This window comes from Alligator mississippiensis, chromosome 1 (genome assembly GCF_030867095.1).
Source record: "Alligator mississippiensis isolate rAllMis1 chromosome 1, rAllMis1, whole genome shotgun sequence".
Classification (NCBI taxonomy): domain Eukaryota; kingdom Metazoa; phylum Chordata; order Crocodylia; family Alligatoridae; genus Alligator; species Alligator mississippiensis.
The window spans coordinates 484926376-484996728 of NC_081824.1; the positions used below are offsets into that span (position 1 = coordinate 484926376).

General features: G+C 53.1%; 2 protein-coding genes across 2 annotated transcripts; one reads left to right on the forward strand and one right to left on the reverse strand.

Annotated features, from left to right (window-relative positions):
- Positions 1–2631: 2631 nt before the first annotated feature.
- Positions 2632–14577, reverse strand: LOC106740288 (zinc finger protein ZFP2-like). Its single transcript, XM_059723986.1, has 6 exons — positions 14429–14577; positions 12763–12935; positions 12214–12340; positions 9135–9254; positions 5772–5864; positions 2632–5240 (listed from the first exon to the last, which is right to left on the reverse strand). The coding sequence occupies exons 2-6, from the start codon at positions 12766–12768 to the stop codon at positions 3517–3519; spliced, it is 2070 nt and encodes a 689-aa protein (XP_059579969.1). The 5' UTR covers positions 12769–12935; positions 14429–14577; the 3' UTR covers positions 2632–3516.
- A 332-nt stretch (positions 14578–14909) lies between these two features.
- Positions 14910–23256, forward strand: LOC132249637 (zinc finger protein 446-like). Its single transcript, XM_059725210.1, has 2 exons — positions 14910–15161; positions 22622–23256. Exon 2 carries the CDS (start codon positions 22657–22659, stop codon positions 23254–23256), a length of 600 nt encoding a protein of 199 aa, XP_059581193.1. The 5' UTR covers positions 14910–15161; positions 22622–22656.
- The last annotated feature ends 47097 nt before the right edge of the window (positions 23257–70353 follow it).

The following is a 70353-nucleotide window of genomic DNA, read 5'->3' on the forward strand; positions in this document are numbered from 1 at the left end:
GGACCAGCCCAAACTACATCATCCCAGCCCAGGTTTCGTCTACCCGGGTCTTCAAAAACTGCAAGGATGGAGACTCCACCACCTCTCTGGGGTGCCTGTTCCAGTGCCTCGCCACCCTCCTCCTGAGACAAATTTTCCTAATACTAACCCGAACTTCCCTTGATGCAACTTGAGAGCATTTCTCCTTGCTCTGTCACTTGCCACCACTCAGAACAGTCCATGCTCTTTGGAAGCACCCTTCAGGGAGCTGAAAGCTGTTATTAAATCCCCTCCCAAACTGGAACTTTCCAAATGAACTAAACCCAATTCCGTCAGCCTCTTCTCATGAGTCAAGTTCCCCAACTTCCTCACTATTGCCGTTGCCCTCCGTTGCACTCTCTCTAATCTGTTCACATCCTTTCTCTTTTGGGTGGTCTGACACTGAATGCAGTACTCCAGCTGTGGCCTCCCCAGTGCTGAATAGAGGGGAAGAATCACTACCCAACCAAAGAGCAACACACCTAGCAATGCAGACTGGGATGCCATTACCCTTTTGTGCAACAAGGGCTCACTGCTGGCTCCTGTTCAGCTTCTTGTCCCCTGTCCCCCCAGATCCTTTTCTGCAGAGCTGCTGCCCAGCCCGCCACCCCCAGCCTGTCCTGGTGTGTGGGATTGCTCTGTCCTAGGTGCAGGACCTTGCACTTCTCCATGTTGAAACTCATGAAATTGCTTTTTTCATAGATTCATAGATGTAGGGTCAGAAGGGACCTTGAAGATCTTCTAGTCCAAACCCCTGCCCTGTGCAGGAGAGAAAACCAGGTGCAAATGACCCCAGCTAGGTAATCATCAAACTCTCTCTTAAACACCCCAAGGTAGAAGCCAGCACCACTTCCCTTGGAAGTTGGTTCCAGATCCTAGCTGCCCTGACTGTGAAGTAATGCCTCCTGATGTCTCATCTGAACCTACTCTCTAACAGTTAGGGGCAGCCTCAGGCAACTATCTCAGTAGGAGCCCCAGCGTGCAGCCCACCTACCTGTGTGAACGCGCTCCCCTGCCTTCTGCACACTGGAACAGCTCAGGCACTGCCAGGGAGGTGTCGCCGCCGAGAGCCGTGGTGCGGGGTTCGGGGCCTTAGGAGCCCTAGTCGGCAGGCGGGTACTTGTGATGCTTGGAGTGGAATCAGGTACTGACGCGTTTGATTGAACAAAAAAGATTGTTTACTTACACTGCTCGTACAGTGCAGGCCAGAAGCTTGCTTCGATTACGGTTGTAAACAAAACTTGGGTCGGGCAGAAATTACAGAGTTCGTTTGGTCCGTCTGCAGAGGTATTCGGTTTGGGAGTTTGTGTTGTCGGTTTACGTCTCGGGTGGGGGTGCGCTAGGCCCCCTTGGGAAAGTGACGGGGAGCGATTAGAGGTTGATCAGGCCCCTAAGTTCTTCTCTAAGACACACGCGGAGTTTGCTAGGCTCCACAGCGTGCTCAGAGCTCTCCACGAGATGTATGTGGAGTTCTCCAACTTGGGCGGAAACTGCTCTTAACTTTTATATGGCTAGCAAGCCGATCGCTAGCTGCCACATAGGAATAATTTAAACTGGCCAATAATAATGTGAATTTGCATATGAGTGGCAGGAACTTTTTTCTAAACTGTAATTTTCCACGACAGTAGCATTTGGTTACTGGGTTCAGGCATACCAGACTTTTCGTCCAAGACCTAGAATATTTTTATACTTCCAGAGGGGAGGTAGACCTGCCACCAGCTGCACCGCCTTCACCCCTCCTACCGCACTGCACTCATGTAAGGGACTCTACTGCCTCCTGCCCAGGTTCATTCAACATGGCAGAGTCCTGGCTGCACAGCGGGACAGAGGAGTGAAGCCCTGAGTGGGACCGGGGAGTGAAGCCCTGAGTGGGACCAACTCCTGCTCCTCAGGGTTAGCAACAAGCTCTGCGTAACAGTGAATCCTCTGAAAGAGAAGGGTCTGGGAAGTCACAGAGAGATCTGCCTTGGAAAGGCCTGAGGGTTCCCGCGGCACAGCTCTGCAGGGGACACAGACACCAACCGTAAGGTACCACATTCAGTCCAGGAGCTTTGCTACCAGGGATGTCATGAGAGAATGCAAGGAAGGGAGGGAGGGAGGGAGGGAAGAGTGTCGGGGTGACAGTATTTGGATTTTGGGGAGCATTGGATTTGCAGCTGAATAAAAGGCAATAACCTGTGGTTTAGCAGAGTTGCTGACCAGAAGGCAGAATGGTATGTTAAAAGTAACAATGCAAGACACTTAGGCAAGCATTTTCCTCACGATAGAGTACTGTTGTATGATATATAGCTCACTGTGTACAAGAAACAAGATGTAGACCTCTAGCTATCATGAGGAGATAAAGCACAAGCAAGACCTTGGAGATGGTGAAGACATCAGCAAGAAACGTCAAGTGACAGAGAGAAGCAGAGGTCAGGGATTTAGGCATGCGCTCATAGCAAAAAGACATGTAAATGAGTGACATGCAAAGGCAACTGCATGCCACTGAAGTAAGCCGTAAACAAAGGCGGAGCTTAAGGTGGGAAGGACTAAGGGTGGAGCAAAGGAGAGACAAAGGTGGGGTAAATGTTAATGAGCATCAACGAAGGTACATAAATATGAAACGAAATCATATTCACTGCAGCTCCCCTGTTTATTGAAGCTGGCCCGAAGCTGTCTCCACTTGGAATAAAGCAGTTGACAAGCAACTTGTGCATCGATCCACTGCCTCCCTAATTTTGGGCATCTCACAGAGTCGGGGTCTAACAACCAGCTCAAGGGGTGGCAGTAGCAGCTCCTGGCAGACACATTGTGCATGTGCAGGTCTGGGAGAGGGGTGATGTGGGGGTGAGGAAAGGCAAGGTCAGGGAGGAGGGTAGGGAATGCTGCCCAGCCAGAAATGCACTCCTCCCTCCAACTCAGGGGCTCACATACCAGAAGCCCTGGACCAGGAGGAAGGAGAAAGCTGGGAGGCAGCCACGGAAAGTCCCTGGGTGTCATTTCACGCCAGCTGTCTTGGGGAGGGCACCCTACCGTTAAGGCACTTCTTCCCCTGGGAGTACTATTTGCTTTTAGAGAAGGATGGGGAATGCACAGGCTCCAAGGCTGATGCAAGATCATCTCTTCTCCTTGCCCTGCATGGGGGCTGATGTCTACCTAAGGTGTTTGTTCTTAGCCCCACCCCACAATCAATCCTTGTGGGCCAGCCTCTGGGCTCTGGACTCCCACTGTACCCTACAAGGGACACAGCCTGAGCAAAATCTTTCTGCACTCCACCGGCATGGGGGTGCTTGTCTGAATGCAGCACTGGTGGGTGCTGAGCAGGCAGACATCTCCAAGCCCTTCCTGCACTGCTGGCAGAATTAGGGATGCTTCTGGGTGTGCATGTGCTGATTCCAGGAGGGGTGGGAGAGATGGGTGAAGCTTTTCCAATACTCAGGGCACCCATGTAGCTTCTCCCCTGTGTAGATGCACTGGTGTTCGGCACAACCTGGAGGAGTAGGTGAAGCTCTCCCTACACTAAGAGCAATGACGCGGCTTCTCTTCTTTGTGGATGCGCTGGTGCCGGGCTAGGTGGGAGGATCGCACGAAGCTCTTTCCACACACAGAGCACTGATACGGCTTCTCCCCTGTGTGGATCAGCTGATGCTGGACTAGGGCAGAAGACCAGGTGAAAGTCTTTCCACACACAAAGCACTGATGTGGCTTCTCCCCCGTGTGGATGCGCTGGTGATGGGTCAGGGAGGAGGACTGGGTGAAGCTCTTCCCACACACAGAGCACTGATATGTCTTCTCCCCCGTGTGGATCAGCTGATGCTGGACCAGGGCATAAGACAAGGTGAAACTCTTCCCACACACAGAGCACTGATGTGGCTTCTCCCCTGTGTGGATGCGCTGGTGCACATTCAGGGAGGAGGATTGAGCGAAGCTCTTCCCACACTCAGAGCAGCGATGTGGCTTCTCCCCAGTGTGGATGCGCTGGTGCACATTCAGGGAGGAGGATTGGGCGAAGCTCTTCCCACAGACAGAGCAGTGATGTGGCTTCTCCCCAGTGTGGATGCGCTGGTGCATGGTCAGGTAGGAGGACCGGGTGAACCTCTTCCCACACACAAAGCAGCGATGTGGCTTCTCCCCAGTGTGGATGCGCTGGTGCACATTCAGGGAGGAGGATTGGGCGAAGCTCTTCCCACACACAGAGCAGTGATGTGGCTTCTCCCCAGTATGGACACGCTGGTGCAGGGTCAGGTAGGAGGACCGGGTGAACCTCTTCCCACACACAGAGCAGCGATGTGGGTTCTCCCCAGTGTGGATGCACTGGTGCATGGTCAGGGAGGAGGATTGCGTGAAGCTCTTCCCACACACACAGCACTGATGTGGCTTCTCCCGCTCGTGGGTCAGGTGATGCCGGACCAGGTCGGAGGGGTAGGTGAAGCTCTTCCCACACACAGAACAGTGATATGGCTTCTCCCCTGTGTGGATGCGCTGGTGCTTGCTCAGGTTGCAGGTTTGGGCAAAGCTCTTCCCAGATTCAGAGCACTTATGTGGCTTCTCCCCTGTGTGGATAACCTGGTGTCGAGCCAGTTTGGACAAGGAGATGAAGCTCTTCCCACACACACAACAAGGATGACGCTTCTCCCTTGTGTGCATGCACCTGTGCCTGGCTAGACTGGAGGGCTGCCCGAAGCTCTTCCCACACCTTGTGCAGCTGTGTGGCTGCTGCCTCCTCTGCACAGAGAGGCTGGTCAAGCTCTTCCCACACTTGGTGCTAACATGGGGCTTCTCCCCAGCATGCTTTATCTTGTGCAGAGCCAGGCGCGAGGGGCAGCTAAAACTCTTCCTGCACTCAGGGCAGGAGTGGGCTCTCGCCCTGCGCTTGGTAGTGGGCTCCTGCTTCCCTCTGAAGCCACCCACACTGCCCTGGTTTGCTTGCAGTGACTCTCTCCAGTCGACCTTTCCTTTCTGCCTCTTCCGGTGTCTCAGCATGACATATTCATCCCTGCACCTTGGGCTCTTTCGGGCTTGTTTCCCTTCTTCACTCCAATGACCAACTAGAGACGGGACCTCGTTCGCTGCTACTTTCTCCTGCTTTGGGGGCATCCCCTGATCCTTGTGCCACTGGTTCTTCGCTGGCCTCAGGGAATCCACCTCACCCATACTCCCCAGGGAAGCCCATGGTGGCTCCAGCTTTTCAGGCCCTTCCTCACGAGCCTGCTCCTCAGTTCTGATCAGCAACCAGGCATGTCCTGCATGGGAGGAAGAAACACCAGTTTAGTCCCTGCCCTGCTGCCAAGGGGCAAGCACTGCTATTCCCTATGCTGGGATGGGCCTCAGAGCAGGACTGGACCTTGGCACTTGTGTTTCCTCAAGAAAACTAGGTGTTTCTACCAAAATCCCAAGTGACAGGGGTGCGGAGTGCAAGGTCCCTGTGCAGAGCCAGGCGCGAGGGGCAGCTAAAACTCTTCCTGCACTCAGGGCAGGAGTGGGCTCTCGCCCTGGGCTTGGTAGTGGGCTCCTGCTTCCCTCTGAAGCCCCCCACACTGCCCTGGTTTGCATGCAGTGTCTCTCTCCAGTGGACCTTTCCTTTCTGCCTCTTCTGGTGTCTCAGCAGCACAAATTCTTCCCTGCACCTTGGGCTGTTTCGGGCTTGTTTCCCTTCTTCACTCCAATGCCCAACTAGAGATGGGACCTCGTTCACTGCTACATTCTCCTGCTTTGGGGCATCCCGTGACCCTTGTGCCACTGGTCCTTTGCTGGGCTCAGGGAATCCACCTGACCTACACTCCCCAGGGAAGCCCATGGTGGCTCCAGCTTTCCTGGCCCTTCCTTAGGATCCTGCTCCTCAGTTCTGCTCAGCAACCAGGCATGTCCTGCATGGGAGGAAGAAACACCAGATTAGTCCCTGCCCTGCTGCCAAGGGGCAAGCACTGCTATTCCCTGTGCTGGGATGGGCCTCAGAGCAGGACTGGACCTTGGCACTTGTGTTTCCTCAAGAAAACTAGGTGTTTCTGCCAAAATCCCAAGTGCTGGGGGTGAGGCAGTGCCAGGTCCCTGTGTCAGTCTCATCTTCCCTACTCGGTGGAGTTAGGAGTCAGATTCTCAGGGTTTCTGGCCCAGCTCTCAGCCCCATCACCCTAGGCCCTCCTGCAAGAAAAACGTGGGACATGTGCATTTTGACTGTACCCGAATGGCTTCATGTTTTAAGAGGCAGAGGATGAGACCAGAGGGATCTGCTGAAAGGAAAAATAGGGCTCTCAAAGGGCTGCTGTATCCCACAGCACTGGTGGGCCCCGGGGCGGATGGTGCTGAGCCCTCCACCTGACTGGGCTGACATGCTCCACATGCCCCAGTGCTTTGGTGAGACCCATCTGCAATGCTTGCCCTTGATCTCTGGCAGTCCTGAAAGCAGCATCTGGGTACAAGGCTGAACAGCCTCGGGGAGCATGTCCAGGACTTGTCACCAGTCAGGAGTGTGTGGTGAGCACTGCCTTACACTGCTAGGTAGCAAAACCCATCACGGTTCATGCATTATCCCTCCAAGAAATGTTCTGGGAGTGGAGGATTGAGAGCAGTCATCTGCTTCCTACCTGTTTCAGGGGCAATGTCTGGTGCAGGGAATGAGCCCGTGGAGCTTTCCTCTGCTAATGAATCCCAGGCAGCCTCCACATCACAGACAGCTGCACTGGGACAAAGGCCTTGGCACGAACCCGCACACGGACTCTGGGCTGAGCCTCAGGCTTCGTGACACTCAGGGCCCCAGAGAGGAAACATCACAAGGGGAGAATCTGGTACAAACAGTGGGGGGTTCACTTCCCCCCACAACATGAAATCTTCTGAATCCAACCCACTCCACCCACCCACTTCATGCAGCCTGAGCCCAGGATTACACACGTCCCGTGCTCAAGGTCAACCGGACCAGGGGACACCAGGGACAGCTTCAACCTCTCTCTTGTCCAACAAGAATGGCTTTGGGGGCAAAAATCCCAGAAGTGAGAGGCTGTGCCCATGAGGGGTGAAGATAACCAGGGCAGAAGAACCGAAAGATTAGTCCTGTTTAAGTCCTCATAACTACACTCTCCTAGGACTAGTTAGTGTGGTGGAGCTACTTGTGGCTGGGCAATCTCTACAAAATGCCACATTGCCACTCCTGAGAAAGGCGAGTGCAGAGCACCTGAAAACCTTGGGTCCCACTGCCTTGTGGGTTACTCTTGTGGACAGGTTGGACATAGAGACACATACAGAACCAAGGAGGTGATACTTCCCTCTATCGTGGGCTGGTCAGACCGCAGTTGGAGTACTGCATGCAATTTTGGGCGCCGCACTTCAAGAGGGATGTGGATAACCTGGAGAGGGTCCAGAAATGGGCCACTCATATGCTTAAGGGCTTGCAGGCCAAGCCCTATGAGAAGAGACTGGGGCACCTGGACCTCTTCAGCCTCCGCAAGATGAGAAGGATGAGAGGTGACTTTGTGGCTGCCTATAAGGTCATCACAGGGGCACAGAAGAGAATTGGTGAGGTTTTATTCACCAAGGCGCCCCTGGGGGTTACAAGAGATAATGGCCACAAGCTAGCAGAGAGCAGATTTAGACTGGACATTAGGAAGAACTTCTTCACAGTTCGAGTGGCCAAGGTCTGGAACGGGCTCCCAAGGGAGGTGGTGCTCTCCCCTACCCTGGGGGTCTTCAAGAGGAGGTTGGATATCCATCTAGCTGGGATCACCTAGACCCAGCTATCTTTCCTGCCCATGCAGGAGGTTGGACTCGATGATCTATTGAGGTCCCTTCCGACCCTAACATCTATGAATCTATGAATCTTGGCTGGGAAAAGGATAGGGGGAGCCTACCCCAACAGAAAACCCCTGGTGAAAGCCAAGGAGGGAAAGTGTGTGGCAGGGTACACCTTGCAGCAGTTGTCACTTGAAGTAGAAAAGACTGGTAAGAAAGCAGCCTCTCAAGCTGCAAAGAGGGGAATCTGTGAAGGAGCTCAAGCAGGGCCAGGGCCAGGGCCAGGGCCAAGCCAGCCACAGTGTCAAGTGATCCCATGACAGGAACTAACTTAAAGGGGGTTAAGCCATTCCCTTTTCTGCCTTTTTTGTTTTCCAGGTTGTGTACCAGCAGTGAATCATCAAGAAGTTCACTGGTACAAAGAAGATTCAAGCTTCACTGCGTTCTGCATAGTCATTGTCTTGCTTGCGCGGCTGTGTTTGTGTACCGTCGTTGCTGTAAGTGGCTGTGGTGTTAATTATGCTACACAAGGAAATGTAAGCACAAGTTCTGGATGGGTTCTGGAACATCTGCAAAGTGGCTACAGATAATGGTACACCCCTGAAGTATGGCCTCCTGGGCCTCAAACATATCAGTCACGCTGAAAATCGACAAGGGCAGATTGACCATTTGTTTTTATTGTCATCCTTTTCTTGGTTTCCTTTTGACCCTTATCTATGATGGCACAAGCAATACATTTGAAACGACAATGAAAGCTTTGCTGACTGCATAAAAGCGGCAGAATTCCTGAGAACATGTCTGCTCCAAAAAAGCTCTGATCATGGGATGTTTCTCTGCCATCTTAAATATCAAAGAAAACCATCATTTGAGTACTGGAAGAGTTTAGAAAACTAACCCATAATTATCACTGGTGAAAAACTGTTCAGCTGGTAAGGAACTTGAGGATTAGACAATTTGGCATGAAGAAGTTATTGAAGTAGTGGACAAAAGAAGATGGTGTTGTGTGCATGCTCTTACTCTGGGGAGTTGGGGGGCGGTCGTGCAATTTCTACGTGAACAGTGGACAAGCCAGAAACAAACATCTCCCACACCCAGCGGAGGACACGATGACAGCACCACCAAACACTGCTGCTGTAATGTCTAAAGGAGCCACGTGTCTGCTTGTATTGCAGGGAGGAACTTGTAATAATTTCTATTAAAGTTTACTTGTTAAAAAGAATACTGACAGTTTCTACAATTTGAATTTCAGGGAATGAAACAACACCCATCTGGCACACATGACAGCATAAGCTATTTGAGATCAACACCCTGAAATGGCAGCACAGGGCAGGTCTGCACTTTCCAGGCTCCCTTTCACCCTTGGCGTGGAGCATTTGTGAGAGGGGAGTCGGGTGGAGGGGACAGCCACAACTCACCTGGCAGCACGTCCTCCGACCTCGAGATTGCCCCACGGTCCTCATCACAGCAGACCCAGAGCTCCACCTGTCCTCCCTGGATGCGGCAGATCAAGTCAGGGGCGGGGCCTCGATACCCTGCTAATGCAGTGGTTAGAGAGAGTTTATTCACTGGTACTGGATGCAAAATAAGCAACTGAAATTTGGGGAACGGAGCCAATGAACTCAAGGATTATACTAAGGACTTGAAGGACAAGGGAAGACAGACATTTAGGATGAAAGGGAAGGCATAGCAGGGGGAAGAGGATGGTCCTTTTCATCCAGGTAGTGGACATATGGTCATAGGAAGCAAACACCAGTGCAATTCCAGGCAAATGAGTGGAAATGAGTTTGGACAGGACACACTAGGCAAAGGAGGGAGGAAATCAGAATAACTAACTAAGGAACAGCTGTTAGTGCATTTTTAGGCACAATGAATGGCAAATGATATGATCATGGTGAGAAGGCAAAGGGAAATCCTGTCATCAAGGGGGAAGACTCCAGGGAAGGCGGCTAGATCAAATGGAGGAGGAATATATACAAGTATGAGATGTGAGAGGCCTGATCATGGACAGAGCAGTGGGGAGCAAAGGGATTTAAGCCACTGGCCAAAAGTTTATAGTTTCATTCTTGGTAGGGTTGGAAGGGACCTGAGTAGCTCATCATGTCCGACCCCCTGCCATGGGCAGGAATGAATGCTGGGGGATCCCACTGCCCACATCCTTCCAGGTTGAAAAAGACCCGTCCACCACCACTCTCTGTGTGCAGCCATCCAGCCAATTTGCAAACCAACTGACTGTGTAGCCATCGACGCCACAGTCACCTAATTTCTTAATGAGAACGGGGTTGACCCAAGGAGAAGACACCACTTCAGAGCTCACATGGGTCCAGGGCAGAGCAAGAGCCAGAGCTTTACCCAGGGAACCAAGGGCTTGGTAGTTCCTCAGCATCTGCTCCCAGTAAAGCCCCTTGTCCTCCTCTTCCAGCAGCTCCCACTCCTACCGTGTGAAATACACTGCCACATCCTCAAACACCTCCCGGAGCTGCCGGTGCAAGCGTTACAGCATCAGTGTCTCCTGTCCCCACTGTCCCCAGCCCTGTCTGCACTCACTCTGCACTACAGCGCTTTGCAATCTTACCCAGGACAGCCAGGGGTATGTTACTAAGCTGACACATGACATACAGGGATCCTGGTTTTCTCTGTTGAAAAACTGCAAATTCTCTCACAAAAAAAACAAAACAATAAACAATTGCTCCCAACCCATAGCCCCCCCCACTCCTGCGGTGGCCCGTGAGCAGGGAGGCAGTGAGCAGGGACTGCCAACAGAAGCCGTTTCCAGGCAGTTTGCAGGCAGGAGTGCAAGCCCTCTGCAGGTTTTTGCACCGGCGTTGGCACAAGGCGGGCATGCAGAAGCCCGGTCGAATACTTCGGCAGGAGAGAGAGGAAGACAAGTCACTCTACAATAATGGTAAGGACGTGGTGGGCTGTCTGGTAGGGCCTTTGTGGCCTGTGGGGGGAGTGGGAGTTCCCTCGCCTGTCCCACGTGTGCCCACCTTCGGGCCCTGGAGGGGCGGGTGAGGGAGCTCCAGGCAGAGGTCAACAGGCTGAGGGGAAGGAGAGCTTCTGAGGACAAAATAGATGGGTATTTCCATTCTCTGCTGGGTCAAGTACCTAGTGGAGAGGCACCCCGGGAGGGACCCAACGCCCCAATGGTATCACGGACAGTTACCACCAGGGCCAGGGCTATTTGTGCTTCTGCAGCGTCGACCCCCGCAGTACACCTGGGGAACAGGTATGAGGCCCTGGCAGCATGGGAGGAGGAGGCAGGGGAGGATGACTCCAGAGCAGCCGATGTGGCCCCAAGCACGGCGCAGACTCAGCGATGCTGGAACACCCACAGGAAGAGACGCCGGGTCCTCGTCTGGGCAACTCCCTGCTGAGCAGAACAGAGGGACCCACCTGTTGCCCGGATCCCATGGCACGTGCGATTTGCTGCTTGCCTGGATTCAGGACGTCACGGCTATGATCCCAGACCTCATCTGGCCCTCTGAGTGCTACCCCTTCGTCCTCATCCATGTGGGCATGCATGATGTGGCTGGGAGTTGTATGGACCGTGTCATGAAAAACTACAAGGCTCTGGGGGGACATGCTTAGGGAGACAGGAGCACAGGTGGTTTTCTCATCTGTTCTTCTGGTGAGCAGACATGGATGGCGCCATGAGGCCTGCATCGGAGAGGTCAACTGGCGGCTTCAGAGTTGGTGTTACCGGAAGTCTTCAAATTCCTTGACCACGGCCCGCATTTCTGCGCAGGAAACATGCTAGGGTGGATCAGGCTAAAGCTCTCCCTGAAAGGTAAGCGTGCGTTTCTCTTCCAGGTTGGCTGACGTTCTATGGCGAGCTTTCAACCTAGGTTTGTCGGGGGATGGGGATGCAGAGGTACAGGAGGACACTTCCAGGTCAAGGCGGAGGAACGCCCTTCTCAACACAGCGGCTGAAAGGGATCTTGGAGTCAATATAGACTCCAAGATGAACATCGGGAGACAGTGCATGGAAGCAGTCAGTAAGGCTAACCGGACCTTGTTGTGCATCCACAGATGCATCTCAGGCAGGTCCAGGGAGGTGATCCTCCCCTCCATGCGGCGCTGGTCAGGCCACAGTTGGAGTACTGCATCCAGTTCTGGGCACCGCACTTCAAAGAGGGATGTGGCTAACCTTGAGAGGGTCCAGAGAAGGGCCACTCACGTGGTGAAGGGGTAGCAGGGCAGGCCCTACTAAGACAGACTAAAGGACCTGAATTTATTCAGCCAGCACAGGAGAAGACTGAGAGGAGATCTGGTGGCCCTCTGTGAACTCACTAGTGGGGACCAGTGGAAAATAGGTGAGGCTCTGCTCCCCCGGGCCCCACCTGGGATAACAAGGAACAACAGCCACAAATTGATTGAGAGTAGGTTCAGACTTGATATCAGGAGGTCATGAGGAGACACTTGAAAAACAGGGAGAACACGACAACACTGCAGAGCTCACATGGCTGCAGGGAGAGGCAAGAACCACAGCTTTACCCAGGGAAACGAGGGCTTGGTAGTTCCTCAGCATCTGGTCCCGGTAAAGCCCCTTGTCTTCCTCTTTCAGCAGATCCCACTCCTCCTGTGTGAAGTACACTGCCACGGCCTCAAACACCTCCTGGAGCTGCAGGAACAAGCGTTACAGCATCAGTGTCTCCTGCCCCCAGCCCTGTCTGTACTCGTTCTACTACAAGTATTTGCACCTTAGCCATGGATGCAGCTCTGGACATAGGAGCTTGTGTGTCGGCCTCAGCCCCACTCAACACGCTCCGTTTCCTAGGCCCTTGGAGGCAGCCCAGGCAGCACATTTAGAGGCAGGGATCCCAGCTCCAGGGACTCTGACCCGGCCTTCCCATGCCAGCACCCCTGGCTCTCTGCACCCGGGAGTGCGCGCCTGCTAATGCAGCCTGGGGGGTTTGCAACTGTCACCAGAGACGTCTCACTCTACAGGTCTCTGCTCCCCAAACTCTTGACAGCACCCCGGCTCCTCCTGTGCTCTGCCCCAGCTGCACTCCCACCCTCACCTCCAGCTGGTGCCCTGCTCACCTCCATGCTCTGCCCCTGCTTCGCCGGCCTGCCCTGCCCCTCTTGCAGCTGGCCCGGCCCAGGTGTCAGGGAGCCGCTCTGTCCCCGTCTCCCTGGGGAGGGTCTCTGCGGCTCCAGGTTCACAGGCCCTTCCTCTGGAGGCTGCTGATCCGCTCGGCTCAGGGTCCCAGCACCTGTGGGTGGAAGAGAGTGCACAGGTGAGCCCTGGGGTGGGGGCAGGGGAAAGCCCTGCTCGTCCCCTGCACTGGCCTGGGGTGAAGGGAGCTGGAGGCTGCAGTGTGTGGAAGAGGGGGGAGAAGGGAGACTCATCGTCCCACTGCTCTTCCTAACAGACCTCCACAGGCACGAGGCTGGAGATGAGCCCAGCGCCGGTGGAGATCACAGCACCGCGTCCGAGCCGGCAGGGACATCGCTGCTGGGGGAGACGCCGCCGCGATGTTGGTGCTGTGTCACATCCACATTTTCAGGGGGGAAGCGGGGAAACGCACAGCACGGACATGTGAAATGCTGCCGGGGCACCGGGAGAACAACAGCCCGGACGTGTCGGAGCACAGACCCGCCGAGCAGCTCTGGCAGAGATCTGGGGACGCGCCCGGCCCGGGGCACTTGCTTGAGAAGCGTCCACGTGCCGACAGCGCCCAGGTCTGCCTGTCCCGGGGCTGCAGCACGACGGAGGCCTGGGGGAATGTAAGGAGTGACCTAGAAAGCAGTGCCCGAAGACGAAGCAGAAGAGAATGCTATGTGACGAATGCCCATCTGCAATGATAAGGAGGAGACAGTCCTAGATAAAGGGGGCTTGAAAACAAAAAGAAAAAACAGGGAACTGGGTTAAAAGGGCTCATTAGAATACTAAAAATCACACCCCTGGGTGGGGAAGAAGTATGCTAATGAAACACACATGTATGTAAATGAGATACATGGCTAAAACACAGGTATAGAGACATGCTCAGTAAAGAACTTCTTGCGTCACTCGCTTATAACCAATCAGCAACCAAGCACGATTATGAAGGCTCAAAAACTCCTGTATAAGAGATGCTTAGATGAGTGATCCGGTTGTGCCCGGTGCCCGGTGTGCTTGTTATGTGAAATATTCCGCTCGCACCTTTTATTGCTAGCAGTAAACCTTTGTACTTTCACCCCTGGTATCCTTACTGGCCTTTGCGTACCGGGCACGATCCCAGACTCGAGCTGGGGCACGACAGGGGGACAGACCGGCGCGGCACCGACCGGCTGGAAGTCACGGGGACTCCCACATCCCCTCCCCTGCACCAGCCGCAGCGCAAGGGGGACAAGGAGGCCTGCACCGGCCTCGCATTGGTGGATATTATTACAACACGGATCCTTAGCACGGCAATGACATCACCGACTGTGACCGCGGCCGCACGGCAAGAGCCAACAGCCGTAGAGCTCGTCCTGGGGCCCGGGCGCTTCCCCATCGCCCGCCCGCCTGCGCCGGAGGCCGGACCGCAGCACGGGCCTGCGCTGCTGCCGCAGGAGTCGGCAGGGCCCGGGGCTGCACCCCGCCTCGCCCGCCACACGCACGGGGACCCGGGGACGGGGCCATGTGTCCCGGGGACGGGGGGGGGGGGGGGGACACCCCGACACGTGGCGGTGCAGACGGCACCAACCAGCGCTCTCCCCGGGGGGGGGGGGGGGGGTGTCTCACCGGCGGGGCGAGTGCCGCTGTCCGCACACGCGTGCTCGGCGCTGCCGGCTGTCTGCGCTGCGCCGCGCGCCTGCGGGGGAGTCGGAGCCCCTGGCTCTTCCCAGGGTGCTTTGCGGCCGGGGCGGGGCGAGCTCTCGCTTCCCACTCTGCGCGCGCATCATCGCCCCCGGGGCCCCGCCCCCACTGCTAAATGTGGTTGTGCTGGGAGTGCGCAGCGCTCGCGCGTCATCCGCCTGCGCCCGCTCTCCGCGCGCATCCCCGGCCCCCCCCCCCCCCGCTCAATGTGGTTGTGCTGGGAGTGCGCAGCGCCCGTGCGTCATCCGCCTGTGCCCGCTCTGCGCGCGCATCCTCGGCTCCGCCTGCTCAATGTGGTTGTGCTAGGAGTGCGCAGCGCCCGTGCGTCATCCGCCTGCGCCAGCTCTGCGCGCGCATCCCCGACCCCCCCCCCCCCCCCCCGCTCAATGTGGTTGTGCTAGGAGTGGTCGTGGTGCAGGCAGGAAAGCTTTCTGGAGTTGCAGTTACAGAACGAGCACACGTGGAGTTTGCAGGCTCCACCGAAGACAAACGAGCGGAGTTTGCTAGGCTCCGCTAAACAACCACGACAGAGCTCTGGATACTCTTGACGAGCGCGCAGGATAGGGATACGTCGGGGATAGCGTTCGGCGACGGGGAGAGATTCTTGGTAGCAGATCAGACCACCGGTCGGTCCGAGATTTACGTGGAAGTCCACGAGGTAATCGTGGACTCCTCTCCGGAACTCTCGGATTTCTCCCGGAATTCTCGGAATCGGGGCTCTCCCGAGGTTCTCGGAGATCTCCGGCTTGGTCGGAAACTGCTCAAACCTCTTATACGACTAGCAAGCCAATCGCTAGCTGCCACGTGGGAATAATTTAGAAACAGCCAGTAGTGGGAAACAAATTTACATGCGGGTGGCGGGAACTCCTTTGCACCGGGGTTTTCTCTCTGCAGCTGACAATTGCACCGTGCAAAGAAAGCTCCTCGTGGCGGGAAATAATTCTGCAGTGCCGAAGCGCACGTACAATCATTGGGTCATGACAGGCTGAACCTTCAGCAAGAGCCGTTAGATTAGCTGATGTTTGCACTTGTATTTCTGGGGCTCAGCTAGTCTCGTGATCAGTGCAGACAGTTAGCTTCAACACTTTGCTTAAACTTATGACAGACAAGTTACATCCTTGCAAGCTTTGCATTAGCGAATATTAACTGACAGACGATTACCAGATGTTTCCAAGAGCATATATTTATTGATTTAACCCCTCTGGTTCTGGCCGTCACAATCCACCCCTTGCTTCTTGGAGCATCTGCAATTGTTTTACAAATATGACTCTTGCCGGGTGACATATGTAACATTATGTCTAATATGTCCCTAACATCTATGAATCTATTAGTACAAGCAACAGCAGTTATTTTGGCATAAACACGAGGCCCAATTTTATAACAACAATAGCTAAGGATTACATTGAATAATATTGGTCCTATGATTAAACCTATTACTACTGCAAACCAAGGAAAGGGAGCGCCTTTAGTGAAGGTATACATTGTACAGTACAGCCTACTTCACACCACTTACACAGCGGGGGGATGTTAGCAGCACACTTAATAATTCACCCTCCCTCTTGGGCTATGAGGGCAAGTTGTTTATCGTTTTGGGCATTTTCAAACAAAATGTTAATGTTGGCTGCTACTTTATTCTACCCTTTTAGTTAGGGCGTGTCTACATCTTGAACCCAGGATTTTGGAAGACTTAGGTTAAGGGTGAAACTTTCTAGTTGGGTCTTTGGCCACATTAAAGTAGCTTCCTGGCCTTGGACATTTAAAGTAGCTGATGCTCCTTGGAGGTCCAAAACGTGCCGTTGGGATAGTACAAGTGGCCAGAACCTTCCCAACAAACCCGCTGAGCTAGGGTAATACAGGGAGCCGCTGGTAGGGGTGTTACACAAACCATGTCGAGGGGACTGTCGGGCCACCCCCTCCATAAAGTTCCCAAGCCTATTAGAATGCCATGTACAGGGTACACCGGGGATTGAGCTAAATACTTGGGGCCTTCTGGGGTTATAATTTCCCAAATGGGACGGTGTAAGTCCCAGTCCCACATACATCCTCCCCCCAGCCCTGTTGTTAAAAGGTGGGTAGTGGACCATGTGCCATTTGCTACCCCAGGTACGACAAAAAAGCATTTTATTTTGCTACACCCCTCACATCGTGCACGCCGTGTGTCTCGGTAAACTAACCATTGGGCTAAAGCTGGGGGTAGTCCATGGTGCTCTAAGCAAGCAGGCCTTTCTTTGTGTTTGAGATCTCTCACCACCTGGGAGAAGTGAAAGTTGAGTGAAAGCTGCACTTGGGCATGTGCAGTGCTCCAAGTTTAATTAGCATCGGCTTGACAGGCTGCATGCATTAACAGGTAACTTATTTGTGCAGCTTCTCAGCCAATGGTTGCTACTAACTCATCAGTGTACTCTAGGGCCATGTTATCAGTCATACCCCCTTTAGTGAGAAAACCAATGGCTTGTCGTATATCCATGATCCCTTGGGTGTTTTTCTGAGATTTATCTATGTTCCAAACTCCCATGGCTGAATTAAGCCCGTTCCACACGTGGTCTAGGGTACCTCTTTTTTTTCGGGCACTTGGAGGCTGCTGGGCTGCGGGTTGGAAAACAGTTGGCCAAGTCCAGCGCAACATTTTTTCTGCCAACCAGGCGCTGGCAGAGCAGTTGGGGAATGCTGTTCTGATACACCATTGCTCAGAGTCAAAGGTGATACGGGCATTAAACAGGGAGGCACTAAGGAGAACTGGAGCATTAGACAAGCGAGGTAGTGGATACACCTGTGGTGGCTCCTTTCGGATTAACAATGTGCGTCCCTGCTTGATGCAAAAAACGGACAAGGTTTCTTCTGTTTGGGTGCTTAACCATTTCCCTTCTTGTCTCTGGGATTGGTAAACTTCCCAGTGGGGTTGGTCTGTCTGCTGGAGCGAGTCTCCATCTGCGTACTTGAACGCACACTGCCCAGGTGTGACTATGGCATGGGTATCTTGCAAAAATGATTCTGGCATGGTGCCCCCCATGGGTTCGGCTAGTTCTGGGTTGCCCAGGGCTGTGCCCTGCAGACTTTCCCAGACTGTTTGGCGATATGCGGCTATGGCACATTCAGTTCCGTGAGCGAGCCCCCCTTCATCCCTATGGTGGAACCACAAAATACCCGGAACATGGGATGTGTTGGCTCCCCATTCAATGGACTTGACAGCATAAGAGCTGTTTTTAAACCACCACAGTACCTTGCGGTATCTGGAGGACTGGTGTATTTGGTGAGCTGTACACCATTGTGCCGAAGTGTCATTGGGCAGGGGAACCGCCGGAGCTATTGTTTCCCATGGAGGTGGGGTCGGAGGGTTTGGTCTCCTCCTTGGGCTCCGGGTGGTTGTAGAATCTGGAGCTGCAGGCAGGGTTGTGGCAGCGGTCACATCGGGACCCAGGGTGAGCAGCGCACCTGCAGGCAGAATATAACAGCACAAGAGCCATTGGAAGAAACCACAACAATCTCCCCCTGTCCCACACTCTGTTTCCCGATCCTGGCATATGGGAGGAAACCAAGCAACATCCTGTCCCACAGTAACATTGACAGATTCCCCCTAGCCAGTCCACAATCCATCGTCGGCGACTGAAAGGCCAGTTTCGCACTTCTTCGATTGCAGCTGGGCGCTCCCAGTATCCCAGCATGTCTGAGGCCTTGGCAGTGGGTGCGATCTGGGGTGTGGGAGCACATGAATGCCCCACAGTAATCAAACAGTAGCAAACGACCAGCAGCCCCATCATAATGGCATTTCACCCCTTCATTGCTGGATGAGGGTGGTAGCATTGCTCTGAAGCAGGGTGATGACGCCAGAGCGCCCCAGGGCCGCTATGGCTGTGTCCGTGGATGGACCCAATCTGCAGGAACAAGGAAAGATGGAGTCTGGCTCCCATTAGATGAATCTGACCTTGACACCCACCATGAGTTATGTGTGTCCCATGCCGTTAGCACCCCTTCCCATTTGTCCCCCTGCGGATGCCTAACTACTACCTGGTCTCCCGCCTGGACTTTCCCCCAGCCCCCCCTTGGCCGTTCCACTGGGCTTGCAGCTCATTTACAGTGTTGGGGCAGGGGTATCTACCAGGCTCTGCAGCTCTTTGGCCGGTATGGTGGGTCCACCTTGCTGCCATTGGATTCCCAGGAATTCACACTGGGGCCCGACTTCTTAGATCTTTTTGCTGGACAGCATGAATCCAAACGCCTGCACCTTCTCCTCTAGGGACTCAAAAGGAGAAATAGTTAATTCCTGGTCCTGGCCCCCCACCATAACATCGTCGACATACTGCCAGACATGCACCTTTGGGTGAGTCAATTGGACTTCATGGACCACCGCAGCTAGCCAAGGTGGCTTGGTCCGTGGGCCAAGGTGGGGCTGCGCACCCAACCCTGGGGTAGGACTGTGTAGGTGTACTGCTGTCCCAGCCATGCAAAGGCAAACAAGTAATCTTCATGGATGGGGATAGCAAAGAACATGTCCTTAATGTCTACGGATCCCATCCACTGGGGGCCATAACACGTAATGTTTTCTGTCAGTGCAGGCATGGATGGGACCGCGGCCGTCAGACGGTCAGTGTTGGCATTCCAAGCCCTAAAGTCAATAGTCAATCGCCAGTCCCAATTTGGTTTACGTACTGGCCACACCGGGTTGTTGTATGGAGAATGGGTTTGAATGATGGTTTCATCCTCCAGCTGCTGATTGATGATGTCCTGGCTGGGTCGTGTTGCCTCAGGGGATGTGCGGTATTGAGATCAGTGTACCCCCTTCGTGGCCGGAGGGGCGAGCAGGGTCATGGAACATCGGGCTACAGCCACCGCTTGGCCGTTCCACTGCCGGCTCGCAGGACCCACCCCAGCCGAAGGCTTGCTGCATGGGGCTTCCTCCGGCATGGGGCCGATTGTTGGCGCAGTTGACTGAGCGATCCAGGTACAGGTCCCAGTCCTTGAGGGCTGAACCAGTGGCCGTTCGCAGGTTGCACTTTAAGATACCATTGGCTCGTTCTACCAGTCCATTAGATTGCGGGTGATAGGGAATATGATAGGTCCACAGCACATGATGTTTCGTGGCCCATTCATAGACAAGATGGTTGCGAAAATGTGAACCGTTGTCACTTTGCAGCTCCACGGGGGGTGAGTAGATGGCTAGCAGGTCTTCCAGTGCTGCACAGGTGTCCTATGCAGCGGCCTTGGTGGAGGCCCAGGCGAACGTCATTCCAGTGACTGCTTCCACTGCTACAAACACATACTGTCACTTTCTGGGCGTGCGGGGGAGTGGGCCTATAAAGTCACATTGCCAAACTTGCCATATTACCTTTCCATCGCATAATGACAAAGGGGTAGTTGAGGCGGGAATATTCGAATGCTCGTGGCGCACGGGCCAAGTCCCAGAGGACTGGAAAAGGGCCAACGTGGTCCCCATTTTCAAAAAGGGGAGGAAGGAGGACCCGGGCAACTATAGGCCACTCAGTCTCACCTCCATCCTTGCCAAAGTCTTTGAAAAAATTATCAAGGCTCACATTTGTGAGAGCCCAGCAGGACAAATTATGCTGAGGGGAAACCAGCACGGGTTCGTGGCAGGCAGATGGTGCCTGACCAATCTAGTCTCTTTTTATGACCAGGTTACGAAATGCCTGGACACAGGAGGAGGGGTGGATGTCGTATACTTAGACTTCAGGAAGGCGTTCGATACGGTATCCCAACCCATACTGGTGAACAAGTTAAGAGGCTGTGACTTGGATGACTACACAGTCTGGTGGGTGGGGAATTGGCTGGAGGGTCACACCCAGAGAGTCGTGGTAGATGGGTCGGTATTGACCTGGAAGGGTGTGGGCAGTGGGGTCCCTCAGGGCTCGGTCCTTGGACCGATACTCTTTAATGTCTTCATCAGTGACTTGGACGAGGGAGTGAAATGTACTCTGTCCAAGTTTGCAGATGACACAAAGCTATGTGGAGAAGTGGACACGCTGGAGGGCAGGGAACAGCTGCAGGCAGACCTGGACAGGTTGCACAAGTGGGCAGAAAACAACAGGATGCAGTTCAACAAGGAGAAATGCAAAGTGCTGCACCTAGGGAGGAAAAATGTCCAGCACACCTACAGTCTAGGGAATGACCTGCTGGGTGGCACAGAGGTGGAAAGGGATCTTGGATTCCTAGTGGACTCCAAGATGAACATGAGTCGGCAGTGTGACAAAAGCCATCAGAAAAGCCAATGGCACTTTATCGTGCATCAGCAGATGCATGACGAATAGGTCCAAGGAGGTGATACTTCCCCTCTATCGGGCGCTGGTCAGACCGCAGTTGGAGTACTGCGTGCAATTCTGGGCGCCACACTTCAAGAAGGATGCGGATAACCTGGAGAGGGTCCAGAGAAGGGCCAGTCGTATGGTTAAGGGCCTGCAGACCAAGCCCTACGAGGAGAGACTAGAGAAACTGGACCTTTTCAGCCTCCGCAAGAGAAGGTTGAGAGGCGACCTTATGGCTGCCTATAAGTTCATCACGGGGGCACAGAAGGGAATTGGTGAGTATTTATTCACCAAGGCGCCCCTGGGGGTTACAAGAAATAATGGCCACAAGCTAGCAGAGAGCAGATTTAGACTGGACATTAGGAAGAACTTCTTCACAGTTCGAGTGGCCAAGGTCTGGAACGGGCTCCCAAGGGAGGTGGTGCTCTCCCCTACCCTGGGGGTCTTCAAGAGGAGGTTGGATATGCATCTACCTGGGGTAATCTAGACCCAGCACTCTTTCTTGCCTATGCAGGCGGTCGGACTCGAATCTATTGAGGTCCCTTCTGACCCTAGCATCTATGAATCTACGAATCTATGAGCACGAGGCCGTCTGGTGGGTCCAGGGCTGCGCTGGGTTTGTCTATGTGTCTGCTCCCCCGGGTGGGTCGGTGTGGGGGCGCTCAGCCCAGCTCTGCCCCGGGAGCGTGGCAGGACCTGCCGCTGCAGTCAGTGGTGCTCGGGGGTGGCGGGGAAAGGGAACCCCCTCGCCTCTGACACACGGCTCTGCGGGGGGGTGGGGGGGGAGGGGCCTGGCCTGACACGAGCTGCCGGCTCTCGACTGTGGACGGAACAGAGCTCACCTCCCGCCCGCTCGCCGGGACGGGGCTGCTGTGCGGGTCCCGGCAGGGCGGGGCGGCGGGTTCGTCCTGACCCGTCCCTCCTCCTCCCGAGCCCGGGTGCGGGATCCGCTGCGCCCGGCCCCGCCCGGCCCGCGGGGGCAGTGTGGAGGGGTAACGGGGGGGCGCGGGGTGGGTCGGGAGGAGGGACACGCCGGGCCGGGAGGAGCCGGCCAGGCCGAGCGCGGCGCTGCAGGCGGGGCCTGCGCACACCTTCCCGGCGGGGGAAGGCTGGACTGTCCCGACCGCCTTGTGGGGATACGTGCTGCGGGGGGAGGGGGCGGGCATGGCCGTGCGGGTCGCCAGGCGGCCTGGGACAGGGCAGCATCTGCCCCCAGCGCTGCGCAGGGCTCTGGGCTGCCACATGCCCCCCCCGCAGGACCCGCCCGGCGCTCCCTTGCCCCTGCCCCCCCGCTGCTCCCCTCCCCCTTCGCCCTCCATGCACCCCACTCCGCCCCCAACACCTCTCCCCCCCACACGCATCCCTGCAGGGAGCTGCTCTCCAGCCTTTCCCGCTGTATTCACGGCCGGGTGCTTGTGTGCGGGCGTGCGAGTGCCCTGGTGCCCCTTGCACGCCTGCACGCTGGCTGCCTGTAAAGGGAAAGCACGGGTTCCCGTCCCTCTCTAGACACTGCGAACTTGGGACAAAAGCTGTCCCGGGTCATGCTGCCCGGGACCGGGATCTGCGGTTCCTATTTGGGCGCTGTCCCACCCAATCAGGGAGCGGGGGTGATCCTAACTGCAGGGCGGGGGCAGGAGGGAGCAGGTGTGGTGCTGCCGGAGGGTGCAGGGAGCTAGGGTTGAACCATTTCTCCAGCCGGCCCAGTGCCCGCATCCTGCGCTGGGGCCAGAGGGGAAGTGAGGACGATCCTGAGATCGCTCGGAGTGCAGGGCAGTCGGGGGCATCAGGGCTGAACAGACTTCGGGCAGGGTCATGGTCCTGGGTCTTCAATCCATGGACAGATTTCCTGTCTCCTTTCCCACAGGCCTTGAAGACTGGACACAGCCAACAGTGCCGTGCATGAGCGCAAGGCAGCAAGAGCCCAGGCCCCCGGCCGGTGAGATCCGTCATGGGGAGACGTGGCTGCTACACTGGAGCCTGTGGCAGCCGTGGGCCGCCCCTTCCCGGCGGGAGCTGGAGGAGCAGGACCCAGGAGGCGTGCAGGCAGGAGGGGCTGAAGGTGCAGAAGTCCCTCGTGTCGTCCAGACCAGAGCCGGTCCAGCACCGAGAGCTGTGGGGCAGGACACGATGCAGGCCATGCAGCCTTTGCAAGGCCCTTGCAAGGCCGAGCTGCCCTCCATGACCCCACAGCTGGCAGCGCGGGATGAGCTCCCCACCCCAGAGCCCTGGCGCCAGCTCTTCCGTGGCCTGCGCTACCGGGAAGCCGAGGGCCCAGGGAAGATTTGCAGCCGCCAGCGGGAGCTGTGCCGGCGCTGGCTGGAGCCCCAGCGCCGCAGCAAGGAGCAGATGCTGGAGCTGGTGGTACTGGAGCAGTTCCTGGCCATCCTGCCCCCGGAGGTGCGGAGCTGGGTGTGCGGGTGCCACGTGGAGACGTGTGCCCAGGCCGTGGCCCTGGCCGAGGGGTTTCAGCTGGGGCAGGCGGAGGACGAGAAGCTCTAGGTGAGAGTCTTTGTTTGGTGCCATCTGCACCTCGACGTGTCGGGGGATGTCCCCCCCAGATCCCGGCTCCCCAGTGACATGTGTATCTCGTCGCCAGGTCACCGTGCGTGTGAAGGGCGAGGAGGGGTCCTCAGACCAGATGCAGCCCCCGGGGGCCCTGCCATAGCCTGGCAATTCCCAGGTGCAGCAGCCGAAGACTCGTCGTAAGGACAGGCCTCTGGAGGAGGCAGGAGAGCGGGAAACCCCAGGGCCCGAGGTCAAGCTGCCTCATGTCCCCGAAGAGGAGCCCCGCCCAACCCGGAGCCAGGTCCTTACCCGCCTGTTTGATGTACAAGCTTAACATGGGCTCGACACCCAAAGAGTAGCAGTTACCTCCCCACACCCCCCGCCATTATTAGTGTTGTGTGCTGGGTTTAGGTCAGTTGAGTTTGGGGGACAACTAGGTAGAAAACAGGGTGAGAGTGGGGTCGCAGGCTCCAAACAAGCGCTGCACGGGGGGACAGCGAGCGGAGCAGAGCGGGCAGTAGCCGGTGGCTCTTGAATGAGTCCAAGGAGCCAGGGGCAGGTGAGGAGCGGGATGAAGTCCTGGCTTGCAGTTAGGAGCCTGAGCGCCTGTCCTGTGGTTGGGGTGAGCGGCTGCAATGCCTGCCCCTGCCCGGGACAGGGCCGCAAGGTTAGTACCTGTGTGGCTGGGGTGGGACAGGGCTCTGGTCACTGAGGGTGGTCCGAGGCCCAGGATCTTTCTCACTCCCTGCACCACTGCTCTCAGAAAGATGCTTTAGGTGACTGGCTCTTGCCATGCTGCCATGGTCACAACCAGTGATGTAATTGCTGTTCTAACAATCAGTGTTGTAATAATATCAGTCAATAAGAGGCTGGTGCAGGTGATGTGGAAATGAGTCCCCAGTGGCCTCGGGCTGGGCCAGGTGCAGTCCACCCAGGCCTCCGTCCTGCTGCAGCTCCCCGGGACAGGGGAGACCTGGGAGCTGTCAGCACGTGGAGGGTCCCCAGGCAGGTGCCCCAGACCAGGCCCTTCCCCAGGTGAGATGAGGAGTGGTGGGTCTCCCCTTTCCTGTGAGAGGAAGCCCCGTCCCCCAGTGTAGAAATCTCTCTGCCAGAACAGTTTGATGGGTCTGTGCTCCAGCAGGTCGGCGGCTCTTGTTCTCCCGGTGCCCCTGGGACCATTTCACATGTCCTGGAGTAGACTGACCCTGGATTCCCCACCCCAACATGTGGACATGACCCAACACCAGCATCCCTCCAGATCCTTTGCCAGGGAGCGAGGTCACGGTGCCATGATCACCATCAGCACCGGTGCAGTTCTAGGGGCTCATGTGCAGCCTCTAGCCGGTACAAAGATTTGTCTCCCTTCTCCCCGCTCTTCCACGGACTGCAGCCTCCAGCTCCCTTCACCCCAGGCCAGTCCAGGGGACGAGCAGGGCTTTCCCCTGCCCCCACCCCAGGGCTCACCTGTGCACTCTCTTCCACCCGCAGGTGCCGGGACCCTGAGCAGAGCGGATCAGCAGCCTCCAGAGGAAGGGCCTGTAAACCTGGAGCTGCAGAGACCTTCCCCAGGGACACGGGGACAAAGCGGCTCCCTGACGCCTGGGCGGGGCCAGCTGCAAGAGGGGCAGGGCAGGCCGGCGAAGCAGGGGCAGAGCATGGAGGTGAGCAGGGCACCAGCTGGTGTTGGGGGTGGGAGTGCAGCTGGGGAGAGCCCAGGAGGAGCCAGGGGTGCTGTCAAGAGTTTGGGGAGCAGAGACCTAAAAAGCGAGAAGTCTGTGGTGATAGAGACTGCAAACCCCCCAGGCTGCATTAGCAGGCGCGCGCTCCGGGGTGCAGAGAGCCAGGGGTGCTGGCACAGGAAGGTCTGGTCAGAGTCTGTGCAGCTGGGACTGCCTTTGCCTGCAGACGTGCTGCCTGGGCTGCCTCTAGGCATTGATGAAACAGAACAGCGTTTCTCAGCCCATGGGGTGCGACGCAAAAGTGGGTCGTAAGAATAGTTGAAAGGCTTGTGATCGAACTTTAAAAATGGATTCTTCTTTAGAAGAGAAAATCATGGGAAACCTTGCTTTTCCTTTCAGGCTGGCAGAGTTGCAGCCTGTAAGACTGCTTGGGGCTCCCCCAGCCCAACACACCCATTGCCTGCCCCACAGGCTGGGGTGCTGGGCCCTGGGGGTGGGGGGCAGCGGGTTGGGAGTGAGGGGCACTGGTTTGGGACTGGCCATGGATGTTTACAAATGGGTCCTGACACAAAAAGGCTTGAGAACCCCTGAAATGGGACATTTTAAGAGCTGAGGCACCAGGGAAGAGCCCCTCTGGGTACTCTGTGACAGCCAGCCAGCACCAGGGAGCCTGGGGCAGCGGTCTCTACAGCTGAGCCCAGCAAGGCCTCTCCCGCCTGCCTAGGACTAGGAGAGCTCACTCCTGCCCTGAGTGCAAGAAGAGTTTTAGCTGCCCCTCACTCTTGGCTCTGCACAAGATAAAGCATGCTGGGGAGAAGTCCCATGTTAGCACCAAGTGTGGGAAGAGCTTGACCAGCCTCTCTGTGCAGAGGAGGCAGCAGCCACATGGCTGCAAAAAGTGTGGGAAGAGCTTCAGGCAGCCCTCCAGCCTGGCCAGGCACAGGTGCATGCACGCAAGGGAGAAGCGTCATCCTTGCTCTGTGTGTGGGAAGAGCTTTTTCTCCTTGTCCAAACTGGCTCTACACCAGCTTATCCACACGGGGGAGAAGCCACATAAGTGCTCTGAATGTGGGAAGAGCTTCACCCAGTCCTGCAACCTGACCCATCACCAGCGCATCCACACAGGGGAGAAGCCATATCACTGTTCTGTGTGTGGGAAGAGTTTCACCTACCCCTCCGACCTGGTCCGGCATCAGTTGATCCACAAGCAGGCAAAGCCACATCAGTCCTCTGGGTGTGGGAAGTGCTTCCCCCATTATGCCAACGTGACCCAGGACGAGGGCATCTGCACCGGGGAGAAGCCACATCAGTGCTCTGTTTGTGGGAAGAGTTTCACCTGGTCTTCTGACCTGGTCCGACATCAGCTGATACACACAGGAGAGAAGCCACATCAGTGCTCTGAGTGTGGGAAGAGCTTCATTCATTCCTCCTATCTTGCCAAGCACAAGCGCATCCACACAGGGGAGAAGTCGTATCAGTGCTCTGTGTGTGGAAAGAGCTTCGTGCGATCCTCCCACCCGGCCCAGCACCAGCGCATCCACAAAGAAGAGAAGCCGCGTCATTGCTCTTAGTGTAGGCAGAGCTTCGCCTACTCTTCCAGGTTCTGCCGAACATCAGTGCATCTACACTGGGGAGAAGCTACATGGGTGCCCTGAGTATTGGAAAAGCTTCACCCATCTCTCCCACCTGTCCTGGAATCAGCACATGCACACCCAGAAGCATCCCTAATTCTGCCAGCAGTGCAGGAAGGGCTTGGAGATGTCTGCCTGCTCAGCACCCACCAGTGCTGCATTCGGACAAGCACCCCCATGCCGGTGGAGTGCAGAAAGACTTTGCTCAGGCTGTGTCCCTTGTAGGGTACAGTGGGAGTCCAGAGCCCAGAGGCTGGCCCACAAGGATTGATTGTGTGGAGGGGCTAAGAAGAAACACCTCAGGTAGAAGTCAGCCCCCATGCAGGGCAAGGACAAGAGGGGATGATCTTGCATCAGCCTTGGAACCTGTGCATTCCCCATCCTTCTCTAAAAGCAAATAGTACTCGCAGGGGAAGAATTGCCTTAACGGTAGGGTGCCCTCCCCAAGACAGCTGGCGTGAAATGACACCCAGGGACTTTCCGTGGCTGCCTCCCAGCTTTCTCCTTCCTCCTGGTCCAGGGCTTCTGGCATATGAGCCCCTGACTTAGAGGGAGCAGTGCATTTCTGGCTGGGCAGCATTCCCTACCCTCCTCCCTGACTTCACCTTTCCTCACCCCAACATCACCCCTCTCCCAGACCTGCCCATGCCCAGTGGGGTCTGCCAGGAGCTGCTACTGCCACCCCCTGAGCTGGTTGTTAGACCCCGACTCTATACGATGCCCAAAACTAGGGAGGCAATGGATCGATGCACAAATTGCTTGTCAACTGCTTTATTCCAAGTGGAGACAGCTTCGGGCCAGCTTCAATAAACAGGGGAGCTGTAGTGAATATGATTTTGTTTCATATTTATATACCTTGGTTTTTACTTATTAACATTTACCTACCTTTGTCTCTCCTTTGCTGCACCCTTAGTCCTTCCCACCTTAAACTCCGCCTTTGTTTACGGCTTACTTCACTGGCACGCAGTTGCCTTTGCATGTCACTCATTTACATGTCTTTTTGCTATGAGCACTTGCCTAAACCCTGACCTCTGCTTCTGTCCATCACTTGAAGTTTCCTGCTGATGTCTTCAGCAACTCCAAGGTCTTGCTTGTGCTTTATCTCCTCAAGATAGCTAGAGGTCTACATCTTGTTTCTTGTACACAGTGAGCTATATATCGTACAACAGTACTCTGTCGTGAGGAAAATGCTTGCCTAAGTGTCTTGCAGTGTTACTTTTAACATACCATTCTGCCTTCTGGTCAGCAGCTCTGCTAAGCCACAGGTTATTGCCTTTTATTCAGCTGCAAATCCAATGCTCCCCAAGATCCAAATACTGTCACTCCGACACTCTTCCCTGCCTTCCCTCCCTCCCTCCCTCCCTTCCTTGCATTCTCTCATGACATCCCTGCTAGCAAAGCTCCTGGACTGAACATGGTACCTTGCGGTTGGTGTCTGTGTCCCCTGCAGAGCTGTGCCGTGGGAACCCTCAACCCTTTCCAGGGCAGATCTCTCTGTGACTTCCCAGACCCTTGTCTTTCAGAGGATTCACTGTTAAGCAGAGCTTGTTGCTAGCCCTGAGGAGCAGGAGTTGGTCCCACTCAGGGCTTCACTCCTCTGTCCCGCTGTGCAGCCAGGACCCTGCCGTGTTGAATGAACCCTGGGCAGGAGGCAGTAGAGTCCCTTACGTGAGTGCAGTGCGGTAGGAGGGGTGAAGGCGGTGCAGCTGGTGGCAGGTCTACCTCCCCTCTGGAAGTATAAAAACTATTCTCGTGGTGAAGTGCAGCACATTGTAATCTCCCACTCAGAGTACTGAGGCCTTCCTGAATGTGCCACAGCCATTTGACTCATGAGGATCCTCGGGACGTATACTGCTGTACAGTTGCCCACGGGACCCCTGCATGCCCAGGGGACTGGCCCCTGGCTGGGAGTCTGGCCCTACTGCCACTCCCCGAAGGGAGGGAGGATTGCAGGGAGGGAGACCTTCCTCCGTGGCAGTGCCTGAGCTGTTCCAGTGTGTGGAAGGCAGGGGAGTGTGTTCACACAGGTAGCTGGGCTGCATGCTGTGGCTCCTATTGAGATAGTTGCCTGAGGCTGCCTCGAAGTCAGGGAGCAAGCAAGGCGGGCATAAACAACATACCCCATGCCCAGATACTGGGGGCAGATGTCAGAGACAAGGGCCCACATAGCACAGCCTTTGCACCAGAGGCAGTTGCAGGACTCTGTCTCCCTGGGACAGGAGCAGGACATGAGAGCTCTGAGCTGGCCGTGGCCAGGAGCAGAGGCAGCAGTGGGGAGCTGAGCCTTGGGCAGAGGGGCTGGGGTGGGGCGTGGGGAGGCAGGTCCCCTGGATCGAGAGAGCAGGAGGGTGCTGAGCGCTGCAAGGCACAGGGAGACTGGAGGGCAAGAGAAGTGGTGCAGTGACTAAGGGAAGCGCTCCCCTCTTTCACCCCATGGATGGCAGATCCCTTCTCAGAGGTACGTCCTGGCTGTTTTCTGTTCTGTGTGCTCCCTCCTTGAATCCTTTAGGACCCGCTCTTTCCTCTGAGACATCATGTCTATGACGGTGGGTCCCAGTCTTTGGTACCAGGTGGCTTCCAGGTGGGGGCCCTGGGGCCCTGCTCTGCTTCCCATTCTCTTGCTGGCTCCAAGAAGCAGGTAGGGAAGCGGCAGGGGCTGCCGCTGAGCAGGACTGAAGAGCATGCGGCTGGGACTGGTGGCAGTGCAGAGCCTGCACCGGGGCGGGGGGGAGGCCAGCATTGGCAGCAGGGAGCTGGGCTGGGCAGTGTGCGGCTGAGGGAGGGTAGGGGTGTGGGGACGCCCCACATTCCCCCCATGACGCGCAGCCCCGGTATGCAGTGGCAGCAGCAGCAGGCAGGGGCCATCAGGGCACTCGTACCTGGTGCAGGTGCCCAGCGGGCCACGGCTCCTACCTCCATTACACATTGCAATGATGAAGGTGAGATCAAGGTCCCCACGTGAATCACACAGTCCGAACCTTTCCTATTGCGCCTTGCCTAGTCCAGGATATTTGAAAAGAAAGGCTTCATACCAATGCCCCTCCCCAAATCTCATCATCTTTAGATAAGGTCAGCGTGTTGCTGAGGTTTTCCCTGACCCTGGGAGCGGCCTTTCCCTCCACCACAGACATGCGGATTTGCTGGTGAGATCAGCTGACATAAGTGCAGGTGTGTCTGTGTGTGCAATCAATGCACACAAAGGAAGTCTGGGGCTTGTTGATCCATAGATTTTTGCTCCTGGGCACGCTCTTTGAACGTGCGCCCTGGAGCAAAAACCTCTGGGGTATATTGTTTCAGAGTTTATTTGTGCACAGCAAATTGAGTGCAGCCCTGGATGGCAGCAGCCCAATTCTGCTCCGCCTGAGTTGGGAAATGTGTCCCACAGCAGCTAGACAGGGCTGTGCCTCAGCAATGAACGTTTGTATCGCAAGTGAACCACTCTCCCAGGGCCAGGGCCTGACGATCTGCACTCTCACTCCCGTGTTACCCCTTGTTGGACACGGTTAGGAGGGTTGTTGGGCTCTGACTCGGACCGTCCCTGTAGTGTACAAACTGGAACTGACCGAAGATGACAGGACAGGCCCCGCTGCCCCTGCCCAGCCAGCACTGGGAGGGCCCAGCTGGGCCCAGCAGTGTGCACGAGCCCCAGACACTGCACGGCAGCTTAAGGAGGGTGAAGGTCCTTGAGCTTCACCCCCATGGTCTTGTAGTCTCCCATGATCCTCCCAGGGCTACTTCTCAGCATGTCGTTGGTGCCCCCAAGGACAAGGAGCATGGGGTAGTGGTCACTAGGGCGGACCAGTTTAGGGAGTCTTGCCGTAACACCTCTAATCCTGGCTGCTGGAAGGCAGCAGAGCTCTCGAGCAGAGGGGCCTGGATGGCAGACGGCACCCTCTGTGCCCCGCAGCAGGGAGTCTCCCACCCTACTATCACCCTACATTGTTTTCTTGCTGGGGTTGGTTGTTTCTGCTTAGATGCATCATCTGTTGATGGTGTGAGGGCTTGGTAGCTGGTGTGCAGGATTATTGGTGGGGCAATTTATGCACATCGTGGTTTTAGTCGTGACGAGACCAGTTTTCACCCACTATCTGTTGGGGCACCTTGTTGAGGCCCGCTGTTCAGCCCGGCATTCTTCTCCAGGTGCAGCGCCCGGCAGAAAGCATCAATTTCAGCCTGGTGTTCCCTGATGAAGCACAGCTTGTGCCCTTCCTCTTGTAACTCCTGCACCCGGCCCCCCAGGGTCTCCACCAGCTGCACATCCCACAAGTGGGAGTGCCCGTGCCTCTGATCCCAGCAGACGTGCCAGGTATCCCCCGCAGCCTGGAGTGCAGGGCTCCATCTGTGACCCTGTTCACGTGGCTGCCTGGGTGTGTGTGTAAGTAGGAGACCAGGCGGGTGTTAGTGCCTCCACGTGGGGCTCACCAGCTGTTGCTGCTGCTGCTGCTGCTGTGGTTTAAGAGGCAGGCTCAAACCGCTGTCTGTAGGGGGATCCCCTAGCTACCTGCCTTCCTCAGGGTGTGGAGCAGGAGAGGGTTGGTGCCATGTCCCCTTTACCTGATGTCCAATGCTGGATGGCTTTCCTTAGTGTGGGGCAGGCTTTGGTTGCCAGGGGTATGCTGTGCTGTACATGGGGCAGCCGGGCGCAACTCAGGACTGAGTGCTCATGGGTAGCCCCTTCATGTCCCCCCTGTGCAAACTCTCGTGTAAATTCATGTTTCGGCCCAAGCTGAGGGAGTAGTAGATATGCTGGAGGGTAGTGCTAATGTTCAGAGTGAGCTAGACAAATTGGAGGATTGGGTCAATTGGACAAATTGGAGGATTGGGCAGACCCTACGAGGACAGGTTATGGGACCTGAACCTGTTCAGCCTGCACAAGAGAAGCCTGCGGCGGGACCTGGTGGCCATCTATAAACTTACTAGGGGGGCCAGTGGGGTTTGGTAGAGACCTTGTTCCCCCGAGCTCCTCCCAGAGTAACAAGGAATAATGACCAGAAGTTGTTAGACAGTAGGTTCAGACTAGACATCAGGAGGCGCTACTTCACAGTCAGGGCGGCTAGGATCTGGAACTAACTTCCAAGGGAAGTGTTGCTGGCTTCTATCTTGGGGTGTTTAAGAGAGGGCTTGACGATTACCTAGCTGGGGTCATTTGGACCTGGTTTTCTCTCCTGCACAGGGCAGGGGGTTGGACTAGAAGATCTTCAAGGTCCCTTCTGACCCTACATCTATGAATCTGTGAAAAAAGCAATTTCATGAGTTTCAACATGGACAAGTGCAAAGTCCTGCACCAAGGACAGAGCAATCCCACACACCAGGACACGCTGGGGGTGGCGGGCTGGTCAGCAGCTCTGCAGAAAAGGATCTGGGGGGACAGGGGACAAGAAGCTGAACAGGAGCCAGCAGTGAGCCCTTGTTGCACAAAAGGGTAATGGCATCCCAGGCTGCATTGGTAGGTGTGTTGCTCATTGGTCGGGTAGTGATTCTTCCCCTCTATTCAGCACTGGGGAGGCCACAGCTGGAGTACTGCATTCAGTGTCAGGCCACCCAAAACAGAAAGGATGTGAACAGATTAGAGAGAGGGCAACGGAGGACCACGGTAATAGTGAGGAAGTTGGGGAACTGGACTCATGAGAAGAGGCTGAGGGAATTGGGTTTAGTTCATTTGGAAAATACCAGTTTGAGAGGGGATTTAATAACAGCTTTCAGCTCCCTGAAGGGTGTTTCCAAAGAGCATGGACTGTTCTGAGTGGTGGCAAGTGACAGAGCAAGGAGAAATGCTCTCAAGTTGCATCAAGGGAAGTTCGGGTTAGTATTAGGACAATTTGTCTCATGAGGTGGGTGGTGAGGCACTGGAACAGGCTCCCCAGAGAGGTGGTGGAGTCTCCATCCTTGTAGGTTTTGAAGACCTGGGTAGACAAAACCTGGGCTGATATGATGTAGTTTGGGCTGGTCCTGCTTTGAGCAGGGGGTCGGACTAGATGTGACCTCCGGAGGTTGCTTCAACCCTCCTTGTCTGTGATTCCATTGCTGATCTTCAATGAGCGCACCGTCCGAGTTGTGGCAGCTACAGCTCTGTGCACCATGGCCATTTAAGGAGTGACCTAGAAAGCACTACCCGAAGACGAAGCAGAAGAGAATGTTATGTGACGAATGCCCACCTGCAATGATAAGGAGGAGACAGTCCTAGATAAAGGAGGCTTGAAAACAAAAGCAGAAGCAGGGTACTGGGTTAAAGGGCTCATTAAAATACTAAAAATCACGCCCCTAGTTGGGGAAGAAGTATGCTAATGAAACACACATGTATGTAAATGAGATACATGGCTAAAACACAGGTATAGAGACATGCTCAGTAAAGAACTTCTTGTGTCACTCACTTATAACCAATCAGCAAACAAGCATGCTTATGAAGCCTGAAAAACTCCTGTATAAAAGATGCTTAGAAATAGTGATCTGGTGTGCTTGTTACGTGAAATTATTCCGCTCGCACCTTTCATTGCTAGCAATAAACCTTCTTTGTATTTTCACCCCTGGTATCTTTATTGGCCTTTGCATACCGGGCACGATCCCAGACTTGAGCTGGGGCACAACAGCCACAGCCAGTCGGTCTCTGCATCTGACTGAGGTCTTAGGCACCCCTAGGAACAGCGTGGCCCTTCCCACATCACTGGCAGTGTCAGCTGGAAGGAGCCACTGCCAGGGCTGCCAGGAAGCGGAGTCCAGCCACCGCACTGCCCCAGCCCCACTGTCCCAGCCACCTGCAGAGGGTTTGTGGATTGAGAGTATGGTCGGGGGCAGAAAGGTAAGAAAGGTTTATTGACTTAACAAAAACACATCTATGCTTAGTAACAAAGCAAACAATGACAGGCAAAAGCAATTCACGCCGGCAACTTCTTGGCAGTCCCCTCTGATGCTTGATACACAGCAAGCTTTTCTTTTTACAAAGTTCACCGAAGTCAGGCGTCCCTGAACATCACTGTCTGAAGGGTACCGGGAAGGACCTTGGAATACAGTCTTTGGGCTCCTTGAGGTTAACAGGTCCACTAATTTAGGCAACAGCTAACTAATTTTTTTTACAGAGCTGTATCTTTCTTCTGACTGGTTTTCAGATATTTTAGCCAGTTTAAAGCTTCTGAATGGTTTTGATAACATATAACTACTTAGATTTCTTTTACTTTAATTGTCTTTAGACTGACTAATAGCAGTACAAGCTTTGTATTCTTTTGATAAGGTAATTTTAGCTATGCCACAGGGCTTTACTACTTTAAGGCTTTGCTAAATTTACTAGGCCTTACTTTATACAAGGCTTCACTACATTTTAAACTTTAATTAGGCTTTTAGCAACAACATATAGCTTAATATCGAACAAAAACAGAAAAACACTTAGTCTAATTTTCATAGAGCCTTTAGCAAGCAAAGACATAATTTCAGCTGTCACACTCCACCCCTTGCTTGCTGAAGCACTATGATGGCTACAATTTAAATGCTAAAGCTACATGCTCTACATCAGGGAAATGGGAAGGGATTTATAAATTTAACTTGCATAGCATGAACAGATTTATGACAACAACGGTTAGAACAGTATTTAGCTGTTGCCACTAGGGCAATACAGAATAGTATGATGCTTAAGACGGTTAGCCACATAGTTGAGTTGACACTTGGTGACACACAAATAGGACAGATTACATCATACTATTTACACGGCTGGGGCATGTTGACAGCTAGACTGATGATTTGCCCACCCTCTCGAGCAAAGAGAGCTGAGTGCCTTGCCGAGACTTTGCCTCAAGGCTTTGCAGTGAATTTTTTACTTCATTTTTGTTTTCTAACTGTGGCATGTCTACATCTGATACCCATGAAGTGGGTATCGTAAAGTTGAGAGGTACAGTTTCAGAGGAAGTTTCTGGCTATTTTAGAGTAATAGTACAGTAACTTAATTGCAGTAGAGCAACGGCTCCACTTTTAGCTCTTAAGCAACACAAATTGCACAAAGTTTAGGTGGTACCATTTTTATGCGGGAAATGACTTGTTTTTTTTTTAACAAACACGTTGCCCTATTGTTATATATGACACATTAGGAAACTCGTATACGCAGGTTATGTTAGTTGGGCTGAGAGGCTAGCTTCTCTATAGGGTTTTTAATTTAATTAAGGTGCTACTAATTTGAACTAAGGGGGACTGTGCTACATACTGAGGGCCATCGGGGGTAACTATTTTCCATATGGGGCGATGCAGATTCCAGTCTCAAAAGCATCTCCCTCCTAGCTCCGTGTTTAGCAAGTAAGGAGTGGTTCAGCTTTCCTCTTTTACTTTCTGCAGTAGGAATGGACATTTTCTTTTATTACAGTCTTCTCAAGTGGTAATCTAGGTACTTTGATAGGGGTCTCTCTCTCTAAATGTTGCAGGCATTTCATGATTTTCTAAGCCAGGGGGCTATTCTCTATTTTGAATGTTGTTTATTATCTGGGAAAAATGTATATTCAATGATAATTGAACTTGCGCACAAGCAGTACTCTAAGTTTGATTTTTGTCTGCTTTAAAAGCAGCGTCTATCATGACTTGGGCAAGACGGGCTGTCTCTAATCTTACATCAGGTAGCAATTTGTCAGTGTGCTCTAACTTTTTTGTTTTTTTTTGAGCATGCCTCCCCTAGTGAGCAGCCCTACCGCCTGTCGGAGATTGGCTACTCCTTCAGTGTTTTTCTGGGATGTATCCAAGTTTTACACATTCATAGCAGAGTTAAGTCCCTTTTAAAGATAACCTGGAGTATCTCTTCATCTGCGGGACTTAAGTGCACTTATGGAACGGAAAATGACTGGCTATTTCTATTTAAGCAACCCTTCAGCTACCCGGGCTCTTGCTGAACAGTTTGGAAAAGTAGTTTGAACATACTATTGATCTGGCACTGAACAATGAAGCATTTAGGAGGGTTGGGATTTTAACTTGTGGCCTCTACAAGGGTGTGGAGTTATACACAGGCGGTGTCAGGGCTTCCTGTGGGGAAATGGCCAGAGATAGTAGTGAACACCCCATTTTCTCCCAGATAATTTATCTTTCCTTCTTTGGGAGTCCATAACTATGCTTCACCTCCCAGAGAGCAAAAGAGCTCCCACCCTCGCTCATGGGTACTATGCTGTATTGGGTTAATGAAACGGTATTGTTCTGGCAGAATCATAGCACTGATTTGCTTTAGGAATCTCACTGGTATAAAAGGATGCGGATAAGTGGTGGAGACTTGCTGATACACCTTCTTTCTGTCTGTATTAAAGTGGTTACTATTTTATTACGCCTTTGTATAGGTATGATTTACAAACTATGTAATAACTTTGTTCTAACCTGTAATGTACTCTCCCACCTGGTGGGCCTCACACCATCGCTGGAGTGTTGTCACCATAGGAATGGGAGGGGGAAGATCCTCCCATAAATGCAGTGGCTCGAGAGGCTGAACAGGTGCAGAATGCACTATTGGGGACACAAACTCAGGGGCGTTGAGGTCAACGGGTTTCCCTCAAGAAGTATGTAACAACACACTCCCAAATGAGCAGAGCTACAACAATCCCCTCCCCTCCCACAGTTAGCCAATCCAGCCTTCAGGTAGGGAATAAACTTAAGAAAATAACTGGTGCCACAGGTGCACCGACAGTTACCACCTTGCCAGTCAACTATCCTGTTGTTTCTACTCGGAGACCAGGACTTCACTTGCTCCGGGGTGGCGGGTTTCTTCCAGTATGGATACTGCAGCTGGACCACGTGAAGGCCATCTGAACGCATTTCCGGGGGATGGTCTTCAGGGTCAGGCCACTCCTTGAGGTCTTCAGGAGCAAGTTCATTAATATCTGGGTAATAAGAAGGGTAGTAGACACGCCCTACCCAGGAAACCCAACAAGCCATTAAGAAAACGAGTACGTTTATAACAGTACACCACTTCATGGTGCCAGTCAGTTCAGACCGGTGACAGAGCAGGACTCATTTTTAGTGGCAGGCTCAATTAGAAATGGTTATGGCTGCACTTGTGGACAGATCCAATCTGTGGGAACAAGACAACAAGGAGCTTGGCTCCTGTTAGATAAATTTGACTTAAATACTCACCATATATTACGCATGCCTTTTGCTAATAGTGTCCCTTCCCATTTATTTCCTTGAGGATGCTTTACTACTACCTGATCTCCTGCCTGGACCTTTTTCGGGTTACTACCTCTAGGTCGCTCTACTGCCGGCTCACGGGGACCACCCAATCTAAAGGTCTGTTGCATGGGGCTACCTCCCGAACAGGGTCAGGTATTGGCTCAACTGATAGCTTGATCCAGGTGCAAATTTCAGTCTTTAAGAGCCGGGCCAGCGGCTACCCGCAAATTGCATTTGAGGATGCCATTGGCTTATTGTACTAATTCGTTAAACTGCAGATGGGATGGGATGTGATACGTCCATCACGTGCTATGTTTTGTGGTCCAGTTATACACAAGATGGTTGCGGAAGTGAGGGCCATTATCGCTCTGTAGTTCTTTGGGTGGTGATACACAGCTAGCAGAGTTTCCAGTGCTGCACAAGTGTCCTGGGCTGTAGCTCTCGCTGAGGCGCCGGCGAACGTTATCCTTGTGGCAACTTTTACAGCTACAAACACGTAGGGTCATGACATGTCTTTCATATTAATGGATTCTATTCATGCAGGCTTATAACACTGGATGCTTTCTGTCAAGGCTGGTAGTGATGGGATGGCAGCCATCAAGGGGTCAGTATTAGTATTTAAAGCTTGAAAGTCAACAGTCAACCACCACCCTCCATTCAGCTTGTTCACTGGCCACGCTGGATTGTTATACAGAGACTGGGTTCGAATAGTACTCATCTTTTAACTGCAACTTATGATGCACTGGATAGGTTGGGTGTCTTTGGGGAGAGTTTGATACTGGGGTCTGTGTACTCCTTTCATGGGAGGCAGGGTCAGTGGGATCACTTACATCGAGTTGCAGCTGTTATAGCCATTTCTTCTGGTTCTCGGTGAGGCACTGCGCACCCAAACTGGTGATTCTCTTGTTCAAGGGCAAACCACTGTCCTCTTAGTACATTGAGTCCCAGTAAGCTTGGTCTCCCTTTAAGTATTACTGTGGCCGCTGTTACTTTAGAGCCATTAGGTGATGCGGAGGTTGTTCGGACTAGATGTCCTGGTCGTCTGGTGCCTCTGACTCCATTTACTTGATAAGGGGTTCCTTTCTCCCCTTTCTAATCTGCAGAATCTAAAATGCAAATCTGGGCACCTGTGTCTAATAGCGTATCAATTGACTTTTTACTTAATTGAATTTGTACAGGTATCCGAATTAAGGGGCTAATATTAACTTTAGATACCAGTCTTTGGCTTCCTACTACCCCCATTTTGACTCCTTTCTTTGGGGGTTGGGTTGGCCGCACTCTGTAGACCATGTGACCAGGCGGGGTAACAGGTGGCGGCGCTGCATGTGCCTGGGGAAATGTTGACAGTTTTGCTCTCAGGGCAGAGAATCTCTCCGGGGACACAGTTGGTGGCACAAAATGCTCTGCTTTTGGTCTTGCCCTTTTGGCCTCTAAATTGACCCATACCTGAGAGGCAGGGTTAAGCTCTTCTTCCATATTACCATAACTGGCTGCAGTGGCTTGAAGCACAGCAGAAAACAAACTAGCATTTTCATTACTTTTTGCAAACTGATGTAACTGGAGCTCAGGGCACAGAACCATTTTTGCAGCTTCAGCTCTATTTACTGAAATTGCAAATGCTTCTTCACTATACATTTGAACTAGCCAGTTTATTACTGGCTCTCCTGGCTTGGACTTATGCTGCTTTTGTGCATTTTTAATCTTTGCACAGGTAAAGGAAGGCAGCTCAGCTTGGGGATTCTCTCCTTGCAGCCTTGAATGAGTTATCACCATGGGAAACACTTGGCTGTGTTTCTTCCTAGGGGCAGGGAAGGCCTGACTAGGTTCCTTCCTCTGGACAAGAACATACCGGGGTGTTTCAGCACTAGGCTTGTCATAAATCTCCTCCTTTCCATCAGTCTCCTCCCTTTGATCTTCCCAGAGCTCAACTTCTGGTTTATCTCTGTACAGACACTTGTGGGAGGATGGCTCCACAGCCTGTGCTAACTGCACTTCCTTCTGGAGAGGAGTGGCCATGCCCGGGATCATAATTTTTCCTTTCTTCTGTTTTAATGTTTCCAAGCAGCTCTGCGTACCTCGCACAGCCTCACACGCCACGCTGTTGGAGTTTCTCACATCTTTTAACTCCTTACTCAGCCGAGTGACTTCTGCCCCGAGCTGAGCATTCTCTTCAGCCCCTAACTGCAGACATGTTGCCAGTAGCCACAACAGGCACCCCTTCCTTAGTTTCCCCCAGGCAGCAGCAGCAAAACTAGCCCAATGATCGGGTACAGTTCCCCAGTCACTCCAGGCAGGTCTCAACCTATCCTTATCCATCCCGGGATTCTCCATCCCTGTCGCCTCCTTAAACAAAGCTACTAACGGGGCCCATGCATCTACCTCCATTTTGCCCTTTCTCGCCAGACCAGAGCCTCTCAATCCTGTTTGTGATGCCAATTCATGTCCCAGCTGCCTGTGGAGGGTTTGGAAATTGAGAGTGTGGTTGGGGGTAGAAAGGTAAGAAAGGTTTATTGACTTAAAAACACAACTACGTGTAGTAACAAAGCAAACAATGACAGACAAAAGCAATACACATCGGCAACTTATTGTCAGTCCCCTCTGATGCCTGATACACAGCAAGCTTCTCTTTCCATGAAGTTCAGCGAAGTCAGGCATCCCTGAACAGTGCTGTCTGAGGGGTACCGGGAAGGACCCTGGAATGCAGTCCTTGGGCTCCTCGAGGTCCACTGGCCTACTGATCCAGGCAACAGCTAACTAATCCTTTTCACAGAGCTGTATCTTCCTTCTGAATGGTTTCCAGATATTCCAGACAATGTAAAGCTTCAGAATGGTTTTGATAATATGGTCCGCATCTTTAAGAAACGGAGCAGGGAGGAACCAGGCAACTATAGGCCCGTCAGTCTTACCTCAATCCTGGGGAAATTCTTTGAGATGTGCCCAGCAAGGAGCACATCTGTGATGGGCCAGCATCGGGGATGATGCTCAAGGGCAACCAGCACGGTTTCATTAGGGGCAGGTCATGTCAGACCGACCTGATTGCCTTTTACGATCAGGTCACAAAAGCATTGGATGCAGGTGCCGCCGCGGATGTAGTCTTTCTGGACTTCAGCAAGGCCTTTGACACTGTCTCCCACCCCATCCTCATTAAAAAACTAGGTGACTGTGGCACTGATGGCTACACATTCAAATGGATTGCAAATTGGCTGAAGGGTCGTACTCAGAGAGCGGTGGTGGGTGGGTCTTATTGGATCTGGGGGGAAGTGGGAAGTGGAGTCCCCCAGGGCTTAGTCCTTGGGCCCGGAATGTTCAATTTCTTTATCAGTGATTTGGATGATGGGGTGAAAAGCAACCTGCTTAAATTTCCTGATGATACCAAAATTTGGGGTGAGGTGGGCAAGCTACTAGGGAGGGAAAGACTGCAGCAAGACCTGGATAGGTTGCAGGGGTGGGCTAGCAAAAACAGGATGTGTTTCAATATGGACAAGTGCAGAGTGCTGCACTTGGGCAGTAGTAACCAGCAGCACACTTATAAGATGGGAAACTCCCTTCTGGAGAGCACGGAGGCAGAAAGGGATCTTGGAGTCAGATCTTGGGGCTCATCTCCAGCCTCGTGCCTGTGGAGGTCTGTTAGCAAGAGCTGTGGGATCATGAGTCTCCCTTCTTCCACACACTGAAGTCTCCAGCTCCCTTCATCCCAGGCCAGTCCAGGAGCCGAGCAGGGCTTTCCCTGTGCCCCCACCCCAGGGCTCACCTGTGCACTCTCTTCCACCCGCTGGTGCCGGGACCTGAGCAGAGCGGATCAGCAGCCTCCTGAGGAAGGGCCTGTTAACCTGGAGCTGCACAGACCCTCCCAAGGGAGACGGGGACACAGTGGCTCCCTGACGCCTGGGCCGGGCCAGCTGCAGGAGGGGCAGGGCAGGCTGGTGAAGCAGGGGGAGAGCATGGAGGTGAGCAGGGCACCAGCTGGAGGTGGGGGTGGGAGTGCAGCTGGGGCAGAGCACAGGAGGAGCCAGGGGTGCTGTCAAGAGTTTGGGGAGCAGAGAGACCTGAAGAGTGAGATGTCTCTGGTGACAGTTGCAAACCCCCCAGGCTGCATTAGCAGGCGTGCGCTCCGGGATGCAGAGAGCCAGAGGTGCTGGCACGGGAAGGCCGGGTCAGAGTCCCTGGAGCTGGGCTCCCTGCCTCTAAATGTGCTATCTGGGCTGCCTCCAAGGGCCGAGGAAATGGAGCGTGTTGAGCTGGGCTGAGGCCGACACACGAGCTCCTATGTCCACAGCTGCATCCATGGCTAAGGTGCAAATACTTGTAGTAGAGTGAGTGCAGACAAGGCCACAGGGGCAGGAGACACTGATGCTGTAACGCTTGTACCTCCACCTCCGGGAGGTGTTCGAGGACGTGGCAGCGTATTTCACACGGGAGGAGTGGGAGCTGCTGGAAGAGGAGGAAAAGGGGCTTTACCGGGAGCAGATGCTGAGGAACTACCAAGCCCTCATTTCCCTGGGTAAAGCTCTGGTTCTTGCCTCTCCCTGCAGCCATGTGAGCTCTGAAGTGTTGTCATGTTCTCCTTGTTTTTCAAGTGTCTTCTCCTCATGACCTCCTGATATCAAGCCTGAACCTACTCTCAATCAATTTGTGGCTGTTGTTCCTTGTTATCCCAGGTGGAGCCCAGGGCAGCAGAGCCTCACCTATTTTCCACTGGTCCCCACTGGTGAGTTTATAGAGGGCCACCAGATCTCCTCTCAGTCTTCTCCTGAGCAGGCTGAACAGATTCAGGCCATTTAGTCTCTTAGTAGGGTCTGCCTTGCTCCCCCTTCACCATGCGAGTGGCCCTTCTCTGGACCCTCTCAAGTTTAGCCACATCCCTCCTTGAAGTGCGGTGCCCAGAACTGGACGCAGTACTCCAACTGTGGCCTGACCAGCGCTGCATAGAGGGGAGGGATCACCTCCCTGGACCTGCTTGAGATGCATCTGTGGATGCACAACAAGGTCCAGTTAGCCTTACTGACCGCTTCCCCACACTGTCGCCCGATGTTCATCTTGGAGTCTGTACTGACTCCCAAGATCCCTTTCAACTGCTGTGTGGAGAAGGGTGTTCCACCGCCTTGACGTCAAAGTGTCCTCCTGTACTCCTGCATCCCCATCCCCTGATGAACCTAGGTTGAAAGCTCGCCATAGAACATCAGCCAACCTGGAAGAGAAATGCATGCTTACCTATCAGGGAGAGATTTAGCCTGACCCACCCTAGCATGTTTGCTGCACAGAAGGGTTGGCCATGGTCGAGGAATGCAAAGCTGCCCGGTAACTCCAGCTCTAAAGTCACCGGTTGACCTCTCCGACGCAGGCCTCATGGCACCGTCCATGTCTGGTCTCCAGAAGAACAGATGACAAAACCACGTGTGCTCCTGTCTCCCTAAGCTTGTCCCCCAGAGCCTTGTAGTTTTTCATGACGTGGTCCGGAAAACTCCCGGCCGCGTTATGCATGCCCACATGGATGAGGACCAAGGGGTAGTGATCAGAGGGCCGGATGAGGTCTGGGATCATGGCCGTGATGTCCTGAATCCAGGCAAGCAGCAAATCACATGTGCCATGGGATCCGGGTGACAGGTGGGTCCCTCCGTACCGCTCAGGAGGGAGTTGCCCAGACGAGGACCCGGCGTCTCTTCCTGTGGGTGTTCCAGCATCGCTCACTCTGTGCCGTGCATGGGGCCACATCGGCTGCTCTGGAGTCATCCTCCCCTGCTTCCTCCTCCCATGCTGCCAGGGCCTTGTACCTGTTCCCCAGGTGTACTGCGGGGGTCAACACTGCAGGAGCACAAGTAGCCCTGGCCCTGGTGGTAACGGTCCGTGATACTGCTGCGTCGGGTCCCTCCCGGGGTGCCTCTCCAGTAGGTACTTGACCCTGCAGAGAACGGAAATTCCTGTCAATTTTTTCCTCGGCAGCTCTGATTCCCCTCAGCCCAGTGAGCTCCGCCTGGAGCTCCCTCACCTGCCCCTCCAGGGCCCGAAGGTGGGCACACATGGGACAGGCGAGGGAACTCCCGCTCCCCACTCCCCCCACAGCCCACAGAGGCCCTGCCAGGCAGCCCCCACAGATAGGGGGAGGGTGGCTTAACCTGCATGCGGGCTCTGTGTGGTTGGAGGACTCAGAGGAGCCCCAGGCAGGCAGCATCCCTGGGGCCGGGTCCCTGGCAGCCCGCCACGTCCTTACCATTAATGTAGAGTGACGTGTCTTCCCTTCTCCCTTGCCAAAGAATCAGACCTGGCTTCTGCTTGCCCGCCTTGTGCCAACGCTGGCGCAAACACGGGTGCGCCCTTGCAGGGGGCTTGCACTCCTGCCTGCAAACTGCTTGGAAATGGCTCCTGTTGGCAGTCCCTGATCACTGGCTCCATGGTCACGGGCCACCGCTGTGGTGGGCGGGCTATGAGTTGAGAGCAATTGTTTTTTTTTAATGAGAGAATTTGCAATTTTTAAACAGAAAACCAGGATCCCTGCATGTCATGTGTCAGCTGAGTAGCGCACCCCTGGCTGTCCTGGTTAAGCGTGCAAAGGGCTGTAGTGCAGAGTGAGTGCAGACAGGGCCGTGGGGGCTGAGGCAGCAGGGCAGGAAACACTGATGCTGTAACGCTTGTCCCTGCAGTTCCAGGAGGTGTTTGAGGCTGTGGCAGTGTATCGGCCATCTCCAGGGCCCGAAGGTGGGCACACGTGGGACAGGTGTGCTCTGAAGTGGTGTTGTCTTCTCCCTGGTTTTAACAGTCTCTCACCCCATTCTCATTAAGAAATGAGGTGAGTGTGGCGTTGATGCCTACACAGTCAGATGGGTCACTAGTTGGCTGGAGGGCTGCACACAGAGTGGAGATGGATGGGTCGTTATGGCCCTGGAGGGATGTGGGCAGTGGGGTCCCCCAGGGCTCGGTCGTTGGACCCACACCGTTCAACATCTTCATCACCGACTTGGACGGGGGGTGAAAAGAACGTTGTTCAAATTTGCGGATGACGCTAAGATGTGGGGAGAAGTGGGCACGCTGGAGTAGAGGGACTGGCTGCAACTAGATCTAGACAGGTTACAGGGGTGGGGGGATGAGAACAGGATGGGATTCAGCACAGACAAGTGCAAGGTACTGCACATAGGGAGGAGGAACCAGCAGCATACCTACAGGCTGGGGAACTTCCTTCTCGTCAGTGCAGAGGCAGAAAATGATCTTGGAGTCATTATTGATGCCCAAATGAACACTGGCTACCAATGTAGGGACGTGGTCAAGAAGGCTAATCGCACCTTGTCGTGCATCCACAGATGCATCTCAAGCAGGTCCAAGGAGGTGATCTTCCCCCTCTATGCGACACTGGTCAGGCCGCAGCTGGAGTACTGCGTCCAGTTCTGGGCGTTGCACTTCAGGAGGGGTGAGGACATCATGGAGAGAGTCCAGAGGAGGCCACCCGCATGATCGGGGGCAGCAGGGCAGGCCCTACGAGGAGAGGCTACGGGACCTGAACCTGTTCAGCCTCCACAAGAGAAGGCTGAAGGGGGATCTGGTGGCCGTCTACAAATTGGCGAAGGGGGACCAGTAGACAACGGGTGAGTTCCTGTTCCCCCGAGCACTACTGGGAGTAACGAGGAATAATGGCCACAAGTTGACTGAGTCAATGCAGGCTAGACATCAGGAGGCGCTACTTCACTGCCAGGGCTTTTTGAGCTGGAACCTGTGCGGGCCGGGGGCGAGCCGGGCCCGTCTTAGTGCACGTGGGCTGTGGCCAGCAGCCCGGGCATGCGGGGCTGGAGAGAACCGCGGGGCGGTTTGGCATGCGCGAGCTAGAATTAGTTACGGAGGCATAATGGTTGATTGAAAAGATTGTTTACTTACACCCAAAGATGGTATTGGCGTAGGCTGGACAGGTTTCCAGGCACAGCTCCCGCTTAGACCCTCACTAGAGGACCACGACAATTCGATTGCTCCCAAGGAGTTGTTTAGGCTCCGCGGGTCCGGTTCGGGGTTCGAAGGGTTCCCCGGAGTTGCTTAGGCTCCGCAGGTTCGAAGTTTACAGGAAAGGGATACGTCTGGGATTGCGATTGGTGACGGGGAGAGGCGAAAAGCGAAAGTTCCGTAGGCTCGGTTCTATTGCCTCTATTGCCTGCTTAGGGGAGGCGCGTTGGGTCCGCGAGGGTCCGTAGCGCTTGGAGATCTTCACACAGAGTCTCTCTCTCTTCCTCCCTCCTCCGACTTGGGCGGAAGCTACCCAAGCCTTTTGTACGGCTAGCAAGCCAATAGCTAGCCGCCACGTTTGCCTACATTTGGAATTGGCCAATAATGTGGCGCAAATCCGAAAACAAATGGTGGGAACTCCTTTGCAGCGTGTATCACTAGTATGCAAAAGAAATGCACCCTGCAAAGAAGCTGTAATTTGGCGGGAAATCCCCCGTTGCACTAGAGTTCTCCCTTTCAGCAGAGAACTCTACCGTGCAAAGAAAGTGACAATCAGCGGGAAAATAATTTAGCGGTGCCGAAGCGCACACACAAACAAAAACCACAACTTTGGGTTGTGACAGAACCAACTTCCAAGGTAAGTAGTACTAGCCCTGACCCTGGGGATCTTGAAAATGAGGCTAGATAATCACCTAGCGGGGGTCGTTTGACCCCAGCATTTATTCCTGCAATGGCAGGGGGTCAGACTTGATGATCTACTCAGGTCCCTTCCAACCCTACCAACTATGAAACTGAACTTTTGGCCGGTGGCTTAAATCCCTTTGCTCCCCACTGCTCTGTCCATGATCAGACCTCTCACATCTCATACTTGTATATATTCCTCCTCCACTTGATCCAGCCGCCTTCCCTGGAGTCTTCAACCTTGATAATATGATTTCCCTTTGCCTTCTCACCATGATCATATCATTTGACATTCATTGTGCCTTAAAATGCATTAACAGCTGTTCCTTATGCAGTTATTCTGATTTCCTCCCTCTCTTGCCTAGTGTGTCCTGTCCAAACTGATTTCCACTCATTTGCCTGGAATTGCACTGGTGTTTGCTTTCCTATGACCATACGTCCACTACCTGGATTAAAAGGGCCATCCTCTTCCCCCTGCTATGCCTTCCCTTCATCCTAAATGTCCGTCCTCCCTTGTCCTTCAAGTCCTTAGTCTAATCCTTGATTTCATTGGCTCCATTCATCAAATTTCACTTGCGTATTCTGCATCCAGGACCAGTGGATAAACTCTCTCTAACCACTGCCCAAACAGGGTATCAAGGTCCCCAACCTGACTTGATCTGCCGCATCCAGCGAGGACAGGTGGAGCTCTGGGTCTGTGGTGATCAGGACAGTGGGGCAATCTCGAGGTCGGAGGACGTGCTGCCAGGTGAGTTGTGGCTGTCCCCTCCACCCGACTCCCCTCTCACAAATGCTCCATGCCCAGGGTGAAAGGGAGCCTGGAAACTGCAGACCTGCCCTGTGCTGCCATTTCAGGGTACTGACCTCAAATAGCTTGTGCTGTCATGTGTGCAGACGGGTGTTGTTCCACCCCCTTAAATTGAAAGTGTAGAAACTCTCAGTAGTATTTTTTTGCCAAGACCCCCAATGTTTGACATGGCCCCTTGCTGATTTAATAACAAGAAAACTTTAATAGAAATTATTACAATTTCTTCCCTGCAATACAACCTGACACATGTCTCCTTTAGACGTTAAAGCAGAGGTGTTTGGCGGTGCCGGCCTCGTGTCCTCCACTGGGCGTGGGAGATGTTTGTTTCTGGCTTTTCCACTGTTCAGGTAGAAATTGCACGACTGCACCGCAACTCCCCAGAGTAAGAGCATGCACACAAAACCCTCTTCCTTTGTTTGTCCACTGCTTCAATAAATTTCTCATGCCAAATTGTCTAATCCTCAAGTTCCTTACCAGCTGAACAGTTTTTCACCAGTGATAATTATAAGTAAGTTTTCTAAGCTCTTCCCGTACTCAAATGATGGTTTTCTTTGATATTTAAGATGGCAGAGAAACATCCCATGATCAGAGCTTTTTTGGAGCAGACATGTTCTCGGGAATTCTGCTCCTTTTATACAGTGGGCAAAGCTTTCATTCTTGTTTCAAATGTATTGCTTGTGCCATCATAGATAAGGGTCAAAAGGAAACCAACAGAAGGATGAGAATCCAAACAAAAGGTCAATCCGCCCTTCTCGATCTTTGGCGTGACTGATATGTTTGAGGCCCATGAGGCCATGCTCCAGGGATGTACCATTTTCTGTAGCCACTTTGCAGATATTCCAGAACCCATCCAGAACTTGTGCTTACATTTCCTTGTGTAGCATAATTAACACCACAGCCACTTACAGCAATAACGGTATACAAACACAGCCGCGCAAGCAAGACAATGACTATGCAGAACGCAGTGAAGTTCGAATCTTCTTTGTACCAAGGGAACTTCTTGAGGATTCACTGCTGGTCCACATCGTGTAAAACACAAAGGCAGAAAAGGGAAGGGCTTAACCCCCTTTAAGTTAGTTCCTGTCATGGGATCACTTTTGACATTGTGGCTGGCTTGGCCCTGGCCCTGGCCCTGGCCCTGCTGGAGCTCCTTCACAGATTCCTCTCTTTGCAGCTTGAGAGGCTGCTTTTTTAGCAATCTTTTCTACTTCAAGTGACAGCTGCTGCAAGGTGTACCCTGCCATGCATCTCAGCTCTTTGGCTTTCACCAGGGGTTTTCTCTTGGGTCAGGCTCCCCCAATCCTTTTCCCAGCCAAAAGTAACTCACAAGGCAGTGAGAGCCAAGGTTTTCAGGTGCTCTGCATTTGCTGTTCTTAGGGGTGGCAACGTGGCATTTCGTAGAGACTGCCCTGCCACAAGTAGCTCCACCACACTAACCAGTCCCAGGAGGCTGTTGTTTTTGGGCCTTACCCAGGACTAATTTTTAGGCTCTTCTGCCCTAGTTATCTTCGCCCATCATGGGCACAGTCTCTCACTTTTGGGATTTTTGCCCCTGAAGCCATTCTTGTTGGACAAGAGAGAGGCTGGGGCTGTCCCTGTTGTCTCCTTGTCCAGTTGACCTGGAGCACCATACGTGTGTAACTTTGGGCTCAGACTGCATGAAGTGGGTTGGTGGGGTGGGTGGGATTCAGGAGATTTCATGTTGTGGGGGGAAGTGAACCCCCCACTGCTTGCACCAGAATCTCCCCTGTGCCATTTCCTCTCTGGGGCCCCGAGTGTCACGAAGCCTGAGGCTCAGCCCAGAGTCCGTGTGCAGGTTCGTGCCAAGGCCTTTCCCCAGTGCAGCTGTCTGTGATGTGGAGGCTGCCTGGGATTCATTAGCAGAGGAAAGCTCCATGGGCTCATTCCCTGCACCAGACATTGACTTTCCACCCTGGCCCAGCACCAGCACATCCACACAGGGGAGAAGCCACATTGGTGCTCTCTGTGTGGGAAGAGTTTCACTCATGCCTGCCACCAGCCCAGCAGGAGCGTATCCACACAGGAGAGAAGCTACATACGTGCTCTGAGTGTGGGATGAGCTTCACCCAATCCTCCCACCTGGCCTGGCACCATTGCATCCATCCAGGGGAGAAGCCACATCAGTGCTCTCTATGGCCTGCCCTGCTGCCCCCTGACCATGTGGGTGACCTCCTCTGGACCCTCTCCATGCTGTCCACATCTCTCCTTAAGTGCGGTTCCCAGAACTGGACGCAGTACTCCACCTGCGGCCTGACTAGTGTCGCATAGAGGGGGAGGATCACCTCCCTGGACCTGTCCATGATGCATCTGTGGATGCACGACAAGGTGTGGTTGGCCTTCCTGACTGCAACCCCACACTGTCGGCCCATGTTCATTTTTGAATCAATGACTCCAAGATCCTTTTCTGCCTCTGCACTGACAAGAAGGGAGTTTCCCCAGCCTGTAGGTGTGCTGCTGGGTCTTCCTCCCTAGGTGCAGCACCCTCCACTTGTCAGTGTTGAAACCCATCCTGTTCTCATCCTCCCACCCCTGTAACCTGTCCAGATATAGCTGTAGCCTGTTCCTCTACTCCAGCATGCCCACTTCTCCCCCATCTTAGTGTCATCTGCGAACTTGAACAAGGTGGTTTTTACCCTGTCGTCCAAATCACTGATCAAGATGTTGAACAGTGCGGGCCTGAGGACAGAGCCCTGGGGAACCCCACTGCCCACATCCCTCCAGGTCGAAAAAGACTCATCCACCACCACTCTCTGGGTGAGGCTCTCCAGACAATTTGTGACCCACCTGACTGTGTAGGTGTCGACACCACAGACGCCTAATTTTTTAATGATGACGGGGTGAGAGACAGTGTGGAAGGCCTTCCTAAATTCCAGACTCCCAGAGTTTTATGGTGGGCTTCCTAAAGTCCAGGCAGAGTTTTATGCTTTATTGACAAAACAAGAATAATAGTGTAACCCGGGCGATACTCCAAGAGCTACCCCTCTCCAATTGAAGGGATCAGAGCAGGTGCACAAGCGCTGTGGGAGGTGTAGGGACTCTCCTCCCCGTATGGAGCAGAGCCAGCCTCTCCTGCCGGCAGCACACCGTGCTGATGAGGGTCCCACTGCTGCTTGCAGGTCCTGCTCCTTCAGGCTTTCAAGGCTCTTCAGAGGGGTCTCTCTGCTCCTTCTGCTGGGTCAGTTCACCCCGGCTCTTCTTCGGCCTCCTGCATCATTCCCCAGGGTCACTGTCAGCATCCCTGCCAGGCCAGTTCAGCTGCTGCTTTATCCTCTCCAGCAGTCCCTCCCTGGCTTGCGAACTGGCCAACCAGGGCTCAGGGTGGCAGGCCCCCAACCCCAGCCACCCATCCTAGCCTTCAAACAAGCACCGAACCTCGCTAACCTCATCACCAGAAGCAAACTTCCTCAGGCCCAGAACACACCAAAAGGATCCAGACCGTGCCACGACAAGAAATGCAAAACCTGCCAACACATCTCCACCACCCCCGCTATCAATACACCTCACAACAGAGCCATCAGCATCCCAGGATCTTACAGCTGCACCTCCAGAAATGTAATATATCTCATCCAATGCACCAAATGCCCTGACAGAAAATGCGTAGGAGAGACCAAGCAACAACTGCGCACCAGAATGAATGCACACCGGAAACCCATCAAAGACAGAAATACCCAGTTACCGGTGGGGGCACATTTCTCACAAGAAAACCACTCTCTCAGTCCTGATCCTCATAAGTTCATCACGGGGGCACAGAAGGGAATTGGTGAGTTCTTATTCACCAAGGCGCCCCCGGGGCTTACAAGAAATAATGGCCACAAGCTAGCAGAGAGCAGATTTAGATTGGACATTAGGAAGAACTTCTTCACAGTTTGAGTGGCCAGGTCTGGAATGGGCTCCCAAGGGAGGTGGTGCTCTCCCCTACCCTGGGGGTCTTCAAGAGGAGGTTAGATACGCATCTAGCTGGGGTCATCTAGACCCAGCACTCTTCCCTGCCTATGCAGGGGGTCGGACTCGATGATCTATTGAGGTCCCTTCCGACCCTAACATCTATTGCAGGCTCACGTTCATCTTGTGGTCAATCATTATCCCCCCCCCAACCCCAAGTCCCTTTCATGTGTAGTGCTAGCCGGCATAGCACTGCCGAGCCTATAAGGATGCTGCAGGTTTTTCCTCCCAAGGTGGAGAACCTTGCATTTTTTTGGTGTTATACACCATCAGGCTCTCGTCCACCCATTTCCTGAGCCTGTCAAGGTCAGCCTGGAATGCCCCCCTGTCCTCAGGTGTGGACACTTTACCTCAATTGGCATCATCGGCAAACTTGGCCAATCCACTTCTGATGCCAATGTCCACATCATTAATGAAGATGTTAAATAGTATAGGCCCCAGGACAGAGCCTTGGGGGACCCCACTGGGCACAGGGCACCACAACAATTGTCTTCCATCAACCACCACCCCCTGGGTCCGACCACGCAGCCAATTCCCCAGCCAGCAGATTATGGTGTGGCCGAGGACACACTTAGCCAGTTTTACTAAGAGATGATCATGGGATACCAGAACGAAGGCTTTTTTAAAGACATGATATACAACATCAATCTCTTCTCCTTTGTCCTGGTGATAGGTCACCTGGTCATAGAAGGAAATGAGATTGGTCAAGCAGGACCTACTCGCAACAAACCCATGCTGGTGATCCCTCAGGATGTTGCCGTCGGCCAGTCTGTTAAGGATGGCCTCTTTGATCATCTTTTCTAAGACCTTCCCCAAGATAGAGGTCAGGCTGATGGGCCTATGGTTTGCCAGATCCACTTTCCTCCCTTTCTTGAAGATAGGCACCACATTGGTCTTCTTCCAATCATTGGGCACTTCACCAGAGTGTCAGGAGTTCTTGAAGACCCATGCCAGGGGCTGAGCTATGATGTTAGCCAGCTCTTTGAGTACCCTGGTGTGTAAACTGTCAGGGCAGGCTGACTTGAAAGTGTCGAGCCTCTCAAGGTGTTCCTTCACAAGGTCAGCATTGATAGGGGGTAAGAAATCTCCCTCATCCATGCCTCCCTGTCCCGTAACGGGCAGGGGTGTCCCATGGGACTGGTGAAAGATCCTTTTGGCCAGTTGGCTTTTTCCGGGGTGCTGGTTGTCAGTTGTCCCATCTGGTTCAGCAGGGGTCCAATGTTGCCCTTGCTTTTCCTACAGCTCCCCACATATCTTAAAAAAAGGACTTTTTATTGTCCTTGATACTTGTATGTAGTTTGAGTTCCGTCGCAGCCTTGGCTTTCCTGGTTCACTCCCTGCAGGTCAGGACCAGAGCAGACTATTCCTCCTTGGAGGTGGATCCAGTACGCCATCCTTTGTAGGTCTGTCTTTTCAGATGCAGAGGGTCTGCTAGTTCCCTGGAGAGCCAAGGGGAATGCTGTGCCCTTTTGTTGCCTTTCCTCCAAGTTGGGATAGACTTTGCTTGTGCATACAAGATCACTCCTTTGAAGAGCAACCACCCACCCTTAACTCTCCTTCCCTTTGGTTTGTGGCCCTTCAGGGCCTCCCTGACAAACCTCCTGAGCTTGTCAAAGTCAGCTTTCCTGAAGTCAAGGTCTTCTGTATTGCTGAATGACTTGCCGGCTTTACGGCAGATGGTGAAGGTGATCAGTTCATGGTCACTCTCACCCAGCTTCCCTTCAATCATTAGGCCACTGATTAAGTTGTCCCCCATTGCCAGAACCAAATCGAGCAGCACGTTACCTCTCATTGGTCTGTAGACGTCTTGCATCAGATAGAGCTCATCCACGCATGATAGAAAGCTTTGTGACCACCCGGATTTGGCCGTGCGCTCTTTCCACGAGATGTCTGGGTAGTTGAAGTCTCCCACGACAACCATGCACTGGAAGCATGTGGCCTCAGCCAATTCCCTGGCAAACTCCTGGTCAATCTCTTGATCCTGGGTTGGAGGTTTATATTAGACTCCCACCATTGTGTCCCCTGTGCCATCTTCCCCATGGATTTTAACCCAGAGGGTCTCCAGTTGTCCACCTTAGGTGCCAATGTTGGCTTGCAACGTCACGTAACTCTCCTTGACAGAGAGAGCTACAACCCCACCCCTTTTGTCCACTCAATCCCTCCTGTACAGGGTATATCCATCTATACCTGTGGCCCAGTCATGGCTGCCGTCCCACCAGGTCTCCGTTATCCCTATGACATCATAGTTGTTTGTGTTAAGCAGGAGGACAAGTTCCTCCTGTTTATTTCCCGAGCTCCTGGCATTTGTGTACAGGTGGGCAAGTGTCCCTCTTTTGGGGCCCTTGCCTTGCCCACAGCTCGCTCTAGGGCTGGGGCAGGGGTGGACTCCCTTAAGTGCCTTGACCTGCTGGCTTTGCAAGGGTTGCTCAGCAGGCCAGCAGTGGCGGTATTCCCCCCATCTGCCAGCAGACTCAGTTTAAACCCTGGTGGAGCAGGTCCGCCAGTCTGGCTGAGAAGACCCTCCTCCCCAGCAGAGAGAGGTGGAGGCTGTCCCTTCCCAGCAGTCCACTGCCTCTCTCACCAAAGAGTGGACTGTGATCATGGAAGCCAAAGCCTTCGTGATGACACCAGCACCACAGTCTTTGGTTCACTATCTCAATCCTCCTCTCCCTCCTCCGCCCGTAGCCTAAGACTAGGAGGATCAAAGAAAACACCACCTGTGCCCCCAGACCCTTTAGCCCCGCTCCCAAATTGCTGTAGCACTTCATGACCCAGCTGGGAGCACTCCAAGCCGTATCATTTGTGCCCACATGGATAAAGATTTATACACCTTGGTTCATATACATTGACGTTTATTCTGCCCCCGTCCCTCCTATGGTTCCACCCATTTCTCCTCCTATCTCAAGCTCCACCTTTGCTTACTGTTTGTTTCCTTAGTATGGAATTGCCTAGGCATTTCATTCATTTGCATGCCTCTCTGCTAAGAGAGCTTGCGTAAGATTTTGACCCCCATCTTCTTCCGGGCACTTGCATTTCTCGTTGGCTCTTGCTGGTTTTCTTGCTGACTTCCCTATCTCCAAGGCTGTTTCTCTGCTTTTGTCTCCTGGCACTAGTTGCTTAAAACATCATGCACTTTGCACCCTACCCCCACTGTTAAAAATCCACTTACTTAAGCATTACCTAAGTTAGTTGCTTTTAATATATCAGCTAGCCTTGTAACTAACAGCTTTTGCTGAGGTTACCTTTTAGTATATCATCCAGTCTTGTGACCAGAAGCTTTTGCTGAGACACAGGAAAAAGCCTTCATTTAGCTGCACACTCAGTACTCCCCAAAATTCATATCGTTACCCCAACATCCAAAATCCATATTGTTACCCTAACAGTTTCTTCTCAGATGGCCTAGCTATGCTTGCACTGTGAAGTCAGCATCAGTGTTTTGTATTTTCCCTGTTGTGAATAAGCCTCAGCTTAGCATGACTTTCAGACCTTACTGTAGTCTTTTAACAGACTTAAGGGGATTGATTACTTGGAGTGTTCAGAAACGTGGTGGGGAGGACTTCCACCAGTCATCCCGGGACAACTATAACAGCATTTGTGGTCAGGGCTCCAACGGTCTGGATGTTGTGATGAACCCTGAACCGTTGTTCAAATGTCACCCATACCCACTCTGACTCAGTCTCTTGCCTCAGCATTCCCGAACCCAGCAACTGAGTTTTAGTCAATCAAGTTTAAATAGGCTTCCTGTGACAAGGGTGCATCCTTGAGCCTGTCTAACGGAAGCCTGACCCTCGGTCTCTGGGCTACCCACCCACCTATCCTTCCTGCCATGCCTTGATGGCACAATAATTCTGATGTTACTCAGGTGGGAGGCTGCCCATTTAATACTCCAGTGCTAGGGGTCACTGTCCACTGCTCCAAACCTCCTCTGCATGGTGGCTCATGCCTCGCAGATGATACCAATGTTAAACTGCATCCTAGGGCATTGTGTCAGCTCACTCTGTTGCTGTGCCTCTTGGCACTGGGGTCTGCCCCGTGTCTCTGCACCACCTGGTGCTGTGCCCCCTGGTGCTGAGGTCCAATCACCCCCTCTCTCCATGCCCTGGTGCTGCGGTCCAATCATCCTTTGTCTCTGTGCCGCTGTGGTGCTGAGCCCCCCCGGCACTGGTGTCCCATCACCCTCTGTGTTTGCACCCCCCGGTGCCTCGGCTATTGGGGGTATTAAATGGGCAGCCTCCCACCTGAGTAACATCATCAATATTGTTCCACCAAGGTGTGGCAGGGGAGATAGGTGGGTGGGTAGCGCCAAGACAGAGGGTCAGACCTCCACTAGACAGGCTCAGGGATGGACCCCTGTCACAATGGTGCATTGGCAGTGACACTTCCTATGGCAGTGTGTAACTGGAGACATTGAGAAACCTGGCTGCAAGAGAGAATCCTTGGGCCCAAAGAGAAATCAGGAAAAGAGACATCGGGATTAGCCTCGGAGCTGAGGATGCAGCAAAAGATATTACGGGTAATGGGACAGGCAGTACAGGGATTGCAAGATGAAATAGTAAGACACCGGTTACTACTAGAGACGGTGGCCAGAGCCTTGCAAACCCAACAAACAATGCGGTTTGTGGCTATGGAGCAAGGGCTGACCCTTAAACAAGAGAAGAACAACCTCCACTCATGACAGGCGTGAGAATAGAAGGACAGTGGGTGTGGACTGTGGGCTGTGTTAGACACAGGGTCATCCTAGATTGTAGTGCAGAGAGACACGTTACCAAGAAAAGAGAGAGAGGTAATCGATCAGATATCCTCTCGATGTTGGTGCGGGGAGTTCCTACAGAATGACAGAGTGTGGGTCACTTTGCAGGTGGGCGATAAAACCCAACAGATGCTAGTAGGGGCAAGGGAGCACTCACCCTATCCACTGATGACAGGTTATGACTGGCCAGAGTTATTGACAGTGGTAGTTTGGAAAAGACAGAATGAAGAGATGAGAAAGCCCTCCCATGGCCACATCCGTCAGGAGAGAGAAACCAGAAAGAGAGACAGTTTGGAAGATTTTGGTCTTGGATATGACCTAAAACTATACCCTGCTGGGGATGGGTGGCCTGGTGGGGCTCCTGGTGGTGTGGGAGTCCCCAGGAAATGCCAGGCCACTTACCAACCCAGCAAAAGCCAGGTAGGGGCACCTCATAACCACAGCCGAGCACCCATGGTTGAAGGGTTCATCGCGGAGAGTGAACTTCTCCCACATAAGGAAGAGGAAAAGCAGGAGATGGACATCGCCCAACTATGTGACGAAGCCGATTTTTGATTGGCGCAGAGCCGGGAGGAAGATTTCTGGTATGCCTTTCAGGAACATCTGGCTCAACGCAACAGTGGAATATTGCATCTGGAGGTGCTGAAGACAACCTGAAGAGTCGAGGTGAGGCATGATCTCCTCTATAGAGTTGAGCAGTGGAAAACCAAGAGAGAGGAGATAGTACAGCTGCTGGTACCCCGGCGCTACAGGAGGGCCGTATTGGAGGTCGCCCATGAACTCCCTATGGGTGGACACCTGGAGAGGGTCAAAATGAAAGCCCATATTTGGGAAAGATTTTTTTTGGATGGGATTACTATGCGAAGTAGTGAATTACTGTGCTTCGTGCCCCGCATGCCATAGAGCGACCCCTAATCATCCGTTTGAATGGGTGGCAATAGACATCATTGGGCCACTGCCCAGAAGTGGTGCTGGGCACCAATATAGCTTAGTCTTACTAGACTATGCCATAAGATCTCCTGAGCTGTGCCAATGCGAACAGTGTCAGCCCCAAGGGTGGCAGGAAAACTGCTAAAAATATTTGCCAGGGTGAGAGTCCCTAAAGAGCTGTTGATGGATCAAGGGACAAATTTTACATCCTAAGTGTTTGAGGGGGTGAGTAAGACCTTGGGAATTAGATACCTAAAGACTACCATTTACCACCCACAAACCGATGGGCTAGTGGAGTGATGTAACAGAACATTTAAACATATGCTAAAAAGTGTTGTGGTAGAGAGCGCACAAAAATAGGACCGCATGTTGCTGCCTTTTTTATTTGCGGTATGAGAAGCTCCCCAAGCCTCAACAGGATTTTTCCCCTTCAAAGTGTTGTATGGACATCAACCGCAGGGACTACTAGATTGGATTAAAGAAGGCTGGGAAGAACAGCAAAGGAAAGATAAGAATTGGATCCAATACGTGGTATAGTTAAGGGAGCACCTAGAGGTGGTGAGGAGAGAAGCTTTAAGAAAATATGAGCAAATCCCAAAAGAGACAAGTAACCCATTATAACAGAAGAGCTCATGACAGGAAATTCAAGGTGGGGTTCAGAGTGTTAATTTTGTTACCTGACCAGGTGAGTATACTACCTGCACAAAGGCAGGGACCTTACAAAGTTATACGTCAAGTGGGACCCATAGACTTTGAGATACACTAGCCAGATAAGAAAAAACAAGATGATCATGTCCACATTTTGAAGGTGTGGCCAGAACAAGAGGCTTCCAAGGTCTGGAATAGACTGCCACTAGAGGTTGATCAAGCTCCTGCTTAGAACACCTTCAAGAGAGATTTGGATGTTTATCCAAGAGAGTCGTAGTGGATGGGTGGGTCTGTATCAACCTGGAAGGGTGTGGGCAGTGGGGTCCCGCAGGGCTCGGTCCTTGGACCGATAATCTTCAATGTCTTCATCAGCGACTTGGACGAGGGAGTGAAGTGTACTCTATCCAAGTTTGCGGATGACACAAAACTGTGGGGAGAAGTGGACACGCCAGAGGGCAGGGAACAGCTGCAAGCAGACCTGGACAGGTTGGACAAGTGGGCGGAAAACAACAGAATGCAATTCAACAAGGAGAAATGCAAAGTGCTGCACCTAGGGAGGAAAAATGTCCAGCACACCTACAGGCTAGGGAATGACCTGCTGGGTGGCACAGAGGTGGAAAGGGATCTTGGAGTCCTAGTGGACTCCAAGTTGAACATGAGTCGGGAGTGTGATGAAGTCATCAGAAAAGCCAATGGCACTTTATCGTACATCGGCAGATACATGACAAACAGATCCAAGGAGGTGATACTTCCCCTCTATCGGGAGCTGGTCAGATCACAGTTAGAGTACTGCATGCAGTTTTGGGCGCCGCACTTCAAGAGGGATGTGGATAACCTGGAGAGGGTCCAGTGAAGGGCCACTCGTATGGTTAAGGGTTTGCAGGCCAAGCCCTACGAGGAGAGACGGGGCACCTGGACCTCTTCAGCCTCCGCAAGAGAAGGTTGAGAGGCGACCTTGTGGCTGCCTATAAGTTCATCACGGGGGCACAGAAGGGAATTGGTGAGGTTTTATTCACCAAGGCGCCCCCGGGCGTTACAAGAAATAATGGCCACAAGCTAGCAGAGAGCAGATTTAGACGGGACATTAGGAAGAACTTCACAGTTCAAGTGGCCAAGGTCTGGACTGGGCTCCCAAGGGAGGTGGTGCTCTCCCCTACCCTGGAGGTCTTCAAGAAGAGGTTGGATAGGCATGTAGCTGGGGTCATCTAGACCCAGCACTCTTTCCTGCCTGTGCAGGGGGTCGGACTCGATCGATTGAGTTCCCTTCCGACCCTAACATCTATGAATCTATGAATCTTACTAGGATCCTATGACCCCTGCTGACTTCCTGCCCCTGGGGCAGAGGACTGGACTCGATGATCTTCCAAGGTCCCTTCCAGCCCTAATATCTATGAAATCTAAGAAATATCTGTGACATCTGAAACTGAACAAATTCATGCTCAGGGGCAACCAGCACAGTTTCATTAGGGACAGGTCATGTCAGACCAACCTGATTGCCTTTCATGATCAGGTCACAAAAGCATTGGATGCAGGTGTCGCTGTGGATGTAGTCTTTCTGGACTTCAGCAAGGCCTTTGACACTGTCTGCCACCCCATCCTCAATCAAAAACTAGGTGACTGTGGCATTGATGCCTACATAGTCAGATGGATTGCAAATTGGCTGAGGGGTTGTACTCAGAGGGTGGTGGTGGGCAGGTCATATTCGACCTGGGGGGAAGTGGGCAGCGGAGTCCCCCAGGGCTCAGTCCTTGGGCCCGCGCTGTTCAATATCTTTATTAGCAATTTGGACGATGTGGTGAAAAGCAACCTGTTCAAATTTGCTGATGATACCAAAATTTGGGGTGAGGTGGGCACACTAGTAGGGAGGGAAAGACTGCAGCAAGACCTGGATAGGTTGAGGGTGGGCTAACAAAAACAGGATGTGTTTCATTACAGACAAGAGCAGGGTGCTGCACTTGGGCAGTAGTAACTGGCAGCACACTTGTAAGATGGGAAACTCCCTTCTCGAAAAGGGATCTTGGAGTCATCACTGACTCCAAGATGAACATGGGCCGACAATGCGAGGTCATGGTCGACAGGGCCAACTGAACCTTATTATGCAACCACAGGTGCATCTCAAATAGGGCCAAGGAGGTGATCCTCCCCCTCTACGCGACACTGGTCAGGCCGCAGCTGGAGTACTGTGTCCAGTTCTGGGCACCCCACTTGAAGAGGGATGTGGACAACATTGAGAGGGTCCAGAGGAGGCCACCTGCATGATCCAGGGACAGCAGGGCAGGCCCTACAATGAGAGGCTATGGGACCTGTACCTGTTCAGCCTTCACAAGAGAAGTCTGAGTGGGGACCTGGTGACTGTCTATACACTCACTAGAGGGGACCAGAAGGGTTTGGGGGAGACCTTGTTTCCGCCAGCGCCCCCGGGGATAACAAGGAATAAGGGCCACAAGTTGTTGGATAGCAGGTTTAGATTAGACATGCGTAGGAACCACTTCAGAGTCAGGGCGGCTAGGATCTGGGACCAACTTCCAAGGGAAGTGGTGCTGGCTGCTACCCTGGGGGTCTTTAAGAAGCGGCTTGATGCCTACCTGGCTGGGGTCACTTGAGCCCAGTTTCCCTCCTGCCCAGGCAGGGGATCCGACTTGAAGATCTACAAGGTCCCTGCCAACCCGACTTCTATGATTGTATATGCTAAGGAAATTTGGAAAAGTAGCTGTTTAAACCGGTAACATCCAAATGGACTAATACAAGTCATTAGCTTGGACAATTCAATGTCTAGAGCTGTGTTTTCCAACCTCCTGCAGTCCAAGGCACGCTCCTTGGTAGATGTTGGCAGCTGATTTATTCACCTGGAAGGGTTCTGTTTACCTCATTGCTATTGATTATTATTCCCGTTACTTGGAGATGGCACAATTACAGCGCACCACAACAGAGAGAGTGATAATGGCATTGAAGAGCATGTTTGCATGCCATGGCATACCTTCAGTTTTAAGAGCTCATAATGGCCAACAATTTTCTGGATCCAGGTTTAAGCAGTTTGCAGCCCAGTGAGACTTTCAGCATGTCACCAGCAGTCCACATTTCCCCTGCAGTAACAGAGAAACAGAACATGTGGTGTCGACTGTGAAGAATTTGCTCCAGAAGAGGGAAGATGTCTACAAGGAACTCTTGATCTACCGTTTAACACCATTAGAGCACGGGAGGAGTCCACCTGAGTTGCTTATGAGTTGTCAACTCCGTACAACCCTTCCAAGTATAATCAATGACTTGCTGCCATCACTTGTCTATCCACAGGCATTTCATGAGAAAGAAATAGAAAAATGAGCAGCATAGACAGAACTATGACACCCGGCATGCTTCAGGACATGTACCTGCTCTTTCCACTCAGCAAGAAGTTTGGATCACAGATCCAGGGGCCCAAGACACCATCCAGGCTAGGGCAGACACCCCTCGTGCCTACTGGGTGGAGAAAACTAGTGATCTTCTCCATAGGAATCGAGACCATCTCCACCAAATCGCACCTCTTTATCACGTTAGGTCTGGACGTGCCTCAGTTCGACCAAAGAGATTAGACCTGTCAATTAGTTTGGTCTAAACGAATAGACTTACCAATGTTTCTGCTTTGTTTAGTTTCCTTTTGTAACTGTATATCAGGTTTTCCCTTGAGAAAGGGGGATGTAGTAGTTAGGGTTAACTCTTTTATTAAAGGCTGATGTCATCCACAGGAAGAGGTCAGTCAACCATTTTGGGTTAAGGATTAGTTGTTACAATAAAGGCTTAATGAGGCCAAAGAGTCTTCCTGCTGCTTCCTCAGATCCAGAATAACAAAATGGCATTTTTTTTAAAAATTGAGTTTAAATAAAATCTGGGGCATTTTCCAAGTAACGTTTTCACTTTGGAATCAAAATCAAAGATCTAATGTAATATATTCGTTTGGGTGTTGTGTTTTTTGCAATTTGGTTTTTCACTGAAAGTGTTTGTTGATGGTGTTGCAGGAGTGTAGGTTGTAGCCGTGTTGGTCTAAGGACATAGGCAGACAAGGTTCCTTGGGGGAATGTGATCTCTTTTATTAGACCAACCCAAAGAGTTGGAAAACAATTATTAAGCAAGCTTTCAGGTTCAAAAACCCTTCGTCAGGCTAAGGAAGTTTCAGCAGTTGGTGCGTGCTCTTCCTGGATGGACTGAAAAGTGAAGAAGCCAGCGGCTGGGCTGGTGTGCATACAAGACAGGTAGTCACTGAAAATGTAGATTGAGGAGTCAATGGGTGAGAGATGGCGGGGGGGGGGGGCAGGGGGGGAGAGAGAAGGGGGATGAAAGTGGAGAGATACCTGGGAAGTCAGATGTCAGGAAGGTTATAATGTGTCATAAATCCAATCCAGCCCAGCTGCTGGCTTCTTTACTTTTCACTCCATCGAGGAAGAGCACACACCAACTACTGAAACTTCCTTAGCCTGTAAAAGGCTTTTTTAACCCAAAAGCTTGCTTAATCATTATTTTCCAACTATTTGGGTTGGTCTAATAAAAGAGATCAGATTCACCCAAGGAACCTTGCCTGCCTGTTAATGGTGTTGGCATTTTTGGCTTGAAAGCAAAGACCCTCTTTTTTTGGAAATATGAAAACATTTTTACTACCAGGAGTTTTCCCTTTTCACATTTCTGTCAGACTATTTTCAGAGAAAATTCACAACCTTAAAAGGCATTTGCAAAATTCAACACACTGGATAGAGGTTGTTGGCATTTTCTGCGCAGCAACAGCCTGAAACCTGCGGCAGGGCAGTTCAATGGTAGCACACCTCGCCTATTCCCTTCCCCAAGGTGTCCTGTCCCCTGAGCTCCAGGACTGAGTGCTGCTGGGATTCCCCTCTGGGCACACACACAGTTGAGACTGCAATAAATTGTTCACAACCAGGCACCCCTCACACTGGCCAAGGTAGGAGCAAGGAAGCCTGAAGCGCAGTGGTTCCCAAACTCTAGCAGCTTGCACACCAAAAATTTAAAATGAGACAACCATATCACCACATTTAAGGGGGTGTGTGTGGGGGGGGGGAGTGAGAGTGTGTATAGTAGGCTGTACGGGAGGTTTGTGAGGTGGTGTGGCCGTGTGGGTGGGTAAGAATAGGGAATGTTGGGGGGCTGTGTATATATGGGGATTGTGGGGACAGGGTGTGGGTGTGTGGAGTCTGTGGGGTGTGGGGGGAGGGGGATGTGTGCACCCCTGCACCTCCCCCATGGTGCAGAAGGATGCAGGGGTGCTCAGGGCACTCACAGCACAAGCACCAGAGGGGTATGGCCAGCACTGCACATCCCAGCAAAGGGCACATCCTCCGTTGGGCAGTCTGTATCGCCCGCACTCACTGACCATGACAAGGAAGCCCCACATGCTGAAACCAGCTGCCTTCCCCACTCCTCAGGAGAAGACAACTGGGGCTCCCCTCCTGTGCTGCGCAGCCCCAGCGGGGAGGCAGCCAGCTCCAGTGCCTGCAGCTTCTCCCTCCCCACCCCCGCATGCCTGGTGCGTGCAAGAACTGCACGTGTGAGTGGGGAGCACTGGCAAAAGAGATGGCCCGACAGAGGCTGTGCTCCTTGCTGCATGTGCAACGCAGGTAGGGGACCTGTGCCAGGCATGAGTGCCCTGAGGACAACTGCCTGCTGCTGCTGCCACTGCCTACCAGGGCTGCGTGTCACGAGGGCATTGTCGGCGGTCCCTACACCCCCGCCCTCCCTTAAACCCAGACACTGCTCAGCAGAGCTTCCTGCTGCTGATGCCCCTGGGTGCAGGATCCGCGCTGTCACCATTCCCAGCCCCTGCTCTGCTGTCCCACTCAGAGACAGCCCCTGCTGCATCTGTTCCTGCTTCCTGGACCAGCAGGAGCCTGGGAAGCAGAGCAGGTGCCCGGGGCCCCCACCTGGAAGCTGTGCTGGCAGGCCCAGGCCCTTCCACCCACAGGGCTGGGAGGGAGGTGCAATAGGCAATGATTGGCCTGCGTGTTCATGTCGGCAGCTCGCTCTCACCCTCATGGGTGGAAGGTCTAGGCGGGGCACGTGTACCACTGGCAGGTTGTCTGTATACCACTGCTGGTATGTGTACCAAAGTTTGGGAACCACTGCCATAGAGAGGGCTCAAAACGACCTCCAAGAGAGGCCTCGCAAAAGGATAATACAAAATGCCAAATAAAATACTAAAAAGACATCGGAATTGGTATCATATTGCACGTCACCTGATTTTTACAGAGTATATACAAACATCCCTGAGTAGTGTCTATTGAACACACATTACACGTATCGTGTTAGACATCCTGTACTTTCCCTGAAAAGGGGAAGCGAGAACATACAGGTCCCTTTGTTGTCTCTACCCCATGTACGACCCTAGCCAGCCTTTTCTACCCACAAAGCCTGACTCTTAGTTTAGCCTACACCTGTGTGGGGCTGAAACAACCCCCTGAAGTCCAGCTCTTGCCAGAATTTTTTGTCCCCTTCTCCTTTTGTATTTCCTTCTCTAGCTCTATAGAAGTGCAGCTCGTGCATTGCTAACTGCAGACACTCTGTCGTGGAAAAGCACGACCCCTTTAGAGCCAACAAAGAGTGTACTTTCCATAGTGCTACTTTGGTGCAGGTGATTAAGACCCTCACCCCCCATGTCCCATCCGTCCCCTCTGATAAGCCATAGAGAACATTTCTGGAAGTCACCCCCATTCCCCTTCCCGTATCCTTCAAATAGGTAGTCACCATCCCCCACACCCATTGTGCGTAAAAGCAGTCCCACAGCACATGTGTCACCGACTCAGGCTCATCGCAGAGCTCCCTTGGGCACTTGGGGGACCGGGAGACTCCCCAGTGATAGAGCACCTCTCGCACTGGCAGAGCATTTCGCACCGACCTCCATGCCAGTTCCTCATGCTCCCCTTTCCAGTCCTTCCCCACCAGTCCTTTCCACACCCTGCTGACTTGCTCCGGTCTCAATTCCCCAACATCCGTCATCCTCTGCTTCCCTCTCAGGAAATTAAAGACCTTTTTGGCATCTCCCAGCCCCTCGATCCCTAACCCCTCCAATCCTTCTTGTGCAACAAAGGCTCCAAGTCGGGTGTAGGGCAGCGACATCTGCCAAGCCCACGCTCCCTGCCACACACTCCCGAACAGGCCCAGTCTTCTCAGGAGCCTTCCCCCCCAGAACCTGCAGAAATTGGTCATGGTGCCTCCTGCTCCCCTCGCTTCCCTCACCACCAGCTTCAAAAAGTGCACGTAAACAAAGGTCTCTATGTTGGGGAAGCCCCATCCCCCCAACCCCTAATCCTTATACATCTCTGTCCTAGCCACTTTCTCTGTCTTCCCCCCCGCAAAAGAAAAGGCACAAGGGCCGCTGGACCCGCCGGGCCTGTCACCAGGACGGGGGGTACACCATCGCCGTGTACAGGATTAGCGGCAGCAAGCACTGTTTAATCGCTTGCACCTTCCCCCTCGATGATAACCCCCATGTGCTCCACAACTCCACTGTCTGTTTCACTCTCCCCTCCAACACTTCCCAAGCCCGTTTCCCTTTCCCCTGGATATCCATCCAGACGCCAAGCATCTTCAGTTCCTCTCTTTCCACCCGTAGCCCAAGGTTTCTCAATTCCCCCCAATTCCCTACCGCAAGCACTACGCTGTTGTCCACATTCAGCCTCACTCCAGATGCCTCCCCAAACTTGTCTACGTGCTTCAAGGCTCTTCCCAGGGACACCTTGTCCCTCACTACACGTCACATCATCCATGTGTAGGAGGACTTTCAATTCCCCTCCCCTCGGCACTCTCACCCCACTAATCACCCTATCCCCCCTGATCCGTTGTGCCAGAGGCTCGATGGTGCAGACAAAGAGCCCCAGCGACAGCGGGCACCCCTGTCTCACCCCTGAGTCCACTGCAAAGGCTTCCTCCAGGAAGGCCCTCACCAGCACCGTGCTCGTAGCCATTCGATAAAATGCCCGCACCCGCCCCACAAATTCTCCCGTCGTCCCCATCTCCTCCAGGACCCGAAACAGAAACTCATGTCCAATGCTGTCGTACGCCTTTTGCAAGTCAAGGCTCACCACTAGCGTGTTACACATTCGTTCCGTGTCATATGACAGCGTGTCCCAAAGCACCCAGAGTGCTTGTGTCGTTCGCCGCCCCCACACTGCGCACATCTGTTCCTCACCCAGCACCTGCGGTAACACCGCCCCAACCTCGCCGCTAGGATCTTGGAGAATAATTTATAATCAGCATTCAACAAGGTGATTGGCCTCCAGTTCTTTATGTGCTCCCGTCCCCCTTTCTTGTAAATCAGGACCACGACACCCTGGGCAAAACCCTCCCCTACCTGACCCCGCGCCATAAATTCCTTAAAAAGGGCCAAGAGATCCCCCTTCACTAAGTCCCAAAACTTCCCGTAGAAATCCACCGGGATCCCGTCTCCTCCCGGTGTCTTCTTTAGTGGCATCGTTCTCAGGACGCCCAGCATTTCACGTTCCGCCAATTCCTTTCTCAGACTCTCCCTCCCTTCCTCCCCCACCTTTCTTTCCAAGCTCCCCACCAGTCCCTCCACTTGTTCCTGCCTCACCGCTTTCCTATGAAACAAATCCTCGTAATATCCAGTCACCTCCCGCAAGACCCCTTCCACGTCCTCCACCCTTCCTCCGTCAGCTGTGCAAAGCGCCTCCATCACCCGCTTTTTGCTTTTCACTCGTAAAGCGAAAAACCTGCCCAATTCCTCCCCCTCGTTCACCCACTGTGCCCTGGCCAGGAACATCCGTTCTTTCATCCTGGCCTGGAACCACTTTTTCACCCCCTCTCTCACCGTTTCCCATTCTCTCTTCACTCCTTCCCCCTTCTTCAACTCTTCCCACAATCTTTGAACTTCTCCTTGCAAGTGTGCCAGCTCCTCCTTTTTCCATCGTGCCTTTCTCCTCCGCACGCCATCGAACCACTCTCGCACGCGCCCCTTAATTTCGACCCACCAGTCCCACCGGGTTGGGAAAAAGGGTTGCAAGTTTTGCCACTGGCGATGCGCCCTTTCAAAGGCAATGCATTCCTGGGGATAATCCAATAACGAGGCATTTAGTTTCCTGACTCCTTTCCCTTGCTTGAGCCCCTGCCCAATGCCCACCTCTACCCACAGCACGCGATGATCTGAGAAACTCACGTCGATCAGTCGCTTCCGGCGGCTCTCCAACCCTTCCGACACCAGCACAAAATCGATCCTCGATTGCCCCCGTCCTCCCAGATCCACTCTAGTAAACACCCCTGACCCTTCCCAAATGTCCTGGAGCCCCTCGTCTTTAATCCACCCACGCAGCCACTTCCCCGTACTACCCATCCCGACTCCCTGCCCTATTCCAATTTGCCCACCCTCTTCAACAATGCAATTAAAATCTCCCAGCACAATCCGTGGTCCTTCACCCCCCACACACATCCTCAATTTATGCAAAACGGCCATCTGCTCCGCATCCTCGGCTGGGGCGTAGACATCGTACACAGTCACAACCTCGCCCTCCACCTCCACCACTGCTTTCTATAGTCTCCCCTCTTCCAAGACCTGCTGGCCTTTGATTTTCCAACCGCCTTTCCTTGCCAGCATTCCCACTCCCGCTGATTTGTTCTCATTTGAACCCCCACACCATGATGGTCCAACCACCCATCGCTCTTCCAAATATTTATAATTCCTCCCCCATGGGATCCTGCATGCTTGCAAGCACAACACTTGTGTGTGCAGGTCCCTTAAGGTTTTTGACATTGTTTCCCATCTCTGCTTCCCGTATAAATTTCACACATTTAAATATGCCACGTTCAATGCCATCCAGGCTGTTTTCTAGAAGAGTAAACCCTGCATCAGATGTCGTCCGTGTTGCTATTTAAATCTGAGGTGTCTCCGCCACCTTTCTGCATCCCTGTAGTCCTGACCAAAAGGTCAATTGCAGAGGGGCTCAGGTAACTATCACTTTCCTCCCCTTCCCCTTCCTCAACCTTTTGTTCCTTCACAGGCATCTTCCCGCTCGTTCCCACTGCTGTTTCCAGCATTCCTCCTTCTGTCTCCTGGACCTTTCCCCTTTCCACCTCTAGCCGCTTGTTCTTTGGCTTTGCACTCCGTTTCTTCTTTCTTTTCACCGAAGAAGCCTCTTTCCCCTGATCCCCAGCCAGTTCCAGGTCCATGTCTGCTGGCTCAGATATTTGTGTCTCCTCACCCTCTCCCTCACTCAGCTCTTCTTCCATCTCTTGCTCTTCTTCCGACACGGTGAGTTGGCTGGCTGTCTCGATCACGTCGCTTCTCTGCTCCACCTCTGGTGTTTCCTCGACTTTGCGGGTGCCTGTGTCTAAAATGTTGGTCTCCTCGTCTCCCGGAGTTTCTCCGCTCCTCTCCCCTGTTGCGTGAGACTCTCGTGCCTTGTTGGCGTAGGACAGGGGGCATTGGCGCTGCAGGTGCCCCTCACCTCCACACAAGGTGCACTCCACTTTTTCCTAACAGGCTTTGGCCCGGTGCCCCATGCCGCCACACCTGTAGCAAACCGTCAGACTACAGAAGGCAGCTATGTGGCCCTTCACGCCGCACCTGCTACACAGCTTCGGCTGGCTGTGGTACATCACATATCCGCAGTTGGCCCCTATGGACACTAGGGAGGGCAGGTGCCTCACCCCACCGGGGTGTCTCAGATCTTCTAGGGCCACTCTGGTTTTCCATGCCCCGGTCCAGATCTGCCACTGGTCCAGGACACGCTGGATATCCAGGATCTTGTCGACCCGCCCCTCCAGCCACCTTCTCATATCTTCCTGCTCTAGCTCATCTGAATACATCTTGATATATAAGGCCCTCTCCCGGTACTTTTGACCAGTTTCAAAACGCAGCCCCTGCAATTCCTCCTTGTCTGCCACTTCAGCGTACCGAGCCCAGAAGGCAGAGTACGCCTCTCTCCTCCAGAAAGTAATGCTCCAGTGGTGAAATTATCAAAAGCCACCACGCAACTTAAGTCTTTCGGGTTCACTTGCAACTCCTGAAACCGAATCTTGTTCATAAAGTCTGCTCTCAACATAGTGGTCTGACCCTTCAGTCCCTCGGGATTCAGGGTGGCTTTAACACGGTTTCACTCTTCCCCGTGGGTCTCCTTTTCCCCACAAAGGATAGGAAGGTTCCATAAACATCCCCGCAGGATCCCTGTTCCCTGCATAGCTCCGCCTCTCTTCCTGCCTTGGGGCCGCCCCCTCTCCAGAAACTTCCGGTACGGCAGTGCCACCAGTCTTCCCCTTCTCCGAAGGCACCACTTTGCCTCTTCGGCCAATCGTAGCCCACTCCCCGACCTCCTCCTCCGCCACGCCCTCTGCCATCTCACCAATCACTGTCTTCATGCTGGTATTCAAGGCCTTAGACGATTCACTCGCTGCTCCAAAGCAATCCAAAATCATCGCTGGCCTGCGTGCTGCCTCTTCCTTTAAACTCGGCACTTTTCTCCTCTCCACCTCCCCCATTGCTCCGCCTCAAGCAAAAGTGGGGGGCTCACATTCAGGATCAAGATGTCTCCCCTGCCCTGGGTAGCCCGCCTACGTGGTCACGGCGCTTCCCCTGCAGGTTGTTTTGAGCCCTTTGTTGTGGTCTGGTTTTCTAATAAAATGTTTTTATCGAAAAAAAAAAACAAAAAACAAAAACCACTGCCATAGAGATGATGTTCCAGAGGACAGAGCGGGTCATGAAGGAGTCAAGGAAGGAGAGCACAGAGGAGAAAACAGCGGGGATGTAGCTCTAAGAAGGGATCTACCATCCATGGGGCGAAGGAGGTGAGGGCTTCCCTTAGTCACTGCACCACTCCTCTTGCCCTCCAGTCTCCCTGTGCCCAGCTGCCCTCAGCACCCTCCTGCTCTCTCCATCCAATGGAGCTGGCAAAGGGCACTCATGGGCAGTGGCAGAAACACCAGGCCCTTCAGCAGCCTCCCCATGTCCCACCCCAGCCCCTCTGCCAAAGGCTTTTCTCCCCACTGCTGCCTTTACTCATAGCCAGGCCTGGCACAGTAGTCTCACATCCTGCTCCTGTCCCAGGAGAACAGAGTCCTGCAACTTCCTCCAGTGGAAAGGCTCGGCTATGTGGGCTCTTGTCTCTCACCTCTGCCCACAGCATCTGGTCCTGGGGTCTCTGGCTCATGCCCGCCTTGCTTGCTGCCTGCCTTCGGAGGAGCCACAAGCAGCTATCTCAGCAGGAGCCCATGTGTGCAGCCCAGCTACCTCTGTGTGAACATGCTCCCCTGCCTTCCACACGCTGGAACAGCTCAGCGACTCCCAGGGAGGGAGGTCTCCCCTCCCTGCAATCCTCCCTCTCTTGGGGAAGCAGTGGTAGGGCCACACTCCCTGCCAGGGGGCAGTTACCTGAGGGATATGGGGGTGATTTGGGCATCTGTGCAACAGTATATGTCCCAAGGATTATGATGGAGTCAAATGGCTGTGGCACTTTCAGGAAGGCCTCAGTACTCTGAGTGGGAGATTACAATGTGCTGCACTTCACCAGGAGAATCTTTTTATACTTTCCCCACCCTCCCAGGGGGGAAGGTAGGACCTGCCACCAGCTCCACCTCCTTCACCCCTCCAACCACACTGCAGTCACGTAAGGGACTCTACTGCCTCCTGCCCAGGGTTCATTCACCATGGCAGGGTCCTGGCTGCACAGCGGGACAGGGGAGTGAAGCCCTGAATGGGACCAACTCCTGCTCCTGAGGCTTAGGATCAAGCTCTGCGTAACAGTGAATCTTCGGAAAGACAAGGGTCTGGGAAGTGAGAGAGAGATCTGCCCTGGAAAGGGTTGAGGATTCCCACAGCACAGCTCTGCAGGGGACACAGACACCAACCACAAGGTACCATGTTCAGTTCAGGAGCTTTGCTAGCAGGGATGTCATGAGAGAATGCAAAAAAGGGAGGGAGGGAGGGAAGAGTATCAGGGTGACAGTATTTGGATCTTGGGGAGCATTGGATTTGCAGCTGAATAATAGGCTTAGCAGAGCTGCTGACCAGAAGGCAGAATGGTATGTTAAAAGTAACACTGCAAGACACTTAGGCAAGCATTTTCCTAACAATAGAGTACTGTTGTAAGAGATATAGTTCACTGTGTACAAGAAACAAGATGTAGACCTCTAGCTATCATTAGGAGATAAAGCACAAGCAAGACCTTGGAAATGGTGAAGACATCAGCAAGACACTTCAAGTGATGGAGAGAAGCAGAGGTCAGGGTTTTAAGCATGCGCTTGTGGTGGGAGAAAACTCCCTGGGGTTCATTGTCTAGCTGCATAGGAACCAGACAACCACGGGTAAAGTTTTACTGCATTATATTTGCTCGAGCAATGACCATTAAGCCAGCAAAGAGGCAAAAATGGCCCCCCCTCAAGGGTGAGGCGATTTTTTATACTTTTTACAATAAGGCAAGACTACAGGGTTGACAAAAGCAATACTTGGGCGGTGCTTTACAAATCTTTATAACAGCATATTTTTATTACGCTGAACTCGCACTTTTTAAAAGCTAAAAGTTAAGTAACAGTAACATTATGATACACTAGCAAGAACTTGCACAGTAGTAGATACTTCTTAAGGACACGATCACTGTACTTAGAACAATGGCTTCTTTGTCCTATCTTGTTCCTTGCTGTAGCTGATTTTACAGCACACAGAAACAGGTTTACTTGCTGCATTTTACTCAAAAAATGCTTCACACAGTTAAAATGATTACTTGACACAAGCAAAGGCTTAGGTACAATTCTGCCTTGTGGTCAGCGGCATTGCTAGGCCACAGGTCATGCCTTGTATTCAGCTGCAAAGCTAATACTTCTTAATAATCCAAATTATTGTTAACCTAACAGTATGCTATCAGAAAACTATTCTATTTTAGGGTAATACCAAACATGCTTACTACACGCTCATAGCAAGAAGACATGTAAATGAATGATGTGCAAAGGCAACTGCATGCTAATAAAGTAAGCAGTAGACAA

Coding starts and splice junctions, on each gene's coding strand:
- LOC106740288 (XM_059723986.1), bottom strand. Junction 9,255..12,213: donor CCAAGCCCTCGTTTCCCTGG/GTAAAGCTGTGG, acceptor CCACTGCATTAG/CAGGGTATCGAGGCCCCGCC. Junction 5,865..9,134: donor GTCGGAGGACGTGCTGCCAG/GTGAGTTGTGGC, acceptor CCTCCCATGCAG/GACATGCCTGGTTGCTGAGC.
- LOC132249637 (XM_059725210.1), top strand. CDS start 22,657: ATGAGCGCAAGGCAGCAAGAGCCCAGGCCCCCGGCCGGTGAGATCCGT.